The 72,089-nt window shown below is 33.8% G+C and overlaps 1 protein-coding gene across 1 annotated transcript; it reads right to left on the bottom strand.

Moving 5' to 3' along the window:
• Positions 1-38,006: 38,006 nt before the first annotated feature.
• On the bottom strand, positions 38,007-49,896 carry LOC110649985 (uncharacterized). The gene is made up of 7 exons (XM_058133262.1): positions 49,449-49,896; positions 41,192-41,260; positions 40,530-40,608; positions 40,285-40,380; positions 39,634-39,681; positions 39,089-39,519; positions 38,007-38,702 (listed from the first exon to the last, which is right to left on the bottom strand). Exons 2-7 carry the CDS (start codon positions 41,192-41,194, stop codon positions 38,094-38,096), a joined length of 1,266 nt encoding a protein of 421 aa, XP_057989245.1. The 5' UTR covers positions 41,195-41,260; positions 49,449-49,896; the 3' UTR covers positions 38,007-38,093.
• Between the last annotated feature and the right edge of the window lie 22,193 nt (positions 49,897-72,089).

The raw sequence follows: 72,089 nt of genomic DNA, 5'->3' as shown, positions 1-72,089 counted from the left end.
GATCGGAAGTGAGTTCTTATCCGATTCTCAACCAAAAATTTTAATAAATATTCAAAAGAGATCGGATGAGAGTTCTTATCCGATTCTCAATCAAAAATTTTAATAAATATTTAAAAGAGATCGGAGGAGAGTTCTTATCCGATTCTCACTAAAAATTCTAATAAATATCTAAAAGAGATCGGAGAAGGGTTCTTATCCGATCTCCAATCGAAATTTTAATCTAAAAGAGATTGGAGGAGAGTTCTTATCCGATTCTCACTAAAAATTCTCACAAATATCTAAAAGAGATCGGAGGAGAGTTCTTATCCGATTCTCACTAAAAATTCTCACAAATATCTAAAAGAGATCAGAGGAGAGTTCTTATCCGATCTCCAATTGAAATTTTAATCTAAAAGAGATCGGATGAGAGTTCTTATCCGATTCCCAAATCGAATTCTAACAAATATACAAAGTAATCCCACAAACGAAAACCGCAACACAACACCAATTCACTAAGGTTGTCTCATTTACTTATGTATCTGGGTAATCCGAATTAGTGAAAAATCAAATATTTCCTTTTTATCAAAAGGATTAACATCTCCGTTCGAACCTCCTAACTATTAATTTTAGTTTATAAAGAGCTTGAGGTTAAATCTGCTTACCCTCATTGAGGGACGAGGTGGGGTGCCTAACACATTTCCCACCCGTTTACGGACCCCGAACCTAGAATCTCTATTTTTGAAGTGGTTTCATTTTAATTTATTTTCACAAATGGTTTTCTTTAATTTCCCTCAAAATTAAAGTGGCGACTCCTCACTCTTTCCCACTTCGGTGAGTGTTCGTCCAGGCGACCGCAAAACACCTTGCGACAGCTTGGCGACTCCACTGGTGACCGTTTGATTTTCCTTAAACCCCTTGCCCAGAGGTCCAAAAGCAGATTTACTAGAATTATATTTAAATGGGTTCAATTTATGAAATTCGAAAACCTTGGTCTATTAATGTTTGTTATTTCCTCTAACCGCTTTGTTTATTTTTGTTTTACTTCCTGCAGCATTCTCCGTCTAAAAAGGAAAAATAAAAATCCCCCTGTATTGGGAAGAGGTAAAGGTGTCCCTTCACACACTGAACACTCACATAATGTCCTCACACACTTCAGCCCTATACTCGGGCTTTCTTACCCTTTTAGAAAAGTAGGAGGGGGTCATGTAGCGGTACCCGTGGGTTTTACCCCATTAGTATCCGTGAAGGCTTCTGCTCAGATTGAAACTCGTTCTATCTACTGTGATACCCGTGGAACTTTCCCGACCGTATCATGGGGGATAGAATGGGGCTCTACTATTTACAGTAGGGGCAATTTGGGAACCTGTGGCTTTTAGAAAATTAGACCTTGAGCTAAACTATCACGATAGCTGGAAGCCGTAGCAAGCTACCTTATAAGATAGAACTATCCAATTAGGTAGCACCTAGCCGGTACTAGTACTCTCGTTATTTTAAGACAAAAGGGGCATACTTACTCTTACCCTATTCTGCTTGTGTTTATTTTGTTCTTATTTTTTAGGGTAATCTTGAATTATACTGTTAAGAAAACCTACACACTTTCCTACTTTGATAAATATGTAGGTGTCACTCTGCCAACAGTATAATTCAAGACTACCTGAATTTGTCCTGCTAACAAGTCTTTCCTGCAGGCATCACCAAAATAAGGTCTGTAAAAGGATAAGCATCATTTTTAACATGGCATCCTCGAGTCAGTCGGCAGAAGAAGTGCTTAAATCAAAACAGAATGCTAAACCATGGCCCGAACCGCCTCATAGTTCAGTGCCCCTACAAAGTGATACTAGCTCATTACCTCCATTGGACCTGAGCAAAATTGAGGTCAGAATGAACAGTCTCCAGGGTCTGGCGAATGGTTGGAAGTCATTTCCCGATCAGGTCAAAGCACAATTTGAGAAGAAATATGGGAGGATTGCAACCTTGATACGAGTCAAAGTCCAAGTCCCGGCATTAAAGGCCATGCTGTCGGTTTGGAATCCTAAGTATGGGGTGTTCTCTTTCAACGATATCGATACTGCTCCCACTATGGAAGAATATCAGGCATTGCTAGAAATTCGTTATGCGGCGCAGAATCGGATTTACTTACACCTCGAGCATAGGCAGACCTGGAAACGGTTCGCACATATGCTGGGGATTCCACCAGAAGAAGTAAAGGCGAGGGAAACTGTCAAAGGGAACACGCATGGATGGTATTGGACTTATCTCAAGAAGTGGTTGGATCAATGCATCCAAGATGAACAGTGGGATCAAGCTTCATTGATGCTCGCTTTAGCAATCTACGGCCTGATCTTGTTCCCTGGGCCTTCCGGAATCATAACCTGCGGCGTTGTGGAAATGTTCTGGGCATTAGAGAAACAGAAGGTTAATCCAGTACCGGAAATTCTTGCCGAGACTTTCTTAACCCTTACTTACTGCAGACAACAAGGCAAAGGATCCATCAAGTGTTATTCTCAATTGTTGCACCTCTGGATCATCAGTCATATGTGTCCTGTGGAAACGAAGGGGTTAACATGGTATCTTGACCAGCCTCTCATCGAGAAGATGACCAGATTATTAATTAGCCCAAAGGATGAGCCGTAGTGGCAAGAACGGATTTTGAGCTTTAACAGCCATGACAACTGTTGGAGGAAATTGTGGACGTCAGGTCAATCCATTTTGGTCGGCATGGGGGGTAATCAATCAGTATCCCTAATCGGAGTGACTGGATACACAAGTTACACTCCGGCATTAGTAATGAGATAGTTCGGCTCAACACAGTTCAGAATCAACATTGAAGAATACCACCGAGGTCATTTCTACCATGGGCTCAAGGAGGAGGAAGGGTTGAAAATAGCTCGCAGATCCTGGGAAAACATCACTATGATGGAAAGGTCGCCTAAAGGTCCGAGTGCCATGGGCGATTATCTTAAATGGAGGGCTCACAGGGATCAAGAACACTTAACTGCAGATCCAACAAAATTCGAAGACAGCAACCCTCGCCGAAACGTCCTTTCAGAAGAAGCTGGTGATCGTTTGGCCGACTCCCTACAAAAGGCAAACACCGAAAACTCACAACTGCAAGAACAAATAAAACAGTTGGAGGACCAATAGTAGATCCTCAAAAGAAAAGTAAGAAGGCTCAGGGAAGAGGCAAGGACCGAAAAGATGGGGTTCGAAGAGCAAGAGACATGGCGGGAAAAGGAAAAAAGCTCTCTCCAAGCTGTAATAAAAGAAGTAGAAGTACAGAATAGCAAGCTTCAGGATAAAATGAAATACCAGGAGATACTCGTAGAAGAGTATAAACAAGAAAGCAAAAGGAAGAAGCTTGAACTGAAGGAACAAGCACTGCTTATCAATGATATTCTGAAGGAATGTGCTAAAGAAAGAAAGGAAAAAGAAAGACAAGCCGCTCTCTATCAGGAGCTGAAAGAGAATATTGACCAGCTGGAGAGAATGATAGCACAAGGGAAACAAGAACTCCTACCTGAATTCGAGTATGCCCTGAAAATGTTCGACCCCGCCAGACAAGAAGAAAGGTTTTACGAATATCTCAGAAAATGTCATTACATTATAAAGAGCCTCCCTGAGCCTAGGCCAATGTAAAGAATGCTATGTATGAACTATTTGATTAATGGATTAACTTTGGGCCATTGTTTAGCAAAATTGTGAATGAATAGTATAACTCCCGTAGAAACCCCCTCGCTAGGGTTATGCGAAAAATTGGATGTGCCATATGGACAGGTATCATAGATTCGCATTCAATCCAGTCATTCACAGTCGAACTATCGTACGATGCCATGATAAAATTGATGCAATCATCCTTCTGCAGATTTCATTTTGAAATGCCACTGTATCCTTTGTCCAGACCAAGACCTTTAGTTTTTTTTACGAAATTCAAAATTCATTAAAAACTTTTTTCAACTTCCTGCAAAAAATCAACATTGCTTCAAACAAAGCAATCCTGACTAGACATGCAGTTCAACCCAAACGAGTGTACTTAACAAAATCACGAACAAAGAAGATAATGGAAGACCAGGAACAAGTCCATAACCTACAAGGATAGGTTTTCGAATTGAAAGACCAAGTCTCGGAGCTCATGAGACTAATGAGGGAAATGTCCCATAATAAGCCTGCTTCGGAGCCTAACTTACCACTACCTCCCCCACCTCCTACAACGGTTGATTCTCACCATGCTTCAACCTCTTTCACTTTCCAGCCATCAATCCCCGATCCAACAATCACTGTCAATCCGGCCCCACTGAATAATGAACCACCTTTCTCCTATTATCCAGCTATCTCGAATGCCGAACCATACCCTTCAGTCCTGATCCCTCCAATTCACCGCGCCCCTCATTTCCCAACTGGGGGAGTATCTCTTGCAGTGGGAGGAGAAAATAAGACGAGAGAAAATGAGAAGCTATCCGCTCTAGAAGAGAGACTGAGAGCTATAGAGGGACTGAACATATATGGTTTAGTCGATGTGGCGTCACTTAGATTGGTTCCTGATGTGGTGGTGCCGCCCAAGTTCAAAATCCCGGACTTCAACAAATACACCGGGAACTTAGACCCCCGCATTCACCTGGCCACCTACATTGCTAAAATGTCCGCCCTGACAGAAGATGACAGACTTCTAGTCCACTTCTTCCACGAGAGCCTCTCCAGGGTAGCCCTGAGATGGTGCATTCAGTTGGACAGGGGCAAACTGCGCTCCTGGAAAGATTTGGCAGATGCTTTCCTGAAGCAGTATAAATTTAACTGCGATGTGGCCCCTACAAGGAGAGACCTCCAAAACCTAGTACAGAGAGACAGGGAAAGCTTCAAGGAATATGCCCAAAGATAGAGGGAGAAGGCTGCAGAAGTATATCCTCCAGTGACTGACAATGAACTATGCTCCTTGTTCATTGAGACGTTAAAGGCTCCTTATTTCAATCTGATGATTGGAAATACATCCAACAGCTTCTCGGATATTATCCAAGCTGGTGAGAGGATAGAAGCTAATTTAAGGATGGGACGACTGCAGGAGTTGATTGAGAATCCTGCGAAGAAAACTGCCGGTTTCGGCAAAAAGAAGGAGGGTGATGTGCATTCCATCACCCGTCAGAACACCCAATCTTCATTACCTCCAAATAACTACCGGTCATATCCTCCCCCTCATGGCCAAACCATTGCAAACATTCCACCCCCTTTCCCAAATTATCCTCACCCACGCCCACAGTACCCACCACCTACAAATTACCAACCCAGACCACCTCCTCCACCTACTCAACCCAGACCACCTCAAAATAACCCAAGACCACCAAGAAATCCTGATCCACCTCTTCTCCTGCCACTTAGCGAAATATACCGATACCTTGTCGGTATAAATCAAATAGTGCCGATTCCCCTTGACCCAATTCAGCCGCCATACCCCAGGTGGTATGATGCCACTGCCCGGTGTGAGTATCATGGAGGGGCACAAGGGCATTCAACCGATAACTGCGGGGCACTCAGGGGAAGGGTGCACGCCCTAATCAGGAATGGGTGGTTGAAGATTGAAGGGAATGGTTCTCTCCCCAATGTTACCTTAAACCCATTACCCAATCATGGTGCGGGCAATAGTGCAAATATGATAGAGTTGGAAGTAGAAGGGTCAACCTTAGAAGTGGATCAACTAATTCCTCACTTTGGGGAATTTTTGACAATAGCAGTAAGAGAAGGTTACCTCCACCCCCAAATAACAGAACCTGAAGATAGGATGGGATGCCCCCATCATGGTAAGGCAGCTAACCACGAGCTGCAAAATTGTGAAGAGTTTAAGCAAGAGGTTCAGAACTTACTGTCCCTCAAAGTTCTGAGATGCCGGGCAAAGTCAAAAATGGAGGGCGGAGTAAATACAGCCCAACTCGGCCAAAACGCCTCTACCCCTAATCACAGATTCACTTTTTCACCCCCAGTATCATCACCACCAGTAACAATCATGCGAACCCTGCCTCAGCTCCCTGTCACAAACACCCATGCCATACCTTGGAATTATAACTTTCAAGTTTTCACCCAAGAAGCGTCAAGTAGTACATCGGCTCCTAATCTTGCTTCACCTTTGGCACCTCCAAAACCGTGCTTCACTCCTCATGAGCATTTCAAAATGACTTATGCCGGACCTACCAGCAGTACTACTCCCCAAACTAATCCTTAGCCCGTCGCTGTGACAAAATCTTCCCCACTTGAGCCAGAAGTTGAGTTTATAACCAGAAGAGGGAGGTGTTACGGGAATGAGGAAAAGGAAAAGAAGAGAGGGAAAATAAAAATGGGAGAGCCGCAAGAAAATACGGAAGAGGAGGCTGAGAAAGCAGAGAGAGAAGAACCTGCCAGACTCAAAGAAGAGGAGGAGCTGTTGCTTCAAATAATGAAGCAAAGTGAGTATGATATGGTGGAACAGTTAAGAAAGACACCTGCTCGAATTTCACAGTTTTCACTAATTCTGAGCTCTAAGGTGCATCGTCAAGCCCTGCAGAGAATTCTGGATCAAGCCTTTGTGAACCCCGACATCACACCGAGGCAGTTCGAGAAGATAGTAGGACAAATTCAGGCATCTAGTTTCGTCACTTTCTCGGAAGAAGAGATAGACCCTGCAGGCTTAACGCACACTAAGGCCCTACATGTGACGGCTAAGTGCAAAGGTTGCATAGTAGCCAAGGTCCTTATTGATAATGGATCCGCGCTCAATGTACTGCCTAATGCCACCTTGGCTAGGCTGTCGGTTGACAGTTCAAATATACGTCAGAGTGCCATGGTGGTAAGAGCCTTTGACAGTACAAGAAGAGAAGTGCTGGGAGACATTGACTTGCCCCTCCAAATTGGCGCATGCACCTTCAACGTCACATTCCAAGTGATGAACATTGAACCTGCGTACACTATGTTGCTGGGGAGGCCTTGGATGCATTCAGCGAATGCCGTTCCTTCAACTTTGCACCAGAAGATAAAGTACATTATGGACGGCAAAATCATCACTGTGAGAGGGGAAGAAGCCATATTGGTCACCAAGCCGCAATCACTTCCTTATGTGGAAGCTGCTGAGGAGTCGTTGGAAAGCTCCTTCCAGGCCCTCGAATTACAAGAAACCATCTCAAGAAATGAAGGGGCTATGGCTATGGTAGCCAAGGTGATGTCGAGGAATGGGTATGAAGAGGGCAAAGGGTTAGGCGCCGCATTGCAAGGGATTGTCGAACCTATACCAGCTATCCAGAAGGTAGGCCATTGCGGTTTGGGTTATGAGGAAGACGCCCTCATGGATGGGCGATTCTAGATGAGGAATAGACTTCGGGATCAAAGATTTGATCAGAAACTCGAGAAAATGAAGGTAGTCCCGAGAATCACGGAGGTCTTCACTAAACCGGTCATTGAAAATCTGGCAGAGGTTGAAGAATTACCCGATGAACCATCCATCAATGTCATCCATCTTGATTCCTTGTATGAGGCTCTAGTCTCGCCAATAGCTGAAGGGCAAGAGCTGAACAACTGGACAGCAGAGGACATCCCTGTACTTAATTTCGAGTAAAGTACTTTTGGTTATCTACACTTGATCATTTTGTCCATGGTGGCAAGTGTAATATTGTAAATAGACCCTTTTCTTATGTCATAAATGTTAATGAATTAATAGCGTATTTTATATCCAATTCTCTTTTTCTTTCCTTTTGAAATCCATTCTTATAATATATTCCATTTTCGTTTATTCAGGACCATTCATCAATTAACACCTAATAATTCAATAGACTCAGAAATTCCTCTGGTTAATTTTGAAATCCCCATAACTGCCATTACTTCAAGTGATTCTGAGGTGGAACTCACAGAAGAAAGAGATGAAAGAGAGGAACCTTCCCTAGTGCCTTGTGGGGATGAAACGCACACCATAAATTTAGGCACGGAAGAAGTGAAAAGGGAACTTAAGGTGGTGGAGAGTGAAGAATTAGAAGATATGATCAGTTTGCTCAGGGAATTCCTAGATGTATTTTCTTGGAGCTATGATGATATGATTGGTTTGGACCCTCATATAGTGACGCACAAAATTCCCCTAATTCCGGTGATAATCCTGGTAAAGCAGAAATTAAGAAGAATGAGTTCTGACACTCTGCTCAAAGTTAGGGATGAGGCCAAGAAGCAGTATGACGCTGGGTTTCTGGAAGTAGTCAAATATCCCCAATGGATAGCTAACGTTGTCCCGGTAATGAAGAAGGACGGGAGAGTCAGGGTGTGCATTGATTACAGGGATCTTAATAAAGCGAGCTTGAAAGATGATTTCCCTCTCCCTCACATTGATGTGTTAGTAGACAATGCTGCGGGATTGGGCAGGTGTTCGTATATCGATGGGGCATCGGGGTACAATCAAATCCCAATGGATGAGGAAGACAAAGAGAAAACTGCTTTTATCACTCAATGGGGGGTATTTTGTTATCAGGTCATGCCTTTCGGGTTAAAGAATGCTGGCGCCACCTACCAACGTGCTATGGTCACATTATTCCACGATATGATGCATGAAGAAGTGGAGGTGTACGTGGATGATATGATCATCAAGTCCAGGGGAGAAGAGAGCCATGTGCAGGTGATGAGGAAAGTATTCGAGAGACTCAGGAAATATCAGTTGAAACTGAACCCTGCCAAATGCATATTCGGAGCTAGATCTGGGAAATTGTTGGGATTCATAGTGAGAAGGGAATAGAAGTTGATCCAGACAAAGTCCTAGCCATTCAAGAGATGCCATCCCCAAAAACAGAAAGGGAGGTGCGCAGTTTCCTGGGGAAGTTAAACTACATATCAAGGTTTATTTCCAATCTCACCACTAAAGCTGAGCCTATTTTTAGACTACTTCGAAAGAACAACACTACTCAATGGGATTCAGTTTGTCAAGAGGCTTTCGAGAAAATCAAGCAGTACCTGTCCAACCCACCAGTATTGGTTCCGCCGGTGGTGGGAAGGCCTCTGATTCTGTATATGGCAGTCCAACAAAGCTCAATGGGATGTGTTTTGGGGCAACATGATGATACCGGCCAAAGGGAGAGGGCTATTTATTACCTGAGCAAAAAATTCAATGATTGTGAGTCAAGGTACTCTTTCCTAGAGAAAACTTGCTGCGCGTTAGCCTGGACAGCAAATCGCCTCAAACACTACATGTTGAATCATAAGACCTGGCTCATCTCCAGGATGGATCCTATTAAGTATGTATTCAAAAGCCCATTTGTGCCAGGAAGGATAGCCAAATGGCAGGTCATTCTCTCCCAATATGACATTGTTTATATGACCCGGAAAGCAGTCAAAGGTAGCGTGATTGTCGATCTCCTAGCAGAAAACCCTATCCAGGATTATGAAGCTCTGGATTTTGAGTTCCCTGATGAGCATATTAACGAATTAGACTGCAGAGAAGAAAAGCCAGCTGATGTATGGGAAATGTATTTTGACGGAGCTGTCAATTTGTCCGGTAGTGGAATCGGAGCTGTATTGGTATCCCCTGATGGAAAACACTTCCCGATAGCTATCAAGTTGAGATTTGACTGAACCAACAACGTCGCAGAATACGAAGCTTGTGTGATGGCTTTACAAGCTGCTATCGAAATGAAAGTAAGAAAGTTGGAGGTATATGGAGACTCAGCCCTGATCATTTACCAAGTCAAGGGAGAATGGCAAACTAAGGATCCAAAGCTAATCCCATATCAGAAGTACTTACTGGAGCTGATTAAGAAGTTCGAAGAAATCTCTTTCACTCACCTTAGTCGAGACAAGAATCAATTTGTAGCTGCCTTAGCCACCCTGGCTGTTATGGCTCAAATGGAAGAAGGGCAGACGACTCAGGTATTAAAGATTAAAGCAAGGCGTGAGCCGGCATACTGCTTCATGATCGAAGAAGAACCTGATGGTAAACCTTGGTACCATGACATCCTGCTTTACATCAGAACCAGAGAATTCCCCTCAGGGGTGAGCAAAAACGAAAAGAGGATGATTCGGAGATTAGCATTGGGATGCTTCCCCAGCGGAGAAACTCTATGCAAAAGGAGCTCCAACGACAAATTGTTGAGATGTGTAGATGCAAAAGAAGCAAAGAGAATCCTTTTCGAGACTCATGAAGGAAACTGTGCAACCCATGCCAATGGGCATATGATGGCTAAACAAATCATAAGACGGGGATATTTTTGGACTACCATGGAAAAGGATTGCGTCGAGTATTTCCGAAAGTGCCATAAGTGTCAAATCTACGCGGATCCGATAAACGTTCCGCCTCACCAATTGTTCAACCTCGTTTCACCATGGCCTTTCGCAATGTGGGGCATCGATGTGATTGGTCCCATCAACCCTAGGGCATCCAACGGGCATAGATTTATCCTGGTGGCTATCGATTATTTCTCTAAATGGGTCGAAGCGACATCATATGCCCACATTACACAGAACACATTTCTCAAATTCCTCAGAAATAATATCATCTGCCGGCATGGCCTCCCCAATGAAATCGTCACTGACAACGCCAAGAATTTGAATGGTCCGAAGATTCAGAGATTATGTGATCAATATAAAATCTGACATCTCAATTCCTCACCATACCGTCCCCAGATGAATGGAGCAGTGGAAGCTGCAAACAAAAATCTCAAAAGAATAATCCGGAAAATGACAGTCACTTATAAGGATTGGCATGATATGCTTCCCTACGCCCTTCACGCATACTGGACTTCTGTAAGGACATCAACTAGGGCAACCCCATACTCACTGGTTTACGAGATGGAAGCTGTACTACCTATTGAGGTAGAAATTCCTTCTCTAAGAATTCTGAAAGAATCAGGGATTGATGAGTCGGAATGGATCCAGTCAAGGTTGGACTAATTAAATTTGCTAGATGAGAAAAGGCTAGCGGCGGCTTGTCACGGGCAATTATACCAGAGAAGAATGGCCAGGGCATTTAACAAAGGGGTTCGCCCACGTGAATTTCAACCAGGGGACCTAGTCCTGAAGAAAGTGCTTTCGAATCAAAACGATCCCCGGGGTAAATGGTCACCAACCTACGAGGGACCCTATGTGGTTAAAAAGGCATTTTCTGATGGGGCCTTAATCTTGACCCACATGGACGGTGAAGAATTTCCAAGACCTGTGAATGCTGACACCTTCAAAAGATACTATGCCTAAAAAAAAAAAAAAAAGAAGAGAGTAGGGGTGAAAACCCGAAAGGGCGCTCCTAGCAAAATGTGCGAAAGAAGGCAAAAACCCAAAAGGGTGTCCTGAAAGAGCGAGCAAAAAAAAAAAATTAAAATAAAAAAGATCTAGGGGTGAAAACCCGAAAGGGCATCCCAAGAACCAAAAGGGAGAAATAAGGAACGGGGCATGAAACCGAGGATGGAAAGAAACCGTCATGGCATGAGGCTTCAGAGTACTTGAAATAATGGCAGTTAAGAGACTTCAAAGCTAACTACAAGGAATATGTGAGATCTATCCTTGTACCCTTTTTCTTTGAAACTGTATCTTTGTTTCTTAAAACCATAATAAAGTCATACTTTCTTCGCGTTTGTCTCTTTGCTTTTATCTTTCCCGTATACTCACTCTTTAATATTGTCATTCTTCAATCTCTTTATCTAATGCGTTATTAATCAGTTAAAATTTTGCCATAAGATTAGAATTTGAAAATTGATAACCTCACGTACTTTGCTATGAGATTTGGAGGAAATGACCTAAAAAAAAAAAAAAAAAAACTAGAGGTGAAAACCTGGAAGGGCGCTTCTAGTCAAATGGGCAAAAGGAAAAGTGAAAACCCGCAAGGGTGCTTTTCGCAAAATAAGAAGAAAGTCGAGAACAGAAAAGGGGCATCCGAAGAAATGAGGTCATAGTTCAAGTCTTGTAACTCGTCCTCCATTAATCATTGGCCTTTGGGATCCTGTTAAGTACACTTCGTCGTGGAGGAACTCCTTGTGTCGAGATTAGACTTGCTTTGTAAGTTGATTTTAATTTTCCTGCATTTAAATTTCCTGTTAATCAACCTCTGGTTCCTTGATCTAAGTTGATTTTAATTTTCAGTATTTAAATTTCTTGTTAATCAACCTCTGGTTCCTTGATCTAAGTTGATTTTAATTTTTCAAGCATTTTAATTTCCTGTTAATCAACCTCTGGTTCCTTGATCTAAGTTGATTTTAATTTCCTGTTAATCAACCTCTGGTTCCTTGATCTAAGTTGATTTTAATTCTCAGCATTTAAATTTCTTGTCAATCAACCTCTGGTTTCTTGATCTAAGTTGATTTTAATTTTCCTGCATTTAAATTTCCTGTTAATCAACCTCTGGTTCCTTGATCTAAGTTGATTTTAATTTTCCTGCATTTAAATTTCCTGTTAATCAACCTCTGGTTCCTTGATCTAAGTTGATATTAATTTTCCTGCATTTAAATTTCCTGTTAATCAACCTCTGGTTCCTTGATCTAAGTTGATTTTAATTTTCCTTCATTTAAATTTCCTGTTAATCAACCTCTGGTTCCTTGATCTAAGTTGATTTTAATTCTCAGCATTTAAATTTCTTGTCAATTAACCTCTGGTTCCTTGATCTAAGTTGATTTTAATTTTCCTGCATTTAAATTTCCTGTTAATCAACCTCTGGTTCCTTGATCTAAGTTGATTTTAATTCTCAGCATTTAAATTTCCTGTTAATCAACCTCTGGTTCCTTAATCTAAGTTGATTTTAATTTTCTAGCATTTTAATTTCCTGTTACCAACCTCAAGGTGCCAACCCAAGTGGGTTTTAGTTTCCTGACTTTAATTTCAAATTTCAAATTTTAATCATCCAAAATATGGGTCTGAATCTTTACATAATCCCTACACGGAAATTTTTTTTTTCCAATAGGAATTATGTAAAGAGAGGCAGCTGTCGACACCATATTTTGACCGATCCCCGAAATCAATAAACTCTGAAACCGATCCCCTGCACTGAGTCTCCCTTTGCCGGCCAATCACATTTCCGATCTCTCCTCAGAAGGAATCGAATCAATACTAAGTCCCCATATCATTTAATGCCTCACCGATCTCTCAAACCAATTGTCAAGTCCCCTGACCAGTCAATTGTATTTCCGATCTCTCTTATCAAACGAGATTGAACCAACATTAGGCCTTCATGCTACCAGTCTTATTGCCGATCTCTCTTTTAAAAGTTTGGGAATAATAAAGTTTAGGTTCCGATCTGGTTTAATGATGATTCCGATCTTAAGTGTTCAAGTCAAATTTCCAATTTTAATCAAGTCCCGTTTAGCGTTTGTTCTCAACCGATCTCATGCTTATAGTGTTTTCCGACCTCTTACACTTAGATTAATAATCACTTTTAGATGTTGTAATATGTTCAGACAATCAAGTGCTTATGCAATATAGATACTTTCCGATCCCATCCATTCATTGAACAAAAAAGGGAGCTTCATTTTATTTCAAATTAAAATTTATACAAGTCATTCGGCTGGAGGATCACCCCCAACCTGTTATACATTTTGTTCGCTTCCTCTCTCACCTTCAGCCTCCTCCTCACTATCTTCACCTTCGTCCTGGGGAGCCAGATCCACCATCCAAGAGAAGTCCTCCTCGGGATACCGCTTCCTGAGCTCAGCCAGAAGATCCCCATGAGCGTTCACATAAGCTCCTGCCTCCCTCGTCACTGCCTCTTCTTCTTTTGCTTTAAGCTCCTCAGTGAGGTGAGCGACTTCAGCAGCTCGGAGCACCCGAACCTCTTCAAGAACATGAGCCTGCTTGGCCAGCTTATCCTCATAAAATTTCATCCGCCCCTCAATTTCAGATATGTAGTTCTGGGCGGACGAAAGTTGAGATCGGAGGGAAGTAGCTTCCTGACCCACTTTCTCGACATCCTGCCTCAAGCGGTGAGCCTTCTCCCGGATAATATGTTGGTTCACCAGACTCTCCATGCTTAGGCTCATGGTTTGTGTCAGGATATCGTCAAGGCTATTCGGGGTTAGCCTATCCCGATCTTCCCAAAGGCAGATGGAGGACCCCAAAACCTTGGCAAAACCCGGGTTCTTTCGAACCGTGCGGTTCTTCTCCAACGAGTGGATCAGGATCTGGGCGCCGCGGGAAAGGGTCCTCACGGGTGGTTGGGAAGGACCCCCTTCCGCACTTGAAGCAACTGGAGGGGGTGGTGGCGGCTCTTCTTGACGAGGAGGAGACCGAACCGCTTCCACGTCGGGGATTGGCTGTCCCGAGGGTTGAGACGAGCCTCCTTGCATCTCCCCAGGATCATGCCTGGACGTCTGAAGCAGCCCGACTTTTAGTTGCTCTTCGTATACCATGATCATATCATTCTCTTCAAAGAAGTGATCGGCTCGGAGATCACCGTGACACCGGATAAGTTCGTATGAATCTCCCAGAATGTTATACTCCTCGCTGAACGACTGCAGGTCGGTTTCTTGAAGGATTGATGGTAGCTCGTCCACGGGAAGGTTTTCTCTCCCTGAAGAATGTGTTTGCCTCGAGGAGGCTGCTTGACTGCGGGCTGGAATGGAGGTCCTAGGGGGTTCAGATCGCCCGCTTGTTCCAACTACCTCTACCTCATCTGATGACCATGAGACCTGAACGGAAAGGGGGCTTGCCGCTCTCTAACCCTCGGCGCCGCTCATTTTCAAAGAAAAGAGGAAAATTAAACTAAAAGAAAGATCAAAACCCTTACCGGAGTGTGATTGGTGTCGAAAGAACTTGAAAAAGCAAGAGGATTTTGGAATCGCTCGCGAAAGGCTGAAAATGACATAAGGGAAAAACTGGCGGACTCATCCCCTATTTATACTAGTCTGAGCATTTAATACTCACGGTCTCCCAAGCGGCGCATCGATTAGCGGGATTCGCCAGCTTTTTCTGACATGTCTCACGAATATTCCAGAAATCCCATCATAAAGGAGAGATCGACTAGTTAGAAATCGGTGAATTAAGGCGAATGTTTGGAAGTGCGGATCGGTCAAGGGCTGTTCAGTTAGGAACCGGATCGGATAAACACATCAGAGATCGAAAAATAGTCAATGCAATAATAATAAAAATGATAGTTGTCAAAATAAAATTTTATTTCCGAAAAGGTCGGATTACATCATTTGGGCGATCTCTAAAGATCGGATTACATTAAAAGTCGAATTACATCATTTGGGCGATCTCTAGAGATCGGATTATATTGAAGGTCTGATTACATCGTAGGGGCGATCTCTAGAGATCGGCAGTACATCCCATCTAATAAAGACCTATGTCAAAGCCTAGTCTCGTGGCTGAATCAAAAGATATCGACATCGGACAGATGTACAGCTCAGATGGGGGGATTATGACTCTCATGAAGATGAGAGAGGTCGTCATCAATGTTATTGCTTGGAACCGAGCCTCTGTCGGGACACCCAATGTGGTGAGAAGCCGAATGAACTTCAAGGGGCAGTCACCAATGTTAAGGGGAATATTAGCAGTCTTCTCGCCCGAAATCAGTTCGCCGATTATATCAATCGAACGATTCGAGATCGACACGATCGAAGTCCTCGATCCAGGTCGGCAAATTAGTTCGGTTCTCTCACTATCATCAAATGAGGTTATCATAATTTCCCGATCACCGGGATCGTAAATTTTCAGTCAGGGAATAAAAAGGACAATCGGAAAAAGATCAAAAGCCACTATCATGGCCGGGACTATTGCCGGAGCAGTTAGAACAAGAAATGTGAGAAGGAAGAGGAGAAAATCAAATGCGGAGGGCTTTCCCGTTGAAGGTATATATATAGGGAAAATCTGAGCATTTATTGCGAGCAGAAAATGAAGCAGATGCCTCGGAAATCAAAGGAATAAATGCTTTGACTGAATCGGACCGGATGAAGGAGAAGATATCAATTGGAGGACTGAAATGTTAAGATTGATGTTTGATGAACATGACTTTGAACTTAGAATTCTTGATCTAGAGATAATATAGAATTCTATGTAAATTTAATAATTAATCAAGGATCTTAATGGGTTGTAATTGATTTGAACGCCAAAAAGTAAGATTTAAGTTAATTAAAATACAATCTGAGTGACTTGGCAGAGGGCATGAGATAAGCTAGGATTAATTCCTTTAAAGTGATAATTTCCCATTTTTTGAGTGAATTAGATTAAATAAGCTAAATTTCACCCACCATCCCTCAACTTTGATGGTTGTTTCATTAATATCCCTCAACTTCAATTTGTATCACAAAAATCCACCAATTTTAATTTAACACAATGTAAAGTCCCTCTGTTCATTTTTTGATGGAATCTTTAGTTATAAGCCTATGTGACATGCTTATGTGGAATAAAAACAATAAAAAATTTTCTCTCTCTCGCATGGCATTTTAACAATAAAAAAATATTTCTTTTCCCCTCTTACACCTCTCTTCTCTCCCTCTCTACTAGAAGCTCGCTATCGCTCATATGTCTCTTTCCCTCCCTATTCAACTCCCAAATAGCAAACCCTTCCCAAGTAGATATGCTCTTACCCTTCATTCATTATCAAACCTAGAAACAAGAGAACCATAGAATCATACCTACACACCATGCCTAAACCCATATAACCAACTACTCCACTGCAACTTGCTTTATTGTTAACTTTGGTTGGTTTTTTTTTTTTCTTTTTGTGTGGTAACTTTGGAGAATTAGTGTTTTATCATTAGGAATTGATCTGCAGTATTTTTGGAGAATCGATGTTTGATCATTAGGAATTGATGTGCAGTAATTTTGGAGAATTAGTGTTTGATTGTGAGGAATTGATGTTTGATAATTTTTTATTCGCAAAGAGAGAGAATACAGGGTTGGAGAGAGAAGTAGAGGACAAAGAGGGAAAGAAAGATTCTTTTTTGATTGTCCTAAAGCCATAGCTCTTGTGTATATGCTATGGTATATTTCTTCTTTTGATTTTTTTGGGAAAAATTTTAAGCATTTCTTCTTAATCGGAAAAACCATTTGCTCTTTAAATTAAAAAAGCTCACCTTTTACTAATAAACATTCAATCAAGAGATACCAAAGATTACTGAGAATCATTTGCTCCCTCTATTGGTTTGGCCAAAAACTTACACAAGAAGAGGATTTAGGTTTCTTTGGTTTTAACCTTATGAAAGAGTAGAGAAACAATTTCTCTAGCTTTAATTTAAGAGCAACAACTTCTAATTTCTCTGAAATTAAACACAAGAAGGAAGAAGAAAGTGTTTGGCTTGAGAGAAAAATGGAGGAAGAAGAAAATGAATTTCTAAAGTTATCTTCCAAAAGGAAGACTTGGCCTTTCTATACTTTAGGGATTCCCATATCCCTAAAGTATAAAGTAATCCCTCACATTTAGGGATTTCACCAAAAGCAAATGGCTTATTCCACTTTAGGGATTCCAATATTCCTAAAGTTGTCTTCTAATCTCTAACATTTAGAGATTTTAATTCCTTAAACTCAATTAGTGGAAAACCACTAATTATTACTAACTTTACAAGTGTTAACATCTAACTCACTAATTAGATGTGTTTTCAACTTTTGATTGTGCCATTTGTCAAGTTTGTATAATTTAGGGATTTGACTAAGTCATAGCACTTTATGGATTTCCATATCCCTGACGTGTTATGGAATATCCTAATAAGCCATTAAACCAATTTTCTCTCATGACTTCTTAAGCCATAATAGCCAAATAAATTCTTTTACCTCCTTAATTAATCAAACTCTTTTAATTAATTAATCAATTAAGCTTATATTTGATTAAGTTTATATTTAAACACTTTAAATATTAGCTTAAAATTTTTTTATTATTGAATTTAGTTTCAAGTCATACTAGAGAATTTGCAATTTAATTACAAACTAAATTCATTAATTTAATAATAAATTAATTAAAGTATTTAATTAATTAATTGAATTAATTATACCTTGATCATTTTGTTCTTTTGTGTGTGACTTCTTAGGTTCATTACCAATTGAAAATGAGAGTAATATTAACTCTTTAATATCATTGGAAGTCTTTCCATATCAAAGGTAAAATTCCCTTTTCACTCTTAGTTCCCATAAATCATAGTTAACACCTTGCATAGTATACCATGACTACTCAATTGGTAACAGATAAGTTAATCCCATTAATTTTGAACCTTGACCATAAATACCATACACTAAAATCTCTCCGTTACATAATCCCAACTCCAACTAGGGTTATGGTTTATGTCAAGCCCTAATTGCTTGGAATTATGTGTCCTCATCTTAATTCTAATACTTAATGAATAAGAGCTTTCAATTAGAAACTCTTTTCCAACCTAGTCTATCTGTCATGGCTAGGAGCTTTATTTATCAAGAACAATTTAACTATATGAACAGAGCCCTCTTACAAATGGACAAGAGTTCCTTCATCTTGAATTCTATATCATTTCTTCACCTTAGGCCGAAGTCTTTCTCCACTGCAATGAGCTAGTGCCTCTCATCAATGGGCAGAGCTAAATCATCAACAATTGATAAAGCCCTTCTCTATAATGGGTGACAACACCTCTCCATGGGCGAAGCCACTCTCTATAGGCGAAAGCACTATTTATAGGCAAAAGTAAATAACCTTTTCACCATTCTCCTATTTATAGTATTAATTTTCTTAACCTAATCTAATTAGGAGTCCTACTCAATTTATGAATAATTCTAAAGTAAGAGTTCTACTCTATATAAGAAAAGGTCTCTCTCTAAATCTGACTAGGATTTTGAGTCACAGATTTAACAATAATCAACATATGTGTGGATGTGTATATATATTATTGGGTGATTGTGAGTGGAAGAAGAGAAAGAGGAGAGGGGGAGGGACAAAGAAAGAGACAGAGAGAGATAGAGAGAGAGAGAGAGAGAGAGAGAGAGAGAGAGGTGCATAGAAATATATTTTTCAGGGAGAGGCGAGTGGAGGGATATTTTCAATCTTAAATAAATAAAAAATTTATCTTTTTTCACAAATAAGTTCCATAAATATCACTAAAAAATATAAGAGGAGGGAGAGAGAAAAAACTATTTTTTTATTATACAAAGTAATGTAAATATTTATTTTTTACTATTGTATTAAATAATAAAATATTAATTTTTGACTAAGTCAAATTATAATTAGTCAAGTGGTTATGAATGAAAGAATTTGTTATAATTGACAAAAGTAAAAAACTTTAGCTTTTTTATTATTTAAGTTTCGCCACATTAGTAATAACATTCACAATTATAATATTTTTATTACGTCAGTAATAATATAATAAAAATTTGAAGTCCATACCATGTCAGCAACAATATATATGAAACAATATTTTTGATACATTAGCCATTATTTTGGCACCTATAATTGCCGGATGCAGACCCTAGTCATAATTAACACTAAAGTTTCAAATTAGGCTAAAATTAAAAAAAAAAAAAAAAAAGAATTGGCTGAAATTGACAAAACGTAAAGTAATGGCTTTTTTTATTTTTTAATTTTTTACCATTTGGCCATTAATCAATTGGGATGAGTTTTTGTTTGATAAATGCTTTTAAAGATAAGAATTGGATTACCTTGATTGACTGCTTCTTGTAGCCGTAATTCCTCTTTCACCAGTGGCAATCCAGCTTCTTATAACTTAAACTCGAACCTCTTTGCCAAAGTATCCCAACAAACCCTTGCTGAACTGATTTCCTTAATCCGCGAAAGTATATTAGACTTGCATGATATTTGAATAGCATATAAAATAGCAACATTTCAGCCTCTTCTGGATTAGGAGCTTCAGTAGTTACTTCAACAATGTCCCAGAGATCATTAGCCAATAAATAATTCTTCATGCAAACACTCTAATTTGCATAGTTAAAGCTTGTTAGAAGTTCAGAAACAATATTTATTGCCATCCTCAATCTATCAATTATTTGAAATAATAACCGAAGGCTTAACAATGTTCTGTATCCAATGATCTCAAGTTGAAAGACATCTCACGTTTGAACCTGAAGGAACAGAAGCATGAAAAACACAAGTTTATATCATTGAATTCAAAAGTTTTCACTAGGGTCACATGCATCATACAAGATTTATTTTTATCTATTTGATTTCAATGATAAACAATATATTAAAACTCTTTTAATATGTTTTTGGATCTGTATTTGTCATTTAAGATTTTAGAATTAATCAGATTAATTTTAGAACCCTAGATTAGATCAAGAACAAATACACTAACCTCTTGATGCACTGCAGCGTATTTGTATCTTTGGGATGCGTCTTTAGGACACCAGATGTTGTCCCTCTAGCTTGTCCACACCAAGTTCACCTATGGAAGCCCTTGAACAGTTTCTAAAGCTTTTTCTATGAATTAGAAAATCAAGTTTTACCTTTTGAGAGATTAAAGATGTAAACAGAACACTAGAAAAGATTTCTAGTATTTTTAATTCAAGAGATTGTTTGCTAATCTCTTGGAATAGATGAGATATGAAGAAGAAGAGAAGGGAGAAGCCTTTCAAGGTGGCAGCACAAAGAAGAGGCAGCAGCTTGTTAATTTTATTCTTTCATCCTTACACTTATATAGCTAGGTCATCACTTAAAACCCTTGCCACATATTACCCTCTGATTGGTTCTAGGTTTAATTGACCTAATCACATTATGCCAAGTGTCAAACCTATATTTAATCTTGACTTTAATCATCTTACATGATTAAAAGACATTTGGCAAGCTTATGTGTAGTGCCATGTGTCACCATCTCATGGTGCCACATGTCACCCGGTGAAATGATCAAAATGCCTCGGTGTCTTAATTTTGAGTTCTCAACTCAAAATAATTATTTCTCTTCTTCTAATCAATTTATATCAATATAAATTAATTAATTAATCTTTATTAATTAATTTCTCATTACTTAAATTGATATTTAAACACTTTAAATATAAATTTAACTTACACTATACATCCAATAACCTAGATTTAGTTTCAAGCCATGATAGGAACTTTGCAATCTAATTGCAAATCAAACCTATTTAATTAATCAATTAAACTCTTTAATTAATTAATTAAATCATATTTAACTTGGTGATTACTTGTGTATGTGTGTGACTTACTAGGCTCATCACTAATTAGCAATGAGACATGATATCAACTCTTAATATCATCAGAACTCTTTCTTACCATAAATGATTTCTCTAAATCATTTTATGTACCTCATAGACCATGGTTAACACCTAGCATAGCATGCCATGGCCACCCAATCAGTAATAAGGTTTACCTTAAATGAACCTATAATCGTATGTTACCATGCACTAGAATCTCTCTGTTACAAAATCCTAATTCGAGCTAGAGTCATGGTTTATGTCAAACCCCATTTGCTATAAATATTATGTTCTCTTTTAATTCTAGGTCTTGATTAAAAGATTTTTCTCATCAGAAACTCTTTTCTGAATAAATCTATCAGTCCTGACTAGGAACTTGAAACATCAAGAACAATTAAATGAATATAGGATTTTATCTCTATTTACTTAGAGGAACAGATTCTATCTTGATCAACACTTACCTCCATATATAACTAGTAGGAGCCAACACATGCCCATATACCCATACACAGTATAAGTATGAAGGTAGTATCAAACTCAAACTACCTATATACAAGATAATTGTGCTATCTCAGGTCTAAAGATTATATGCACTCATATGATTTATGACAATGCATTGACAAGAGTAAACTCCATGTGCTTGTCATAAGTGTCACTGGTTCGGCCTACTTATCATGTATAAGTGCCTATCATGTTTGTTATATGGCATAAGACTCACCATTTCATCTTATTTATATCTCATATAAATAACTTGGGAACAAACATGAATACAATCTTTCTGGATAAGTCATGTCCTTATTACGAAGTATCCTCGATTGTGAACCTATTTATGATACTTTGTGCTAGAGATACTGTCACTTATATTCTTAACAACTTAAGAATAGAATTTCTAACAAAATATCAATGGACTTTTTCTATTACACATAAATATATTATGTAAACAGAAAAGTGAAAATGCCTTTTTATTAATAAAGATGTACAAGATACATACTAAATGATATGCTCTAGGGCATACTACTAACAATCTCCCACTAGCACTAGAGCCATTCATTGCAATACCTTAGACCCATCTTCTCAAGATGTCAGTCTAACTGAGCTTGTGACATAGGCTTAGTGAATGGATCAACTGGATTTTCAGCTGATGCTATTTTTTGCATGGCTACATCACCTTGCCCAACTATTTCTCTAATAATGTGATAGTGCCTTTCTATGTGTTTGGATTTCTAGTGAGACCGGGGTTCCTTAGCCTGTATGACTGCTCCATTGTTGTCACAGTGAAGTGGAACTGCTGATTCAATGGAAGGAACTTACTGTAAGTTCTGTCACGAACTTCTTTATCCAAACAGCTTCCTTTGCAGCATCTAATGCAGCAATTTACTCAGCCTCGGTAGTGGAATCTGTAGTCGTACTCTGTTTGAAACTCTTCCAACTGACTGCACTTTTATTACAAATGAACACATACCTAGAGGTAGACTTTCTATCATCGATATCTGATTGAAAATCAGAATCATGATAACCATCCAATTGCAAGTCTCCACCTCCATATATCAAGAATAAATCCTTAGTTCTTTTCAAGTACTTAAAAATATTCTTAACAGCTATCCATTGTTCCAAACTTGGATTGGATTAATACTTGCTAGTCAAACTAACAGCATATGCTGTATCCGGCCTAGTACACAACATTGCATACATTAAACTTCCAATAGCCGAACCGTATGGAATCCTGGCCATTTTATCTCTTTCTTTAGGTGTTTTGGGAGACATCTCTTTAGAAAGGTGGATACCATATCTCACTGGTAACAATCCTCTCTTGGAATCAAGCATGTTAAACCTCTTTAACACCTTTTCCAAGTATAGACTTTGGGATAAACCAATTATTCTTTTAGCTCTATCTCTATAGATGCGAATCCCAAGAATATAGTTGCCTCCCCTAAGTCTTTCATAGAGAATGTATTTGACAACCATACCTTTACAGTTGTCAACATACCTGTGTCATTACCCATCAATAATATGTCATCCATATATAAGACAAGGAAAGTAATAACACTGTCACTAACCTTCTTATATACACATAGCTCATCCTCATTTTTGATATGACCAAATGACTTAATGGCTTCATCAAAACGAATTTCCAACTTCTCGAAGTTTGTTTTAACCTATAAATGGATCGCTTTAGCTTGCACACTTTGTAACCATCTTGGGATTCAAAATCCCTAGGTTGTTCCATGAAAATGTTTTCTTCAATGTATCCATTGAGGAAAGCTATTTTGACATCCATCTGCCAAATCTCATAATCATAGTATGCAGCTATTGCTAATAGAATCCTAATTGATTTAAGCATGACAACAGGCGAGAAATTCTCCTCATAGTAGATTCCTTGCCCTTGGCGAAACCCTTTCGCTACTAGCCTTGCCTTATAGGTCTCTACCTTTCCATCAGAACCAATTTTCTTCTTAAAAACCCATTTGTTCCCTCTGGGTACAATACCTTCAGGTGGGTTAACAAGATCCCAAACTTGATTCTTATACATGGAATCAATCTCGGATTTCATAGCATCAATCCATTTTGAAGAGTCTATATCTGATATAGCTTCTTCATAGGTAAGTGGATCATCTCCATGATCAACTTCTTCATGAGTAGACAACTCTTGTTCTTCTTCATGAAGGAAACCATATCTCACTGGTGGGTGAGATACCCTGGTTGTTCTATGAGGAACAGCTGTAGATGTTTCATTAATAGGTGTAGGTTGACTAGATGGATCTATATCCATCTGATCTATTGGTTGGTCAGAATTCTTCAATTCTAACTCTATTTGCCCTTCTTTGCCTCTTTCTTGAACAAACTGTTGTTCAAGAAATGTGGCATCTCTACTTATCACAACCTTTTGTGATATAGGCAAATAAAAATAATATCCAAAACTATCTTTTGGATATCTAACAAATCGACCCTTTTCTAATCTGGTTTCCAATTTATCAGTGTTCAGCTTTTTTATATAAGCTGAACAACCCCAAATCTTAACATGCTTAAGACTTTGTTTTCTTCTATGCCATATCTCAAAAGGTGTGGAAGAAACTGATTTTGATGGAATCCTATTCAGAATATACAAAGTTGATTCTAATGCAAATCCCCAAAAGGAGATTGGCATATTAGTATAGCTCATCATACTACGTACCATATCCAATAGGGTATGATTTCTCCTTTCTGATACACCATTCAGCTGTGGTGTTCCTGGAGGAGTCAGCTGGGAAACAATGCTATGCTCTCTCAAGTATTCATCAAATTCAGTACTCAAATATTCTCCTCCACGATCTGATCGAAGAGCTTTAATACTCTTTCCTCTTTGATTTTCTACTTCATATTTAAATTCTTTGAACTTTTCAAAAGATTCATGTTTATATTTCATCAAATACAAATACCCAAACCTTGATTTATCATCAGTAAAGGTAATAAAGTAATGAAAACCGCCTCTAGCCATTTCCTTAAATGGACCACACACATCACTATGTATTAGCTCCAAAATATTTTCAGCTCTTAGCCCTTGTCCAACAAAGGGTGATCTAATCATTTTGCCCTAAAGGCAAGATTCACAAGTTGGAGTAGGCTCAGAGCCGAATGAGTATAAAATTCCCATTTTCTCCAATTTTGCAATATTATCTTCTGCAACATGACCAAATCTTAAGTGCCAAATATATTTTGAACTTGAGTTAATTTTCATCATGGCATTGCATTCTTTTAGATTGCTTGCATTAAATTTGTATTTAACATTATTATCTAGATAATAAAGTCGATCATGCATATAACCCGAACCAACATATTTATTTCCAAAATAAATGTTGCAAACATCATTTATGAATTGAAATTCATAACCATGTCTAGTCAAACTAGATATAGAAATGATGTTCTTAAAAGGCATCAGGTACATGCAAAACCTTACAAAAACATGTCCACACATGTATAAAGATTTAGATCCTATGGCTAAGGCTTCAACAGTTGAGCCATTGCCAATCAGGAGTCTAATATCTCGTTACTGCAAGCTGGTACTACGTGCTATACTCTGAGCAGTTCCTATTACTGTGCCCATCCTACTGGCAATGGAAACATTTTCCTTTACCCCCATCAGCTTTAGTCTTCCCTTTCTGTTTAGCTATTTTTTTGGAAGGACCAGGAATCTAAGGTTTCTTTTTCTTATTGCCCTTCTTCTTGTTGGACTTTCTAGCAGAAGAAGATGCAATCAAAGCTACCTCTTTTCCTTTATTGCCCTATATATTCTTTTAGGCAATAACCAACATGTTGAGTAAACCAGCCAATGTGCATTCTAGCTTAGTCATATGGAAATTTGTCACAAAATTCCTAAAAAACTCAGGAAGACTGAAGGATCAAATCCATCTGTAGTTGGAAATCTATGTTAAAGTCAAGATGTTCCAGCTGCTCAATCAGCCGAATCAACTTGTGGACATGATCCCCAACATTCTGTCCCTTAGACATCCTTATGCGGAATAGCTGTCTAGATATCTCATACCTAGCATTCCTGCTGTGCTCACCATACAACTCTTGTAGGTTAAGGAGGATCTCACTCGCACTCTGCATGTTATTACTCATGGAAGCAAGCATGTAACACTTAGCTCTCATATCATGCTCCTTCCACTTGTCCAAAGTTTCATGTTCCTCTTGAGTAGCCTCTGGAGGTAAGGGACCAGGAACATTTGAGTCTAGAACATATTCTATATGTTCAAGGTTCAGGACAAGTTTCAAATTTCTTAGCCAATCAGACAGATTAGGTCCTGTTAACCTATTGCGATCAAGTATGCTTGCAAGGATATTGGATGGTGGTGGTTGTTTTGTGCTCATTATTATCAGAAAATTAATTGCAAAAAATAACCAGATTAATTAATAAATCTATCATGTAATTAACCAAATGATTATGGTCTTTTAATCAAATTGGTCCTCCCACTAACTTAGTGAATCCTACACTTCCAAAGTAGAAAACGGAAATCCTAGTCGGATGGATTTCTAGTGGGTGATTGAGCTCTTATAATTCTATTGATCATCCTCAGGTACATCCATCATTGGAATTACAATAAACTATAAGTGAGCACCTCCTTGCCCATCACATCTTATGTGAGGATCAATCCTTTACCTAGCCCCTAATGCTCACAATCTCAGGTACATCCATTATTGATTTATCTTGCATTAGCTAAGTTGATCCCATTAAGCCAGTAATTATGCAAATAATTTTAATGTCGCCAGGTACATCCAATATTGGCCACCAAACCATTTATATATTCACAACATCTCATGCTTAACAATTATTCTTAAGAATATCTCTTAAATTAATTGCATCTTATGCAAGTATTTAAAATTTCTTAAAATAATTGCCTCAATGGAGGGCCCATGTTATAATTACTTTAATTATAGCATATCCAACTTAATCATTTGTTTGGAAGATTTTGTAGTCGTCCTAATTACTATTATGGTCTTACTTTGCACATTATCCAATTAGCATGCATATATCATATAATTGCATACATTCCCATACATATCATGCATTCATGGATAATAATAAATATGGTATGATCATGGACTTTCTAAGGGATTTAATTCTGAGCCACCAAGAATTGAATCAGGGCATTCCTAGGTGCATTTCATTCATTCATATTACAAGAGTTGCTGAAAGAGTACATAATCAACACTTGATATTGAATTTCTCCCACTGGTCCCACCAATGCTCTTGACCTCCTTGATCTTCTTGCAATCCAATATTACATAGTAATCCTTGGCATACCAAGGCGAATTTACAAGAACTAAATAAATGAAATTATAACCCAAAAATTATTACAACCTTAATAATAAATGCCCAAAATAAATTAAAATAAATTAATTAATTTACAATCTTAAAAAAACATAAAAGAAATAAATCCAATCACATTGGTCTTTTATAGTCCATGATCATCCATCATGCATATCACTATTTAACAATTAAATAAAATATACATACTTAAATTAAATTGAATATCTCATATTCAACTTAAAAATCCAGATTTGAATATGATTCAAACAAATTTAAAAATTCAGATTTGAATCACATTCAAACAAATTTAAAAATTCAGATTTGAATCACATTCAAACAAGCTTAAAAATTCAGATTTAAATCACGTTCAAACAATTTTTAAAAAATCATATTTGAATCACATTCAAATAATTTTTAAAAATCAGATTTAAATCACATTCAAATAATTTTTAAAAATTCAGATTTGAATATTATTCAAACAACTTTAAAAATTCAGATTTGAATATGATTCAAACAACTTTAAAAATTCAAATTTGAATCACATTCAAACAACTTTTAAAATTCATATTTGAATCATATTCAAATAATTTTTAAAATTCTAATTTAAATCAAAATTTAATTGTGTGATTAAAACTCTAATTAAACAATTTAATTAGACATAGGATGAGCTTTTAGATCATACAACAATTGCAAATTAAAAAGCCAAACCTTGTGCCACCCATGAAGCCCAAAGATGGCGCCCCAATGATGGTGTTCATCACCCAAACCGCCACCTTTCTTGCAACCAGCAATGGATCTATCATCTCATGATTATTCCACACAATCAAATCATATAATCAACAATCTAAATGGCAAATATAGTGGCTTTGATACCAATTGAATGAGCGGAAGCATGAAAAACACAAGTTTATATCATTGAATTTAAAAATTTTCACCTAGGGTTACATGCATCATGCAAGATTTATTTTTATCTATTTGATTTTAATGATAAACAACATATTAAAACTCTTTTAATAAGTTTTTAGATCTGTATTTTCCATTTAAGATTTTAGAATTAATCAGATTAATTTTAGAACTCTAGATTAGATCAAGAACAAATACACTAACCTCTTGATGCACTGTAGCGTATTTGTACCTTTGGGATGCGTCTTTAGGAAACTAGATGTTATCCCTCTAGCTTGTCCACACTAAGTTCACCTATAGCAGCCCTTGAACAGCTTCTAAAGTTTTTTCTATGAATTAGAAAATCAAGTTTTTCCTTTTGAGAGATTAAAGATGTAAACAGAACACTAGAAACGATTTCTAGCATTTTTAATTCAAGAGATTGTTAGCTAATCTCTTGAAATAGATGAGAAATGAAGAAGAAGAGAAGGGAGAAGCCTTTCAAGGTGGCAGCACAAAGAAGAGGCAGCAGCTTTTTAATTTTGTTCTTTCATCCTTACACATATATAGCTAGGTCATCACTTAAAACCCTTGCCACATGTCACCCTCTGATTGGTTTTAGGTTTAATTGACCCAATCACATTGTGCCAAGTGTCAAACCTATATTTAATCTTGACTTTAATAATCTTACATGATTAAAAGACATTTGGCAAGCTTATGTGTAGTGCCATGTGTCACCATCTCATAGTGCCACATGTCACCCTGTGAAATGACCAAAATGCCCTGGTGTCTTAATTTTGAGTTCTCAACTCAAAACAATTATTTCTCTTCTTCTAATCAATTTATATCAAATATAAATTAATTAATTAATCTTTATTAATTAATTTCTCATTAATTAAATTCATATTTAAACACTTTAAATATAAATTTAACTTATACTATACATCTAATAACTTAGATTTGGTTTCAAGCCATGCTAGGGACTTTGCAATCTAATTGCAAACCAAACCTATTTAATTAATCAATTAAACTCTTTAATTAATTAATTAAATCATATTTAATTTGGTGATTATTTGTGTATGTGTGTGACTTACTAGACTCATCACTAATTGGCAATGAGACATGATATCAACTCTTAATATCATCAGAACTCTTTCTTACCATAAATGATTTCTCTAAATCATTTTATGCACCTCATAGACCATGGTTAACACCTAGCATAGCATGCCATGGCTACCCAATCAGTAATAAGGTTTACCTTAAACGAACCTATAATCGCATGTTACCATGCACTATAATCTCTCTGTTACAAAATCCTAATTCGAGCTGGAGTCATGGTTTATGTCAAACCCCATTTGCTATGAATATTATGTTCTCTTTTAATTCTAGTTCTTGATTAAAAGATTTTTCTCATCAGAAACTCTTTTCTAAATAAATCTATCTATCCTGGCCAGGAACTTGAAACATCAAGAACAATTAAATGAACATAGGATTTTATCTCTATTTACTTAGAGGAACAGATTCTATCTTGATCAACACTTACCTCCATATATAACTAGTAGGAGCCAACACATGCCCATATACCCATACACAGTACAAGTATGAAAGCAATATCAAACTCAAACTACCTATATACAAGATAACTGTGCTATCTCAGGTCTAAAGATTATATGCACTCATATGATTTATGACAATGCATTGACAAGAGTAAACTCCATGTGCTTGCCATAAGTGTCACTGGTTCGGCCTACTTATCATGTATAAGTGCCTATCATGTTTGTTATATGGCATGAGATTCACCATTTCATCTTATTTATATCTCATATAAATAACTTGGGAACAAACATGAATACAATCTTTCTGGATAAGTCATGTCCTTATTATGAAGTATCCTCGATTGTAAACTTATTTATGATACTTTGTGCTAGAGATACTGTCACTCATATTCTTAACAACTTAAGAATAGAATTTCTAACAAAATATCAATGGACCTTTTCTATTACACATAAATATATTATGTAAACGGAAAAGTGAAAATACCTTTTTATTAATAAAAGACGTACAAGATACATATTAAATAATATGCTCTAGGGCATACTACTAACAGAACCTCCAAAGTATATTGCTTCTGCGTAGAAAAACCAAATAAAATATAAAATTTACAAAGCAAAAGATCAATGAATAGTCCTCTTTTGAGCTCTTATCAAGTGCCCCAAACTAAATGTGTCCAACTATTTTCTACGCAAGGGACAAACTATTATTTAGGTTGTTGAGGTTATTAGTTTGGGTAGCATTGTAAAGATGAAGGGGTCTACTAGATGAAAGTCAATGGCCCTCCTAATGGGCAAAAAAGAGAAAGTTGCTTGTCCAATGTGACCAAATTTAGAATTGAATGACATCAAAATTAAAGTAGGTTCATAATTCAATTATTAAAATAATTTTCATGTCAACTACTAAATTTATAAAAATAGAAAATAAAAAACACTAAGCAAATAAAGACCAGGATAAGCTCTACCAATAACAGATATAGTCAGAATAAAAGTACCAACCAAAAGTGCCCCATTTACGAAGTGTAATGGAAAAAATGAAAAAATGACAAAAAAAAAAAAAAAAAAATAAAAGAAAAATCTATTAAAATCAAAGATGAAGTTACCCACTTTGAACCATCCTCGAAGGCTACCACCTACGTATATACAATAAAAAAAAAAAAAAAAATCTCTTTATATATTCTCAATTTGATTGTTTTCTTATACAACTAATTTCGATGATAAAATTCGTATGATAATGTTTCCTTAAAATTTCACAACTTTTTACTGAAATTTTGGCAACCTCTACCTTGAAAATCTAATAATACCTCCCTGCTCAAAATAAGAACTCCACACAATTTCTACACAAGTAAATTATTTAAAAGACATTGCCCTTCCAGAGCTTCCACATAATTTAAGACTCATATTCCAATTACATTTGAATTTAATAATTAAGCATAACTCATTTCAGAATCTAGTAGCATAATTGAAATATTAAATCCACTTATTTCAAGAAGAAAATATAATGCATTTCATATTAAGACATACAATTAAAAAGACATACATTAACCAATACATTAATTAGTCATCATTTCATGTTAAAAAATGATGGTTACCATAATTTCCTAAATGGTAACTTATTACCAGTTATGTAATATAACTGTATAATTTTCTAATTAACATCAAAGTAATAACTTATTCCAATCAAATTCCTTTCGAACATCACAACCAAGCTTAGTTAGCAATAACAAAATAAACATTTACTATTTTATTGCATATGACAATATCATAAACATTTTAAAATATAACATGTCATGTAAACATAATTCTTTGTAAATCACAAAAATCAACAATTTATTCTAATTAATTAATTAATGTCACAATCGGACCTTTAATAATTATTAAATCGACTCTCCATTAATTAGTGCAAACCATCATCCCTAAAATATTTTTATTCGCAGGAAATTTAACAAACTCTTATTCATGCCTCAATTTGTGCTCATATTCTATTCCAATAAAATTTTAACACTATCTAGATTAAATCTCCTAAAAGAAATTCTTCTATTTAGTTCTAATATTCTAATATTCTTCCATCTCAATTCCCAATTGCATCAACTTCATCTATACATACATATACATTGGTGGATGTATAGTGCTTTTAAATTTTCTTTGTGCATATTCATATTTATTTATACTGACTCCTCATAAATTTAATTGAACTCTATTTTTGATAAAATTCAAGATTACTTGAAGCAAAAAAACCGCAATATCCGTTTATAAGTTTATTTATTTTTAAAATTTTGCTCTAACTTTTTAATAATGAACTTTGTCAACACAAAATAATGTAATTTTATTTGTGGTAAATTGATAAAGTATTTTAAATTATCTACATAGAGATATGTATTTTGATAGAATTAATAATATTTTTTTATAATTTCCAAGATATTATATTTAGCTAAGTTTAATTATTATTATATTTTTTTAAAAAATATTTTAATATTTATTTTTGTATTTCACTTTGGAAAAAAAAAGGTTTCTAGATTCATAACACACACATGCATAAATATATAAAACTTCCCATAATATCCATAAACTTTCCTTCTTTTTTCTTTTTTTACCTATTTACTAAAATTCACTAGAAGATCTTATTTATTTAAAATACATATAATTCTTATAAATAATTTGATAAATCTATAAAAATTCTAATTTCCACACTGACATAACTTACACAATATGCATGCACCTATGTAGTATTTAGACTCAAAATAAACTCATTTCCTTTAAAAGCTCATTTTTATGTAAATTATTTTCTTCACAAATAATAATAATAATAATAATAATAATAATAATAATAATAATAATAATAATAATAATAATAAATTCATCAATTAAAAGCAATCTCTTTTCAGATATTTCTATACCTCAAACATCAAATAATATATTTCTAAATTCATAAAACTTCGATAAAACTAAAAATATTAAATATGCTAATTAAATTCAAAAATTCATAGAAATTAGTGCATACCTTATTTGAGAATTATCCAAAAATTAAAGATACTTATAATCATCTATATAATCTAGAAAAATGATAAAAATATAATTTTAACTTAAAATCTATTTTCTCTATATGAACAAAACCATTTATTTCTCTCTCTAAAACTTAACTCTCATTTCCTACCTAAATCTAGTTAATCCTCCATGAAAATGAAGTTCAAAACTCTCGTGTATCCCTTTTTCCTCCTCTCTTGCGTATTATTCTCTTTCTTTCTTTCTTCTCTTTTTCTTCCTTTTTCCTTTCCTCTTTCCTCCAGTTTTCTATCATCTGGAGACCAAAAGCAATTATCACATGTTCTAAAAATGGGTGAAAAGGAAACTGCCACATGTCAAAGAAATTTACAAGTTGGCCTTCACTTTTGAAAATTGTGTTTGAAACCCAAAACTTTTAAAGTATTACTTTAATGTCCTGCAGTAAATTATGCTTTCAAACCAAGGAGTTTTGACTATTCTTTTTCAAATCAAAACATTCCTTTGAAAAAAAATATATTAATCACAATATGCAAGCATCCTTTTATATTCTTGAAAACTAAATAAAGTAAAATCATTTATATTTTTGTATGAAATAACAATTATTTTTTTTTAATTTACAAAACAATAACACCTTAAAGTAAGATAATAAATCATAGAAAGAAAAATCACATTTACAAAATACAAATAATTATTTAATTCAATTCCTTCAAAATTTATTTCAAAATTTCCATAAACAACACATAATTAAATTTATGAATTAAAAGTACCATGAGAATATTTTTTCGATTTTAATGTCAAATCAATTTCAAATATCATTTGAATTACGTATGTAAAATTATAACTTTCGTCAAAATAATGCATTTCAAGAAATTACAAAAATAATAAACAAGTTCAGACATTTTCGAAGTATAGGCACACAGAGTTAAATCATAAAGGCCAAATAGGATGTTACAATAAGTCACATTATATTATTAGAGAAAAGTTGATCTTCTCTTCTGCGTTTTTACAGTATTTTCAAATTTATAAGCGGCGTTTAGTTGTATCTCTCTGGTGCTAAATAAACTTGTGAACGTATAAACTTTGAATATATAAAGAAATTTTGATAGGAAGAAATTATAATGTTATATTTGAGGCTTTCAATTTTGGATTTTTTTTTTCATGGACCTGAATTATGACCCGACCCGAAAATTTCGTGTGGCGACCTGATTGGGAAAAAAAGTGAGATCTGTGATGGTAGCGGAGGGCACGGGCCGATAGGCTTAGGCCCGAAGCCCACCATTGGTCTCCTTGGGGGTGCAGGGGCAACGCCCCCGCGGTATGGACCAGTATAAATATTATAATATTTTACCTGATAAATGCATAATTTATTAATTTTACTCTCATAATATTTAATGTTTCTAGCTTATTTTTATGCCTAATTCAGTTGATTAAAGTATAATTATCATTTAGGCATATTTTTAGATAGTTATTGGAATAATTGTGTTAAATAGAGAAATTTTTAGCATTTGCATTAATTTGACATTTGTTGTGTTTTTTAGGTGTTTCTGAAGTTGTGAGTCTCCAAATAGAGTGTTGTTTAATTCATTGAAAAGCTAAGTCAGAGCACTACAAATGACAAAGAAGAACTAAAGCCCAAATCAGTCTTCAAGGTTGACAAAATAAACTATGGATCTATTGCAAAAGCCCATACTTGATTTGTCACTTTCAGTCTTAGGATTTATTTTATATCTGGAGCTCCAAAGGTCTAAATGAAGCAAACCCAGGCCAAATTGAACCTTAAGAGCCACCTTTACAATTGTTGTGAAGGGCTGGAAGCGAGATAAGGCCATTTTAATTATAAAAAATGGCAATAAAATCAAAATTATGGGTTGGACCGTTTGTCAGAACCAGTTTTAATTTTTTGCCCATAACTTAGGCTGTAGACATCGGATTTGGGTAAATGAGTACCCATTGGAAAGCTAAGAAATAGGGCTACAACTTTCCTGAAGAAGGTAGAGACAGATTCGAAAGGGAAGAGGCTGAAAACTGCCATGATTGCAAAGCAGAAAATCTATCTTTTGAATTTCAAAACTTTTCAAAGTTTGGCTCTCATTTTTGGATTAGGTTTTCAAGTATAAAGACCATCTTTGGGCAGCAGCCGAATACATCCATTCAGACCTTGGAAACAGCTTGGAGACCTTCACAACGCCTTCATTCTCCATTCACATCCCTAGTTTTAGATTTCTTCATTATTTCTTTATTTTTCTGTAAGCCATGAGCGGCTAAGTTTCTAAATTCAGTTCAAGGGATTCTAGTTCTATTGCATGATTTGTGAGATCAGGTTCTTAATTTAAATTATGCCTTTTTGAATATCTATTGTTTCCTGATTTAATTGTTTTTGATCTATTGAATGATTTGCTAAAAAGGCCTATTAGTTAATTGTTTGATTTGATCAATTGCTAATTCATCTTCATAATCCGTAATTGTTGTGTAAAATTGAATGTGAGTAGCAATTAGATTTTATTGATTATGATCCAAGTTTTCAATAATAACCTAAGGAATCAATAGGATGAATTAAATGGTTTATGCTTTATAAATCGTTGTTCAGCTTAACTAGTTCATGTTTTTAAAGCAGCTATTAATTTGATAAGGATTGCTTAATACCAATTCAGTTAATAATTAGAGTCAACAAGAGTGCTGGGCTCGAATTGATGAGTATAGGGAATTTAGGGATTTTACCTCGCTGTTTGGTAAATCTACGTCAAGTATTCAATAAGAGATAATTGTATTTCTTTTGTCTATGATCGAGTCATGCATTGGAATGCGAATTACCTTAGACTGAAGTTTGTTTAATTTAAGAGTTCATATTTAAATTTAGTTCTTTAATTTTTGAACGTGATTTCTTTCTTTTGATTTAGTGTTACAACCCCCCCGCCCCCCAACCTTTTCTTTTCCTGTTACACAAGTGCATGAAATATAGTAAAACAGTCTCTCGAGTTCGACCTGGATTACCACTTACTGCAGAAAATATTTCATTAATGGTAATTATAGTTAATTTAATTTTTGGTGGAATCGACAACCATCAAGAAATTTTGGCACCGTTGCCGGGGACTGAAGTTCATTGGATTTTGTGTTTTTAGTGTTAGGATATTTTTTTATTAACTTTGTTTGTAAAGTGTTGCTATTTTCAGGTTTTCAGCAAAAATTATGGTGTTACTATTCATCGACAGATTTTTGGTTAAATTAGGAGGGTGCTCTATACTTTTTTTGAAGGAAACGACATTCTGATCAAGACCAATGAATCTATAAGATTCTATGGCTCCACCCTCTTGATGCCAAATTCCATTGTTTTCTAAGGTTTTGAGGCATTTTTCTATTTTCACTTTGATTTTTTTTTTTTGTTTATGACAAGAACTAACCGAATTGAACTAAAAATTGAAAATTTTTAAAAAGTATAATTGAATCAAATCAATTGAAACAAAAAAAAATTTGAACTAATTGAACTGAATTGACTAAGTTCAGTTCGATTTTTCTATTTTAAGCAAAAACTACTCAGCCCTAGAAAAGGCAATGAGAAATTTAGCAACATTTGTGAGTTGCTCTAGGCTTCTTGTTCTCTCATCATATTCTAATTTTATTAAACGTGACACTTTGCTTCAGCCCTCGAGTAAAAACTTTCTCTACACGGGTCTAAAACCTTTGAAACTCAATCATTTTTCTATTTTTCTCTATCGTTTTTTATTTCAATTTTTTCCTCTTTCCTCGTCGGGATGATTTAAATACTCTTTAAAAAATTTATTTTACTCATAAAATATTTAAAACATTCAAACATAAAATAGTTGGTGATTAGACTTAATTTAAAACAAAAATTTAAATCAATAAAAATATTGCAAGTAAAAAATTCTCATAAATTAAAAATTCATTTTTTCAATTTAAAATATACAAAAGATTAAAATTTTCAGAATGTTATGTTAATATATAGGAAAATATAAAATTTTTAATTGGAGAATATTAACGAATTCATAAAATTATAACTAACAAATTTGCTATGAGAGAAGCTTCTATGTATATTATTTATATATAATATAGCTTAGGACTATAAATGTAATAGAAAGTTTATAAATTACTAATAGAAATATAAAGAAATCATTTTCGAACGTTAAGAATTCTCAAATCACTACAGTGAATTTAGGCTGTAAAAACACTTTTTTAACATTATTTTATATATAATTTTAAAGCAATAAATAACATTAAGGTAAAATATTTAGAAATAAGGTAAAATATAAAGAAATAAAAAATATATATAATATCATGCATAGTACTTCCGTAAATAAGTGTAAAAGTATTATTAAGAACTTTAAGTTTTTAATCGCACATAAAACATATTGTTAAAGTCTAGATTTATTATATTAAATATAGGAAAAATTTATCAAAAAATTAAAAATAAAAAAATCAAGACTAAAAGTAATTCTACTAAAATTCAAACTTTATTCACATGAGAATTTGAAAAAGTTAAAAGAATTCACAATAAAATATTTAACGTCAAATTCATAAATTTACTAATGCGTCAATTGGAAGAATCGATCACATAATAATAATAATAATAATAATAATAATAATAATAATAATAATGTTATTATTATTATTATTATTATTATTATTATTATTATTATTGTGCTACTTATATATTGTAAATATTTCTAAATTAACAAAAATATCAAAACAATTATAGAACACAAGTAAAAAATATTTAAAGATTTGAAAATAAAAGAAATGTGTCGATTAGACTTAAAACATGCATAAAAAAAAAATTCAAAAGGCCATAATATCTAAAAACTCAAAATGCAACAAAAATAAAAAAAATTGAGATGTCACAATATTACATTATGTTATACTTATTTTTTATTATTTTAAAAAATAACTGCTAATCAATCTTAGAGTATGCAAAACGTTAATAATAATCAGTATGACTAATTAAATTATGATACAGATTTGAAATAAAAATGATTTAAAATTTGTAAAATTAATATTTATATATCCTTCATTTTTTTTAACTTAGGTTTGAAATTTAAATGGAAATATTAATATAACATTTTAAAATAATATTTATTTTAAAATTTTAAAAATAATGATTAATTAAAGTAGGGCTTAATAACATGATCATGGAAGTATAACATTTGCCGATTGAAATATATTTAAGTAAATTGTAATTTAGCAATTTTAGCTTATTATGATGCGTTTTAAGTATTTAAACCACAATATATTGACATAAACTCTTCGGTATATATTAAATATTCTCTTGATAGTTAATAACATGAATTATCTTCTTATCAATTAAAGTTATGGTAATATCCACAAAGTATATTTCTTATGGATTAAATATGTTAGTATACTAGTTTGTATATATATACATATGTACACAAACTAGTATCTACACAAACTAGTATACTAACATATTTAATCCATAAGAAATATACTTTGTGGATATTACCATAACTTTAATATATATATATATATATATATATATTTGATCTTAGTACATGAATATATTAGGATCTATTTTATGCAATTTTATAGTTCTAAGCTTAAATGAATAAAATATTCACATAGAACTTGATGGATGATATTGTACAAGTAGAATGCTTGATGCATATGCATATATAAATTTATTGTATTTTCGTCTTTTTGGTAATATAGAAGTTTACTATGCTTTAGTGGATAGCAAAAAACACAGCACAAGAGATAATATTATACTCTTCTCGTGGAAGCAAATGATGAATAGTTGTCAAATAAAAGCAAAGTAATAAGACAAAATCTATTTGTATTCGAACGACAATACTTTCTTAACACACAAAAAGTTGAAGAGGATATCACTTCCTTGTGAAGTATGATTAGTAACAATACTTAATTTTCCTATCGAAGATGCCTGGTCCATATGTGGATACAAATATCTCAACAAGGAGCGGAAATTGCAGCAGTATGAAAAGGGTGACAGGAATACTAGCCAATAAAGTAATTGGAATTACAAGTTTCAGCTCTCCCTCAAGCATTATTATAAGAGTAGCACAAAATGTTACCATCATGGCTGCAATTGAAATAAAAAGTGTGGAAAGACCAATAATTAACTTTGTGGGCAACGACTTAAGGAAGTCATCCTCTGCATAGCGTGATGTAAGGACTCCTAAGAACATCAATACTGATGTAGAGGAAGCAAAGAGCGAAATTGCATCGGATATTATAAACACCATAAATGACTTTTTATGTAAAAATAGTGGAAAGCCTGTATCTTGAACGTTACCACCAGGAACGGTAAATGCTGCAGTAAACATAATGGTAATGATAAGAGCACCTACAACTGTACAAGATGTTGCTGTCTCCTTCATCCATTGCTCCCCATCACTCACCAACTGCTTGTGGGTATCAGAAAATATTTGGCTAGGCTTTTCATTGGAGCTGTTGGTATATTCCTGAGACAACGGATTCACAATACTTTCCACTTCCTGCATGAAAATCATTGAGGTATGAAGGGAAGAAGGGATTTTGCAATCAACCTAGGATTAAATTCTATAAGAGATGAAGGGAAGAAAAGAATTACTATAGACTAGCTACAAGAAAAAAAAAGAAAGGAAGAGAAGAACGAGGAGGAGAAGGATGTAAATAATATGTTCATGTAAGAATTTTGTAGCAGTGCCAAAAAGAAAAATTGTTAGCTAGTTTAGTTGGACAAATTTCTTTTGACATTTGTGCAACTGAAATTGGAAACAGAAAAGGAAAAGAAGAAGAAGATAATGGTGATAAGTAGATTAGAAGTGTAATTCATATAGACTCAAGCTTTTTTTTTTATATATATATATATCCTAAAAAGATTAATATAAGTAAAGTTCACCTTGTACCACTGTAGCTCTCTTTGCATTTGCAGAACTGCACCTGAAATGTGTGCAAGTCGATCAGGAGTAGCTAATTTTGCTGCAATGTGTAAGATGTTATTTTGGCACTGATCAGTTCCAGAAATCAGCATATATTTCCTTGTGCCAAGCACATATATAAGGCTGAAAATTTTTTCTTGTCGATGTTCAACGGCAGAATCAAGGATGCCTCTACCATTCTTGTTTAGGACAGTTAAAATATCGGGATTGGCTTTAAGGATCCCCATAACAACTTCAATGACACCATATTTGATAGCTCTAAAGAATGCATCATATACTCCACTTTGCTCAAGTTTGGTGTCATCTATAGTTGATATATCTTCGGACATCCAATGTAAAATTTCAAGAGCATAGGCATGGGTCAACTTTGTATCATAAAGCTGCTTTAGTCCTTCATTAATAAAAAGTAAGATGAAGCTACAAGCAAGATGCCTATAAAAACTAATTAAAAATTACAGGACAAAAAAAAAAAAGAATTAAGTGTATGAAATTGAATGTAGAGTACCAAAAAATTGAAGTAAATTTGAACAAAGTCTTCGCAATGGACCTAGCCCTGCAAAATAAAATTAATTTAATTAAATTAATTTATCTAACTTGAAACGATACTGAACTGTAAATTATAAAAATCATCTCTGAAGGTCCGTGGATGATCAAATTCAAACACTTGAATCAACTCCTCATTATTTTCATTTTTATACACATTAAAAAAGAGGAAAAGGAGGATCCAACAAAGTATTTAGTAGAACTTGGCTTGGGATTATATATAATATAATACTAGGTTTTTGCCCGCGCATTGTGCAAGTATAATCACTATTGGTTATATTATTTAATTGAACAAAGATATGATTAATGTATTTCATTAAATATCTGACAAGTCTAGCATCATTTAAATGTCACTAGCTGCATGCCATCAATTGATGTTATAAAATTGTTAGGGGAATAAGGGCAAAATGGACAAATAGAAAAAATGTAATAGAGCACCACTTGTTACATTTTGGTAAAGTTCATTTTGAGACCAACTTTACATTTGTATATGTGTGTGTCCATTGAATGCCTAACATTATGCTATAGGTTTATAGTGTGTGTGAAATGAGAACAATATTTTTATATTTATATTTATTATATTTATATAGTGTGTGGGAAATGAGAAGCATACCTCGTACTAAAAGGCTCCTAGGATGCTTGTGGCCATTCTGTGAAATGTTTATTCGAACATCACTGTACTGGGCAGTAGGTAGTTTCACTTGAATACCTTTGATGTATAAGAAAATTGTATTAAAAACCATACGCAGTTTCTCTTCAATTTAATGTTAATTTTCATTTTTGTTTGGGTGAATAATGTTTCTATAATAATTTCATATGGAACAAAAAGAAAGAAGGGAGGGAGGAAGAGATACTAACGAGAATAGATCCATCGTTTCCAAAAGACAAATCGGAGACCACTGGGGAACAAATCCCGGAGACCAGAGACTTCAATCAGAGGTGTGGTTTCCAGATGGTTTTGTGTATTAGCTAAGTGCGGGCATCTCCGGAGAAGATCTAGGGAAATGTCTTTTATTTGTAGTATTGCCAAAAGAAACACATAAAAAAAAAATCTGTCAAAATAAATAAATAAATAAATAAACAATAAGTGTTGTCAACACTCTTACCAAACATTTCATTAAAAATAGACTCATGAAGAAGCAAAGATCCATATTTTCCATTTTCTGGAAGCAGAAATTCAAATGGAGTGATGGAGTATAGATATCTGGCTGTATCCTTATGACCGTTGTTACATGCCGCTATGACTGGGAGATGATCTCCTCCTGGGATGGTAACCAACTTATTGTTCTTTTTTACCATGCATTCTGCAATTCTTGTGGCTCCAACAGCAGCAGCCATCAGAAGAGCTGTCTCATGATTGATATCAAGTACTTGTAAGTCTTCTTCTGACAACAACTCCACCAACTCCTCCACCATGTTCAATTCTCCATTTAAAGTTGCAAGATGAAGTGCTGTCCTACCAAAACGGGTAAGCTTTTTGTTTACTGCATTTGGATGAATGTGAAGGAAGTCTCTCACAGCATTTAAATCACCTTTCTCTATAGCTTTGCATAGAGGACGAAATTGAACATAAACATGACCCTCTGTCCCTGCCCATATTAATAAGTTTCTTAGTAAAACATTCAAGAGAAAACAACTGGAGTTGAGTGATTTGGTCATAAAACATTCAAGAGAAAACAACTGGTGGCGTACTGGAGTACCTATACACATAATTAATCAATTAGCTGGTTGAGTATTTGATGAGCACTCCTAGGATGCCAAGAAACACAACATCTAAATATTGGAACCAAGATCTTTAATCATCCAAACAAGGCAGAATTTCAGATTGAAAACCCAAGTGTCAATACACAAATAGTAACAAGCTAAAGCATATTGATCATCAAAATAAGACTAGCAAGGGTTCATCTTGCTAGAATCCAAGTTCTTTCAAGAAACATGGAAGAAACATAGAAGAAACTCAAGCTCCAAAGAATGGAGTTCTCTCCCTAATACTCACACTTAAACTAGAAAAATGAAGTCTGCCCATACAATCTGAATATCTTGGGTTATATATAGCATCTCTAAAACCCTAAAAGTGTGCCAAAACCCTAAAAGTGTGCCAACATGGCTAAAAAGACAAAAATCAAAGGCTCCTCAATCGGATGGGGCGTTTCCATAGGGGACCATTTGGGACCACTTGCTTTATGGCAGCCCTTTATGTAGTGGGGACTATAAGTTAGCGACAACACTTTAGGTGGTAGCGACCTTTTTTAATGTAGTGGGGACCAACAAAGGTATCGACACATGGCAAATCCAAATAAGCATAAGAAGCTCCTCCAATCCACTTGGCCAATGGTCTTGTGCCAAGTCATGCCGATGTGGCGAAGTCACTGATGTGGCGCCACTTGTCAAGTCTCCCATGCCAACTTGTGTGAGAATGATCCATTTAGATTCCAACAATATGCAAGAAAGTCCAACATGGCAATTTTGATCCCCTTGTGCTCACAATGCTCCAACACCAATGCTTGCGACTCTCTCTAGCTCGGCTCGTGATGGGTCCTCTAAATAATGGCATAGGCACCGGTGCTTCTTCATCATCCCCTCCTCCTTTGAAAGAATTCGTCCTCGAATTTGGTCTGCATCAATGCAAGGGAAAGATCAAGAATGTTAAAAGAATTGCTAACACCATACTCACGAGTAAATCAATCTTGTATGCATTGTTGTTGATCCTTTCTAGCACTTTGAATGGACCATCACACCTTGGTGTAATTTCGACTTTCTTAGGTTTGGAAACCGCTCTTTCCTTAAATGCACCCAAACAAAGTCACTGGTTCAAACACAAGAGGCTTTCGGCCTTTATTAGCATGAGTAGCATATTGTGCATTTTTCTTTTCAATTTGTAACCTAGCTTGCTCATGCAATTTCCTAACCAAATCTGCTTTCTTTTACCATCAAGACTATTAATATGATCAACAGTAAAGGCAACAAGTCTAATGGTGTCAATGGATTAAAACCATACACAATCGAAATGGTGAAAATCCGATAGAAGAATGCACTACTCTGTTATAAGCAAACTCAACAAAAGGAATGCAATCTTCCCAAGATTTCAAATTTTGTTTAACCATCACACGCATAATAAAGTAGTTAAGCTTCTATTCACTACTGCATTTGTCCATCGATCTGGGGATGACAAGTAGTTGAGAACAACGATTTAGTACCTAACTTACCCCACAACACCCTCCAAAAGTGACTTAGGAACTTAACATCTCTATCACTTACTATAGTCCTAGGTATACCATGTAACTGACTATCTCCTTAAAGAACAAATTGGCTATGTATGTGGCATCATCTGTTTTGTGACACGGTATGAAGTGTGCCATCTTAGAAAATCTATCAACAACCACAAATATAGAATCATGACCTCTCCTAGACCTAGGCAAACCCAAAATAAAATCCATAGAAATATCAGTCCAAGGTTCCTTAAGAACAAGCAAGGGTGTGTAAAGACCATTTGGCATTACTCTAGACTTTGCTTTCTTACATTCAACACACCTAGAACACATTCGATCAACATCTTTCCTCATATGTGGCCAAAAGAAGTGTTCTTGCAATATGTTTAAAGTCTTAGCAACACCAAAATGTCCCATCAAACCACCACTATGTGACTCCAAAACAAGCAAGTCTCGCATAGAGCATTTAGGCACACACAATTTATTCTCCTTAAACAAGTATCCATCATGCCTATAAAATTTCTGAAATGCACTTTTCTCACAAGCAGCATATACATTACAAAAATCTGCATCATCAACATACAATTCTTTCATGAACTCAAAACCAAGCAATTTAGCATCAAGTGTAGACAAAAGTGCATGTCTCCTAGAAAGTGCATCAGCTACAACATTCTCTTTTCCTTGCTTGTATTTAATCACATATGGAAATGACTCCAAAAATTCAATCCACTTAGCATGCCTTCTACTCAACTTATTTTGACTCTTAATATGCTTCAATGATTCATGATCTGAATGTATGACAAACTCTTTAGGCCACAAATAATGTTGCCAAGTTTCCAAGGCCCTAACTAATGCATACATCTCCTTATCATAAGTAGAGTAATTCAAGGCACTCCATGCAATTTCTCACTAAAATATGCTATTGGTCGTTTCTCTTGCATGAGAACGCACCAATTCCTACACCACTTGCGTCACATTCAATCTCAAAAGTCTTATCAAAATCGGCAAACTCAACAAGGGTGCAGAACACAATCTATCTTTAAGTTCGGAAAATGAATGTTAATGTTTCTTTTTCCACTCAAATGCAACATTCTTTTTCACCAATTCATTCAAAGGAGCAACAATTGTACTAAAATTAGGCACAAATCGCCTATAGAAACTAGCTAATCCATGGAAACTCCTAACCTCAGACACATTCTTAGGAATTGGCAAATCTCTAATGGCTTTGATTTTCTCTTCATCAACCTATACACCTTTACTACTTACAACAAAACCAAGAAAAACAACCTTATCCAAGCAAAATGAACACTTTTTCGCATTCGCATACAATTTCTCATTTCTCAACACATCAAAAACAAGTCTCAAGTGATGCAAATGCTCGTCTATGTTACTACTGTAAATCAAAATGTCATCAAAATACACAACAACAAATTTTCCAATGAAATTCCTCAACACATGATTCATCAAACGTATAAAAGTACTAGGAGCATTTGTGAGCCCAAATGGCATCACCATCCATTCATACAACTCATATTTAGTTTTGAAAGCAGTTTTCCACTCATCACCAATTTTCATTCTTATTTGGTGGTAACCACTTTTCAAATCTATCTTAGAAAACACACTTGCACCATGCAACTCATCAAGCATATCATCAAGGTGAGGGATTGGGTGTTTATACTTTATAGTGATTTTATTGATGGCCTTGCAATCCACACACATGCGATAACTCCCATTCTTCTTAGGCACTAGCAACACAGGTACAGCGCATGGGCTCATGCTCTCCCTAACATAGCCCTTCTCCATAAGCTCCTCCACTTGCCTTTGTAACTCCTTTGTTTTTTTAGGATTTGTTCTGTATGCTGGTCTATTTGGTATTTGTGCTCCAGGTACTAAGTCAATCCGGTGCTCAATCCCTCTGATAGGTGGCAATCCTGGTGGCAACTCATTCGGGAAGACATCTTCATATTCCTGTATAAGAGACAAAGCATCACTAGGCAAATGTGAATCAAGGTCAAGAACACATAAATTAACCTCCTTGTACATAAGTCCACAAAGAGGTCTTCCTGACTGTCACGCCTCTCTAACTTCTCTTTCCTTCACATACAAACTCATTCTTTTCTCTCCACTCTTCTTTTGCCCCGAGCTTTCCTTTTTCTCATTTGTTCTCATTTTCTTTTCTTTTGTTTCTCTTTTCTCTTTCTTTTCACTCTCATCTAGCTCGGCCTCTCTAAGTTTTCTCTCCAAGTTTCTTTCTTTTCTTCAATGGATCTAAGAATCCTCATTTGATCTTCATGCACTTGACACAGGGTCATAGGAAGCAATGAGTATGTTCGACCTTCCTTAGTGACCGTGTACTGTTCTTCCTACCATCATGCACAACAATTCTATCATCTTGCCATGGACGGCCCAACAAAAGATGCGTAGCAACCATAGGTACAACATCACAAAGTACCTCATCATTATACTTGCCAATGGTGAATGGCACAACCACTGTTTGTAACCCTCAACTTCCCACAATCATTCAACCATTGCAAGCCATATGGTTTTGGATGTGTAGTAGTAGGCAAACCCAACTTGTCCACCAAGAGTGAACTAGCCACATTACAACAGCTCCCACCATCTACAATCACACTACACAACTTGTCATTCACCAAGCACCTAGTATGGAAGATGTTCTCCCTTTGCATTTCATCACCACACTCCATACTCACTTGTGCACTTAGTGTGCGCATGGTGACAAGGATATTGCCATCCATAGGTGGCTGATCTCCTCATCGTAGCAATCATCCTCATGCTCATCAACATTATCGATTCTTCCTCCCTTTCCTCTTCACTTTCTAACTCTCCATTTTCCCTAACAACCATCACTCTTTTATTTGGACATTGTGAGGCATAATGTCCATTTCCCAAACACTTAAAACACTTCAATTCTCTAGTCTTAGTAGGAACTCCCTTATTCTTCTCCTCTACTTTCTCCTTTCCTTTCCATTCTTCTTTCTTGAATTTGGGAACTTCTTTCTCCACCCTTGAAGGAGCAGACCAATTCGACTTCCAATTACTCCTAGGAGCCGAATGGTTGGCTGGTGCATATCTAGCCACATTCTTCCTTTTTAGTTGCTTCTCCACTTTAAGTGCCATTTGTAGCATATCCTCCACCTCCACACAAGGTTGCAGCTCCACAATATTAGCAATTTCAGGATTTAACCCATTCAAAAAGCGAACCATTGTAGCTTCCCGATCCTCCTCGACATCAGCTCTAATCAACGCTATCTCCATGGCCTTGTAGTATTCTTCGACACTTTTAGTACCTTGAGTGAGTTTTTGTAACCTTTGAAGCAGCTCTCTGTGGTAGTAAGGTGGCACAAACCTGTTTCGCAAGATTCCCTTCATTTCGTCCCATGTCTCCACGGTTCGTTGTCCATGTCTCCACGGTTCGTTGTCCATTTCTCCTCCTCCTACTCAACAACTGATCCCACCATACAATTGCATACTCTTTGAATTCTACAGCTGCTAACTTCACTTTCTTTTCTTCAGAATAATGGTGGCACTCAAAAATCAACTCCACCTGTCTCTCCCAGTCCAAATAAACTTCTGGATTATCCTTCCCATGAAAAGGTGGAATTTGCATCTTTATACTAGCTAAATTCCCATCAACTCTCTCCTCATTTCCATCTCTATCCCAATGATCACCGAGCCTAAAATTTCTGCCACCCCTTCTTCCCCTAGGCCCTCTACCCCTAGGTGGTCTATGCCCTCTTCCACCATAATGGTAGTTCCCATAGTCATAAGCTTCATCATACTCATCATCATTCCATTCAGCTTCTTCATACCCTTCATTCCTATGTTACTTGAAATCTACCTTCATTTCTATTCGATTTCCCACATTTGCTCCCCATCATTCCTCCTATTTCTATCTTCTCTGTCCCTTCTCATCTCTTCCATAAACCTGGTCATCTCATTTCTCATTCCCTCAATACATCCAATTCATCTCTAAAGTCATTCATTTGCAAATTCATCCTTTCAAAGCTTTGTGCTACTGATTCTTTAATAATTCGATCTTATAGATACTCACTTTTTCCATCATTACCTCCACTCGTACCCCTTGTCTCTTGGAATTGAGACATGATTTGGATGCAAGTAATCAAAGTTAGTAGAAATGGCTCACCCTCTCAAGTGTTTCGCACAAATTTGTGCTCTTACCCTCTATTGGCACTCACACACTCTTGCCTTTTACAACTCAACAGTTTGCTTCCCTTGTTCCTTTGGGAACTAAAATTCTAAACAAGCTCAAATACTTGCTAATTTTATAAAAAATAATCAACAAACGAATCTGGAAGAAACAAAATTGCAATAACCAGAGAGTGTGACACTAGAGCCAAAGAAATGGAAGACACCAAAAGTAGAAGCAAATGTGAACTAAATAGTATGATTTTTGAAAACTGAATGAGAGACAACCCAATAGAATGATATCAAGCTCAAACTTCTAATTTCATAGCCAACTTTGCACAAATACCAGCACTTCACACAATTAAACAAAAATATGCAACAATTTTGGTTCACCACACAAACGAATATATTTTGATCTAAAATTTCGTAGACATAGGCATCCCAATCTTGACTAACTCTGGTAAAATTTCAGGAGTTTCTGGATGAGTTTACTAGGTGAACGAAATTTGACTAGATCTGCCGCAAAATTTTTGGTTCGGTAGGCAAACAATGTCACAAAACCACGAAAATTGACACAAAAGGTACTGAGATGGAGTATAATCAGCCTGCAAAATTTCGGAGCTTTACGGGTTGGTTTGGTGTGTTAACTCAATTTGATCGGGTTTCCGCAAATTTTGGTTCGGTAGGCAAACAATGTCACAAAACCACGAAAATTGACACAAAAGCTCTTGAGATGGAGTATAATCACCTGCAAAATTTCGGAGCTTTAGGTTGGTTTGGTGTGTTAACTCAATTTGATCAGGTTTCTGCAAATTTTTGGTTCGATAGGCAAGCAGTGGAATTTTCACATCAAATATGGCATGTCTTGTGTCTAGTAATACCCAAAGTTGTTGGTAGATTATCGGGCTCAAATTCAATGTTTAACTCCACAATTCACAATTTCATCACTTATGTCGACTTGTCAATCCAATCTCTTCTTTTTTTTATTTTTTTATTATTATTTTTTTATATCTTGATGCAAAGGATAAAAATTGCAGAATCAAATACGATACCACTCAAGTATTTTGGCAATCCAAATCAAGCTCTACCCACTAGCACACAGGCACATCCCAAGCATTAATTACCCAATTTAACATACTCGGACTTGATATCATATAACTCAAGAGGCAAATAGCTAGTGTCAAAGATAGGTTTCACTTGATTAACTCTAATCCTACTGAGACAAACTCAAAGAAAACAAGATGAACAAGAGATTTAATCTAAGATTAAGCAAAATCCTACACTAAAATTAAGACTACCAAGTTTCATTGACAAGAGTTCAAACAAAAAAAAAAAAAAAGAAAAATCGGTACCCAAAAATGCAAATTTGATTTGGCTACAAAGAACAAGGTACTAGATGAAGAAACTAATAGATATCTAAAGGTCCTACAATGGTGACAATTATAGTTAACCACGAGAAAAAGAAAAAGTAGTTTTAATGGATAAATACCTTGTTAGATGCCAAGGCTCGATACCAAAATGATGAGCACTCCTAGGATGCCAAGAAACACAACATCTAAATATTGGAACCAAGATCTTTAATCATCCAAACAAGGCAGAATTTGATTGAAAACCCAAGTGTCAATACACAAATAGTAACAAGCTAAAGCATATTGATCATCAAAATAAGACTAGCAAGGGGTTCATCTCGCTAGAATCCAAGTTCTTTCAAGAAACATGGAAGAAACATAGAAGAAACTCAAGCTCCAACAATGGAGTTCTCTCCCTAATACTCACACTTAAACTAGAAAAATGAAGGTGCCCATACAATCTGAATATCTTGGGTTATATATAGCATCTCTAAAACCCTAAAAGTGTGCCAAAACCCTAAAAGTGTGCCAACATGGCTAAAAGACAAAAATCAAAGGCTCCTCAATCGGATGGGGCGTTTCCATAGGGGACCATTTGGGACCACTTGCTTTATGGCGACCCTTTATGTAGTGGGGACCATAAGTTAGCGACAACACTTTAGGTGGTAGCGACCTTTTTAATGTAGTGGGGACCAACAAAGGTATCGGACACATGGCAAATCCAAATAAGCATAAGAAGCTCCTCCAATCCACTTGGCCAATGGTCTTGTGCCAAGTCATGCTGATGTGGCGAAGTCACGCTGATGTGGCGCCACTTGTCAAGTCTCCCATGCTAACTTGTGTGAGAATGATCCATTTAGATTCCAACAATATGCAAGAAAGTCCAACATGGCAATTTTGATCCCCCTTGTGCTCACAATGCTCCAACACCAATGCTTGCAGCTCTCTAGCTCTGGCTCTGGTGATGGGTCCTCTAAATAATGGCATAGGCACTGGTGCTTCTTCATCAGTATTTGTTCGATAAATTCTTTTAAAGATAGGAATTGGATTACCTTGATTGACTGCTGCTTCCTGCTGCAATTCCTCTTCCACTGGTGGCGATTCAGCTTCTTGTGGCTCTATTTGATCTCCTGGTGACTGTACCTCATGCATTTCGGCCAAAGTATCCCAACAAATCCTTGCTGAACCGATTTCCTTAATCTGGGAAAGTATATCAGACTTGCATGATATTTGAATAGCATGTAAAGCTGCAGCATTCTTCTTTATCCAAGCCTTAAATTCAGCTTCAGCCTCTTCTGGACTAGGGGCTTCATTAGTTGCTTCAACAATGTCCCAGAGATCATTAGCCAATAAATAACTCCTCATGCAAACACTCCAATTTGCATAGTTCAAGCCATCTAGTAATTCAGAAACAATATTTGTTGCCATCATCAATCTCTCAATTATTTGAAATGATGACAAGTGATCTTACTATGTGCATTGCTCCAATAGAACGATTAATCATTTATACAAAATAGAAAGAAAAGGAAAAGAAAATAAGCAAAATGGTTTCAGCATGGGATCCCAAATATTTGATCTTTTCATTTTTGCTCTTTTTTGTGTGGCAATGTTACCACGTTAAGGAAAGAAGCAAATAATAACTAAACCAGATTGTAAATGCGGCCAACAACTTCCTTATGGATAGGCAAAACTCTGTACACTCCAATCATATTGTTCACTTTATAAAGGAAAAGAAAATAAATAATTGGCTACTGCACAATGTGTGGGTAAAAAGCTTGAGACATAACTCGGATAAAATTTGGATCATAACTTTCTGCACTAGGACACGGGCACTTGAGTATTGACTTAGTAATCCAATGATATATCAAAATAATAATCGATATATAAAAATATATATCACTCAAAATACATAAAATTATTCATTAATTAAATATAAAATAATCAAAATAAATATTGCTAAACTAAAATTCATTCATATATGTTTTTTCTTTTAAGCAGCTATTATGAACACACTGGAAAATAAATGAGATTTTGCTTTCATTTGGCGCTGCAATTCAGTTAAGAAAACGCAGTTTTGAGTAAAAAAAAAAAATGTATTTTATATTTTTAGTTAAATTTCTATACCATGGTTCAATGTTTTGAAGAATCAGTAAAAATCATGCTCTTGCTATTTTTTTTTTAATGGAGATTCAATGAACCAAGTAACAATGGGCTATAAAATAGGATATAATTTTTTTATTCAATAGTGTCCCAATGGGTTAAGTAACAAATAACAACCTACACAAGAACTCGAGTAGGTAGATAGAGAGATTTGAACTCGAAACCTTCTTACTATCCACACTTTACAGGTGAAGTAACAAATTACACGTTACTGTATTCATTATACAGGCTCGTGATTTAATTTTTTTAGATATATTTTTCTATTAATTTTTATAAATATTATTATAAGTATTATATTTAATTATTTAAATTAAGTTTTAATGTCATTTTAATTAATTATATAAATAAAATATTTATTAATTTAAAAATTATTTTTTTTTTACTCATTCACATTTTACGAATGTTATGTGTTATTTTATTAACATGTAATATTAACTTTGTTATTAACTTAAATGCAATATAATAAAAAATATATAATAATAAGTTTTAAAAAATATAAATGGATGAAGATGTTTAAAAATTAAAATAAATAAATAATAAATGTAAATTAGCTCACTAAATTAAATTTGTTCAAACTCTATTATTTTACTGTTTTTAAAAAGATTTTCTTGATTTGATGATAATTTTAAATTGTATTTTTGTAATTTAGTACATTATCATCATAAAATTTTCATTTTTATTATCTTGAGATGCTGAAATTTTATATTGTCATATAGTTTAATACAAATAATTTTAATACCTATTTAATATATTTAATAATATTTTTTGAAATTATATAAATTATATTATATTTGTTACAAATTCATTATAGATTAAAAAATAAACATAAATTTAATTATGCATTTCTAATTATTTCATAATAATTATATAATTAATAATTTCAAGTAGTAAAATTATTTTTTTTATCCTTTTTCTTTTTGCATCTTCCTTTTGTTTTTATTGTTTTAAAAATTTAAAACATAACAACTTAAAGTTAATATTGAGAGGAATATTATTTCTCATATAAATATATGCAAAAATATAATTAGGTTTTTTTATAACCTTCTAGTCAAAATCAACAACCTAACTAAGATTAACTAATAAGTTAAAAATTAAAAAATATGTTCATATACTATTAATAAATTATAATTAATTATATTTTTAAACTAAGTAGACCCAACAAAATTAAATCTCATATCATCACATGTAAATTGCTTTTTTCTATGTAAAAATAATGTTAATCATTCTAAATATTATTGGATGCATTAGCATTAAACATGAAAGAAATAGGAAAATAATCCATTCTATAGTCTATATAAATATTATTGAATTCACAAGGATATCATTTAATATTTGAAATAATAACAAAATTCTAGTAACACATATGTATCCTCATTAGAAAGATACCTGTGATGTAACGCCCTCACTTTAGGTAGTTCGTGCATCCTACTGTTCCGACGACTAATTTTCTGTTCGGACAGTTTGAATGTCTGGAACTACACTCAAACTAGAGTGAGGAAACATAAATTGACTGAATATAGACTAAGAAAAATTAAAGAAAAGTAAAAGAAACGAAGTGCAACTCAATTAAACGAGCCATGGTCACAGCGATGGGTGACCGCACAGGGAAGTATCGGTAAAGACAGTTACCGATCCCAGACCCATGAGAAAATTCATGAAATAATTTTTGGGACTCCAGAGAAGAGTCATTGAGGTTTCTATGGCATTAGAATGGCAAGAAAATGTTTAGAAAAATTTTTCAATTGGTATAGACAATTTTAGTCTGTTAAGCCAAACGGAGGGTATTTTAGTCATTTCGTTTTCAGAGATGATTTTTGGCCAACTTGTCCAGTTAAATAAATAATTATTATGATCTAAAATATGAATAAATATTGCTACAAATTAAATTGAAATTGAGTAGAAAAGAAAAGAAAAGAAAATGAAATTTAATTAGCATTATGACATCATGCACATGTAAGCATGATGCAATAAAATTTTGTTACCAATCATTATTCAACAAGCATTCATAAAAAGGCTAAAATGAGATAAAAAAAAAAAATCCAAAATTCACTTATCTTCTTCCATTTTCTAGAGTTGGTCGAACTACTCTTCATCCTTTTCCTCCATTTTCTTTCAATTCTCAAGCTTTAAATCCTTGATAAATCTCCATAAATTAGCTAGTTTCCAAAATAAAAACTTCATATTTGCTTATGATAAGAAGATTGAAAGTGAAAGATTGAAGAAAAATTGAAGTTGACAAGAAGGAGAAAGAGCCAAGTCAAGGTTAGTGCACTAATTTATTTCTATTTCTTTTCTAGGCATGACAAGCTTGCTAAATTAAATTAGATGGATATGAAATTAAAAGAAATTCATAGGGATAGAAAATTATTAAATTTCAGCAGCCATTACATGAGTTGTGGTTTGATGGTTTTGAGGAAATTATTTGTGTTTATTAGTGATATTGATGAGTAATTGTGATGAACAAATTGATTGGCATGTGTTTACATGAATTGAGGAATTGTGAGTTAGGGTTTTTGACCTAACTTTGAGGAAATTGATGTGTGTCTTGAAATGGATGATGTTGAGATGATTTAATGACCATTAGAAGTGCTATATATGTCAAATGAAGTTTGTGGAGTTGGGAGAATTGAATTTGGGAGTGTTGATTCTTATGCAGGAAAATTGGACCTTTGAGTCCAGTGTATTGTTTGAGTTATAACTGGAGTTGTGTTGCTCCAATTGGTGTAAGGCCAATTGGAGATGAAACCTAGGACAAAATACCCCATTTTTCATGAAGAAACTATGCCCAAATTCTGTCTATAAATTGACCAATTTACTGTCCCAATCTGGATGTCCAGACCTTGAACCCAGAAAATTGACCAAATGAACAGTAAATGTTCAAATGGCCATAACTTCCTCTAGACAGGTCCAAATGACCTGATTTTTGTGCCATTGGAAAGGTTAGACATAGTACTAAAACTTTTATTGAGAACACCAAGCCTAGAAATGTCTCTAACCAAATGAAATTGTTGACTCAAGTTAGGACACCAAACTGACCTGCACCATTCTGCCCAGAATTTTCTGGACTCAAGCTCACCCGACCAGTTTTGGCAAAATGGCCATAACTTGGTCTATAAAAATCCAAATGCAATGAAACTAATGGCAAAAGTTTTATAAGATATAGATATACAATACCAAAACCTAGAAACCTAGGGAACTAAGTCAATTGACTAGGTTAAGTTAACATATAAATTCTGGAAATTTTCAAAAGAACCATTTGACCTTAGAACACTCATTTAGCTATATCTCCTACTAGAAAACCCCAATTAGGTTGAGTCATATAGATCTGGAACCCTAAGAAACATGGCTCCAACTTTGTTTTAGACTTGTTCCTCAAATTATGAACATAAGAACCTAAAATGGGAGTCAAATTTTCTGATCTGAACATGAGTCCTGGTAGAACAGGGTACATGAGTCCAGGCCAGTAATTTGGCCATAATTAATTTTACAAAACTTGAAAAATTATAATAAAAATTTCTGAGTGACTATAGGACATAGAGAAATAAATTCTATGAAGGGAGTATGGCCAAACAGTGGCCACATCCTTGTCAATCTGCTATGTAAAGACAGTGCCAAATCTTGACCTAAAGAAAAGTCCATAAAACAATTAGGTATATGAGATGAAATGAATTAGAATAAATTGTTAAGCATAAAAATAACATGAATTAATGAAATTATAAATACTTAATAATACTATTTTGCCCAAAGTACACCTAGACTCATTTATATAGCTTGGATCGATTAGTATACCAATTAGGGACTACATATTGCAGTTCTGCCCATAGGGATAATTATTAACAGACAACATATGTCTAAGATGATTGTTCTACTGGCTTTATGCCTGCCCGATGGCCATAGTGCCAATTTTTATTATTACTGACTTATGCTTGCCCACTGGCCTTGTGCCTGATATGACCGTTGTATACTTGATAGACATACGGCTGTCTAACTTGCATACTCCCGTGTATCCAGTCTTTATAGTGTGTCATAGGTTACTTGAGCACAAAAATGAGTAGAAATCTTTAATTGAAATAAATACATGAGAAGATTGTTAAGGTGAACTTCATTGAATTAAACATAAGATACATGATAAAAAGATTCCGATTAATTTATTTTGCCCAAAGTTCTATAAACATGTAAAAGACCTAGAAATTCATAAAATTTTATATTTCCTTATAAGAATACTCGTAGAATAATTATTTTAGTTATTTGTTTATTTTTATTTTAATATATGCACCACTAAGCATTATGCTTAGCACGTTGGTTCTTACCACGCGTAGGTACAAGAGAGCCATAGCAGCAGCAGCAGTAGAGCCTAGACAGGACTTGAGCAGATCTGCTACAGTGTAGATTGTCACCTCACCAGTTCATTTTGGTAGGGCACATGTATAGTTAGATTTTGTATTATGGTTATTGTATGTAATAAATCAGATTGAGATATGTAACTAAATTTTGGATTGTATATAAAATTGTATATTATTGTGAGTAATGTTATATGAATAAAATGCAAGTTTATTTTATTTGAAAATTTTATGAGTAATGGTATGATATGGTACATGAACAATTGGCATGAGAAATAATGTGATGAAATGGGATAAAAAAATTTCTACATGTAATACAATATAATTGAATTATTATTATACATGATAAGACAGAATAGGGTGCTCCGGCACTGAATGTAGCACACTTTGCTTGGCTACACTGTAGACTGGGTAGGGGTGTTACATGTGACATACCAAAACTCAAAAAATTTAAAGACTTACACATGGGATAAAAAAGAAGCACATAAATATATAGTAAAAAAAAATCAAATTATATGTCAAAGTGAATTAGGTTTGGATCATATTGCACAAAAATAATGTTTAAATGTAAAAGTTTATCCATTACTATTTTTTTTAAATAACTATAAATTTATAATAAATAAAATATTTATTATTGAATATGATGAAAATTTCATATCTATTGATAAAAATAAAAGTTTTTATTTAATTAAAAAGTTAATTATGAATAATAATTTTATAACTTTGTTAATTGAATAATTAATTTCTTAATAGTAATTTTATAATTTAATATTATAAGTTTGTAAATATTTACAATAATTAAAAAAATAAATTAGTGGAAGTGAAATTCGATATTTAAGGTTCTTTATTAATTTTATAGAATAAAATAAATAATTTTTAATGAATTAATAATGCTTATAATATTAAAAATATATAATTATAACATATTTTTAGTACAAGTAGAATTACTATTAAAATAATTTAAAATTTTAATTTATATTAATCATAGTAACATTAGCAATTGAAATAATTTATAAATTTAGTGGCTGACAAATAGTCATTAAAAGATATTAGCAATGAATTTGTATAAAATAAATTCTTATTGTTGAAAGTATGAGCAACATTTATGTCATCGCTAAAATTATTAACTTTCGGATATGATTGTCAATTAGCATATTGACATTGATAAAAATAAATATTTTATTTTTTTGAATAAATTTAATTTTATTAAAAGTATTTTAAAAATTATTTATTTTAATTATATATGAAAGAAACATGCTTTTAAAATTATCTGAAAAGATAATTTTTTTTTTCAGTAAGTGCATTGATAGAGTGGGACTATAACCCCATTTTATTAGGCGAGATATACCATTGGCTAGTAGCTTAAGTCGCACTAGGTTCGCATATGTAATAGAAAAAAAAATGTTGTTTGAATGCATATGAATAGAAACAAATAATAATAATAATAATAATAATAATAATAATAATAATAATAATAATATTATTATTATTATTATTATTATTATTATTATGTCGGTGAGAATAATATAAAGAGAAAATGGGAAAAATAATGAAAAATGTGAGAAAAAGTTAAAAAAACATATAAAAAATATCAACATTTTTTTAATGTTAATATACATGCAATAAAAAAAATATTATTAATTTATAAAAAAATATTGATGATGAAAATATTTTTAAAATTATAAAAATTACCATTAGCTTGCATATGTTTCCTTTCCTTTGGAATAAATCATTTGTAAGAAAATAATTCAATTGAATTCTCCCGTAATCGTGCTTGATTTCTTTTGTTTTAAATAAAAATTTTTTAAGTTAAAAGAATTGATTTTTTTTTTTTATTTCAAATATGAAAATTAAAAAAAAAAATTAATTAATTTGTATTTTTATAAAATTTTAGTTTTCAAAATAAGGGTTTAAAAGAATCGAAAAGTTTACCCAATTAATAAGCATGGGATAATTGGATGGGTTAGTCCTATAGGTTGCTTAATTTCATTATTCAATTTAACTTTGTAGATGGGAGATATGAAATGCATTTATTACATTATTAGGTAGAAAACTACTTATTACAGGAAACCTAATTAGCAAAACCTGGGAAACTAATCAACAAGTGGGGAACATTTTCAATTCTTTATATTAGTTAATTATTTTTATAAAATTTTTATTTTGAATTACAATAAAAATTTTAATTAAGAAGAAGTTAATTACAAGTAGGACTAATTAAAAATTTTAAATTTCTTTCAACTCTAAAATTTAAATTTAAATAATAAAAAATATAATTGTATACAGTATAAATGAGTAAGGGTTTTTTTGGCAAAGATAGTATTCCCCCTCCCCTCCCATATTCGTCTATAGTATAGATTATATTATTGAGTTATTATAATTATTAATTTTTTTTTATTTTGTTATTGGCTAATACTATATTTGCTTTTTTATTATTGGAGAATATATATATATATATTAACAATAATTTTAACTAAACACATATTACACTATTTTTTGCTTTACATTAGCTTTAAATTAAATATAACATAATTAATAATGTAAGGCACCATTTTTTAATTTAAAAAAAAATTCAAACATTATATTTTAATTACCATCTAATTAAAATAAATAACATATCCAAGAACACATATATAAATAACACAAAGAATTAACAATTATAAGAAAAAGTTGCTTTCATTTATTATATATATTTCTTATTGAATATCTACAATATAATATCTAGCATAGATATAGATATTCAATACTACAAGCATTAAATTGAAATTAATAAGGAAAGGCCTATTAAAAATATGATAATTGTCGTACACTTTAATAGGCATTGAATCTCTTAATGATTTCATTTGCTCAAGGTCAGGCTTATAGTTCACTTTAGGTAGTAATTTTCCCATTAGGCTTGTCTTCTTACTGTCATGAATCGACAATCCTAAAGAAGAACTAACAGTCTTCACAACGACCCAGTTAACGTACTCCTTTATAAATTCCAGCATAAGGAATTTGCAGCGACCATATTGTCTTCATTCAATTTGCATCATAGTGCATTAAGAATTCCCTTCTAATTTGGAGTAATTAGGGTTTCCTTGAAAGCCATGTATTTCTCATATTCGGGTGAAAGACCACCTTCCCATATAATACTCTGAATTAACCCATTAATTTTGATAATATGATTCACCAAATGAATCATTTTATCATTGTAAGTAATAGGGTCCATTTGATGACTAGCTAAGTCATTGATCATTCCATTGACTTTGTCCCTCTGTTAGACTGTCAAAATCCTCCTAGGAGTTTGCACACATCACACCATGATTTGTAACAAATACAAATATCAAAATAAGTTCTAAAACAATATATCATTTTTCATAAAAAAAAAAAAAAATACACTTGCATGCATAAACACACTAGATAGAGCATGTGTTAGCCATGCGCCGATAACATGGCCTCCATTGGCTGTTAAAAAATTTTCAATTTTTGGACATTTTGAGTATTATGGCATGGTTATTATTATTATTATTATTTTTGTTTACAAACAGAGGCTCTTGCTAGGTGTTTAGACTTGCATATACCCTTGAGTCGAAACTTGAATAAACTAAAAAAAGGGACCATCTTCAGCCTCTACCTAGAACCAATATTCTACCTGATTTTAGTGAATTTTTATCAAATTTTAGAGGCCATAACTTTCTTAGTTTAAGTCCAAATTACAAAAATAAGGTATCTTTGGAAAGTTTGCAATATGTACTTTTTTTATGAATTAAAAGACAGACCCTAACATAAACACACATGATGATATAATGTCTCAAAGTAGGATCCTTGATCATGTTTGCAAAAAATTTAGACCTGAAAAATAAAATTCTAGATCTAATATATAGCATACTTGGACACATTTTGACACATCAAATATCACGAATAGGCTATGGAAAACAAGTTTACATGCTCTAATAACAATGTTGGAGTATTAAAACCAAGATCTATATGCATAAACATGCATAAAAACATAATCTTACTTGTATCACATAACCGGATATATAATCACATCATTATAGATGAACCATATATATATATATATATATATATATATAAAATCTAAATGTACTTTTTACTGCAGTGAATCTCTAAGAACTGAAGAGAGAAGGAATGAACAACACCACTTTTACACCCACATTTTCTTTTTAAGTAGAAGCAAAACTCTGTCTGTTCTTTTGCAACTCTTACCTGTTATGTGTTGTAATCAATGGCCTTATAATCACTCAGATTTTTCAAGTTAGCATTTTTTAGTTATGGAAAAAGTCTCTTTATACCATAATCAACAGCCTTATCATAATTATTGTAACCTATACAATAGTTATAATTGATTAATTGATCAATGGCCATATTAATAATCATTTGAATTTCCAGCATAAAATAAGTGTTAAGTCAATAGGTTAATGGGTTTATATTTTAAGACTATCATTAGACTTGAAAATATAGACTTGGACCTATCATGAGAAGACTTTATTCTTCAAAATATAAGTAGAAATGTAAAATAATAAAAATAAAAAGTTAAAGAAATTAATTTCTATGAATATTTTTAGTTTATTATTAAATTATATGCATAGGATAAACGATGTTTGTTGAAACTAAAACCATAAACAGATTCTCTGAATTAATTAACAGTATTTTTGGATGGAGTGAAGGGAAATTTTTGAAAATAAGATAATTAAAAAAATTATAACTTTATACAATGAATAAAATTAGGCATGATATAAATTTTGAATGGATCTATTAACTTGATTCAATAATTAAAATCAAATTAAAATATTAAATAATTTATTTTAATTCAAATAAAATAATTCAAACTCAAATAATTTAAAATTTTGGAAGTTGAGTTGAGAATTAATTTGATAAGTATATGACTAAATCTAATCATCTAAAAACTTTTATTCAAAAATCAAATGGATAAAATTAGCCTTTTTTTTTTAAAAAAAAAAAATTCACTCAAATAAATCGTAATATGTGATATATAATAAAGACCAATAAAGCTATTCTTATTGGCTTTTGGAGAATTGCATTAACAGTAATTAATCATATATAAATTATGCTGTAAATTAACAAAATCGTTAATTAAGAGATGAGAATTAAGAAGAAAATCTATATATAAAAGGTTAATTAATCAGTATGTAAATTAAAGAGATTTAACTTAATTTTTATCTAAATTTATTCTCTTAGAATATGTTAATTAGAATGTAACGCAATCAATTTTTATTATTGAAAATTCAATAAAAAAATTTAATTATATTACATTAAATTACGCTATATCAAATATAGCATTATATATCTTGACAACATTTCCGAATAAATCATTTGTACATTAGAAAGTTGTAAATTAATTTTCTTGAATAAAAATATATTTAGAGAAACTGAAAAAAAAAAAAAAAGTGAAGAAGAAAGAATATCTATAAAAACATTACAAAGTTGAAATTTGAAAGAGGTTAACATAATATTGCCAACTGGGAGTCCAGTTTTTAGCCAAGTGGAATCTTAAATGGGGAACATAGATTTTGCATCTCCATTATAGTGGTTCACTCCTCTTCTATGTTTTTTTTTTTTCTATTTTTTTTTGTTTTTTATTTATGCCTCTCTTTTACTCTTTGTTTTCCTTCAATTACCACCTTTCTCTTATCTTTCCTTACTAGTCATGTAATTAAGTATAAATCCTCCAATCCCTTCAACTGTCATATGTTACAAACTATGTTTAATTATCCCATTTTAATGGATCTTTCTCACCATCACTCCATTTCTAAGTTATCGTTTCAAGACTAACATTTTTTAAAAACATTTTATAGGATTGAACACTTACCATCATGCCAAAAGCTTAAACTATTAGTAAAGGTATAACTCTAATTTCTTATAGCATAGCAACCTAAGCACCATGAGTTGAAGTGATTTGAGCATAATGATGGCCTACCTGGCTAACAAACTTTTTTCGTAATGTATTGATAGAGTTTTCCCATTATTAGATTTAAGTTACCGTAGCTTCTTATTTCCCCCTTCCAGCTCATTCATCTCTATTATGTTGCAACAAAATACCTCTTTATTACCATGGACATATCAAGTTTTTATGTTACAAATCCAAGACTCATTGAGACCTTCATGGCGCTGTAAACTACAAAAGAGAATTATTGATGTCAACTAAGTCTAAAATATACAATTATGAAGGAATGGTATTCTATATAAAGGTTGAGTGTTCTAAACTATTAGCAATGGTAGAGATCTTCCGGCTATCCTTTTGCAATCCCTTTAAATTTTCTAAAAGGAAGTAAAAGGAATAAAAGGAAAAAAAACATTTTTTTTTTCTCTTGACGTAAGTATTCTAAAAAAATGTTGAGATTTGGCTTTTATTTATGGCATTATATGCCTATTTTGTCAAGCATTATTTACATGGTGCCTAGATTTTGACTAAATATTAAGGGCAATTTTGTGCTTATTCCTTTTAGATAAAGATATACATTTTAGTTTTTGATGTTGTTGCTGAAAATCCTCATATTCTTTTTGTAGATCTCTTACTTACAATATTTTTTATTATACATTTTTTCATATGTAGGTTTATTTCTAGTAGGAAGCTCGCGTTCCATTTCAAATATGGGAGATTCAGAAGAGCAATGGCCTGCTAATGGAAAAATAACAAAACCTCAATATTATTGTTTTAATGAGAGGCTGTTAGCTTTGCTTGCCATAAGGTAAACTCAATTCCTCTTAATGTTAGATACAATTTTTTTTTCCCTTGATTTATTGAAGATTTTATGTCCAATATAATTTCTTGATTCTGTTTTTGTAGAATTGTTCATTTGTTGAGAAATGTTATTACAAATATTAGATATTATGTTAGACCTAGCACCGTAGTCTAACAAGATATTTTGAATGTTAAATATTTTGAAAAAATGATGATGTAATAATTTTGCAATAGATAATTTAGTTTTTTTTTTCTTTCAATTTTTGCTTTAGTAATGTTTCTTTTTATGTATAGATATTTCTTAACTAAGAAAAGTTGAATAGTCCTTTTGTAGTTTTCTTCCAATTCATCTCTTTCTTTATGGAGCTTATTCCTTATTAAATATTCTCTCAAAAATTTGGAAGCTATAGAAATGAAGTTTATTCACCTCTATGATTAGCCTTCCTTAAAAGTAAATTTTGTTAGTATTGTGATTGAACCTGGGTTTCTAGATATGACATCTTTATAGAGGGTTAAAGTATTCATTTTTGTGTATGTGTGTGTTTTCCTTTTTATCAAACCAGCTATTGCTAAGGAGGCTTTTGTTTCATTATCTTCATATTATAATTTGTGACTTAACACTAGCATGAGTAATATAGCATGATATTTAGTAGCTTCATTTTCAAATTGGTACAAAGCTCCATTTAGTGCAGAGCTTTCTTATACTTTTCCTTTCCTTTCTTACACATTATGCATATGGTGTAGATAGTATTGTCAGAATTTATGATATGAGCTACTATTAATTGTGGGTTATTTTGGTTTGTGAAAGAAGACTAAATAAATAAAGTTTAAGAATAAGTGTATAGAGCCTAATTTTTTTTTTTTTTTTTTTTTGTGATCACTTGTGTAATGGGCTTGAGCACCTCTGTTGGGTTAGTATGATAAGGTGGTTAAAAGTGTAGGCCTAATCCTATAAGGACTTGTGATGGGAAGGTCCATAGGATTTTCCATAAAAATAGACTAGGTTCCATCTCCATCCTTAAGATAACAAATCGCTTAGCTAGCCCCATTGAAAAGTTGCCAACGTGAATAAGGAAAATGAGAGAAGATCAAGTTTTTATCATACAAGATATAATTTTATTTTGAGAGGGTTTGTAATTGCAAAAATACAATGAGTCAAATCGCTAACTTTACTTCAAATATGAAATCAAGTATGTAAAATTGTTTTTGCTTGATTTTACACACACACACACATATATATATATTGGTGTTTTAAATTTATGTACTAGATTTCAATTATTAATTTTACATACGGTATCAGAGCAAGGGTTGTACATGAATTTAGAACATATAATTTTTTTTTTCTTTCGTATTTGATATATATTTAAATCTGGGTGTAAATTTGTGAATTGTAAATTATATACAATGATTGATTTTGAATCTAGTTATTTATTGTTATTAATTTCAATTTTTTTTAAATTATATTGTTAAATTGCATATGATAATTCAAACCTCGAATTTGAACCGGACATGTGCACATGTATACCAGTTCACATAGCCACATGAACTGCATATTTCAAATTTAATGCTTTTGGTTGATTTGTTTGATATGAAAGAGAATAATAAAAAAAAATTACGTTGCAAATGTAGGTGATTTATAAAATTAATTATTTGTTAATTTAAACAAATAAAATTAATTCAAGACATATTTGTGTTGGCATGTATTTACAATAGAGATACATTTTGATTAGTATCTCATTTGTGTTCTTAAAATACATACATTTGTGTTTAGTATGTATTTTAATTGCAAGAATTTGTGAAAATCCTTAATTAAGATTTTTTTTATCAGTCAATATGAATGTTACCGCCAAAGTGGGACACTTGTTGAGATTTACGGGGTTATTTTTGATTATTTGTGAAAGGATAATTTTTCCTTTAAAATTATTATATATAATGGCTTGCCCAAAGGAGGTTATTTTATATATATTAATTTGAAATTTGTGTGTGATATGGAGCATTTGTATTTAGAGATACTAGCCTAGAGGGTCTATCTGTCCAAAGGGGATAAATTTTTTCAAAGTTAGAATAATCTCATTTGTGAACGTCATATATGAAAAATTTTATTGCATGTGCATAATCTACCTAAAGGGGAATGTGTAGTGATACCCAAAATTTTCAAATAATTTATTAATACCCTGCTTACTAATACATGCTTTTGTGTTGTCTTGAATCAGTTTGCATTAGTATGAACAACAATAATGCCACAGTTGAAATGTTAACTACCACAAATTTTAAGCAATGGAAAAAAGAGAGTTATTTTGCCTTAGCAATGGGAGAAATAGATTTAGCCTTGCGAGACGATGAATCTGCTAAGCCTACTGCTGAAAGTAGTGATAAAGAAAAGGAACAATATGCTAAGTGGGAGAGATCTAATCGTCTGAGTCTCATTGCTATAAGAAGAACTATTTCTGACTATCTCAAGAGTAGACTACCAAGTAATGTTAATGCAAAAGCTTATCTTGCTACTGTAGAACAAAGGTACTTTGTATCTAATAAGGCTGAGGCTAGGACCATAATGAACCAATTAACCAATATGAAATATAATAATGTTGGGAGTGTGAGAGATTATATCCTTAACATGGTTCATATCCAAACCAAACTTAGGGGTCTTAAACTTGAGATTTTTGATGATATTATAATCCAGGTTGCTCTTAATACCTTGCCTCCTAATTTTAGTTAAATCAAGACTACCTATAACACCCAAAATCAGACTCGAAGCATTAATAACCTTATATTTAAATGTAATTATGAAGAAAAGAACTTAAGAGTGAGACTACCTTATTTGTTTCCCAATCCACACCTCACCCTAGAAAGGATAAATCTATGATTAAAACTAATCATCATGCTCCTAAGAAATATCAAAAATTCAAAAGGCATGGGTATGGTTATGATGAAAAGGTGGGTGGTAATGATGTTGCCCAAAAGAGTGGTTTGAAATGTCTCTCTTTTGCAAAAGGAGTGGTCATAAGAGGGCAAGTGTCATGAGTTTATAGTTTGGCTAAAGAACAAAAACAAGGGAGAAGGTAAATCCTTAGCTTTTGTTTACTTTGAATCTAATTTGGATGATGTGCCACCAAATTCTTGGTGGCTCGATAGTGGTGCAACTATTCATATTGCTATTACCTTAGAGGGGTTCATAAGCAAACAGAAGCCAAGCGAACATGAAGCCAAGCTTAGAGTTGGAAATGACATGGAAGTAGATGTTAAGCTAATAGGCGTAGTTAGTTTGATTTTGGAGTCTAGTTTTAGGCTCATTTTAAAGGATACTTTATATGTTCCAACTTTTAGGAGAAATTTAATTTTTATTTCTATTTCTATTTTGGATAAGATTGGATATTTTAATAATTTCAGTGATGGGAAACTGATATGCTTTTTTATTCTAAATTGGTTTCTCATTGTGTTTTATTTGATAAATTATATAAATTATGTTTGGCTTCAAATTATGAAAATGGATTTCATTATAAGGCAAATGTAGTATTTAAGAGACCTTTAACCAAAGAGAAATCTTACTCATTTTGGCATAAGCGTTTAGGTCAAATATCTAAGGAAAGAATAGAGAGATTAATAAAATAAAATATTATTTCTTGTCTAGATATTAGAGACTTAAAAACTTGTGTGGATTGCATTAGGGGTAAATTGACCAAACTTAAAAAGAAAGGTGCTAATAGGAGTTTGGATCTTTTAGAGATCATTGACACTGATATTAGTGGACCTTATTCACCTATTATTTATGGCAATAAATAGTTTATCACATTTATTGATGATTTTTCCTAATATGGTTATTTGTTTCTAATTAAAGAAAAATTAGATGCACTTGAGAAATTTAAAGTTTTTAAAATTGAGGTTAAAAAGTAATTAGGAAAAGTCATCAAAATTATGAGGTCTGACTGTGGGGGAGAATATTATGGCAAACATGATGAAACTGGGCAACATATGGGACCATTTGCTAAATATTTGCAAGAGTATGGAATACTTGCTCAATATACCATGCCTAGTAGTCCTGAGCAAAATGGGGTGTCTAAGAGGCGTAATCATACTCTCAAAGATATGATGAGGAGCATGATGAGTAGGTCTAATTTACCTGAATTCCTTTGGGATGAAGCCATTAAAACTGCCTTGTATATCCTAAATTATGTTCCTAGCAAATTGGTTCCCGAAACACTATTTGAGTTATGGATGAGTAGGAAACCGAGTGTGAATCACTTTCGTGTATGGGGTTGTCCTATTGAGGATAGAATTTATAATCCCAATGAGAAAAAGATAACTACCTGTTGTTTCTTTGTAGGGTACCCATATCATTCTAAAGGATACAAGTTCTATTGTCCTACATGTGGCACAAGAATTGTGGAATCCATAACCGCTAAATTTTTTTAGTTTGATGTCGCAGATGTTAATTATTCTCCACAACCTATTGAGGATGTGCAAAATAAAATAGTTTTTTTTTTTTGCCTATTTTGCATGAAAAGATAGTAAAGGCGCCTGTTGAGAGGGAAGGTGAAATATAAGAGGGTGTTGTTGATAATCCAATTTCAGTTGATTATCCTCCATAGCCTGAGAAAATTGAAGAGCCACTTTTTAAAATGTCATATAAGGAAAGAAGGTTTACTATTTCTAATGATTATGTTATGTATCTTAGTGAGAGTGATTATGATATAGGTCATGTTGTTGATCCCGTAACATTTAAAGAGGCTGTCAATGGCACTCATTCACATTTATGGGTTAATGCTATGAAAGATGAAATGGCATCCATGGCTCATAATAGAGTATGGGAATTAGTAGAGCTTCCACTTGGTTATAAGCCAATAGGGTGTAAATGGGTGTTTAAAACTAAAAAGGACTCTTAGGGGAAAATTGAGAGGTTTAAGGCAAGATTAGTTACAAAGGGTTTTACTCAATGTGAAGGTGTTGATTATAATGAGACTTTCTCAACAGCTTCCACTAAAGATTCATTTAGGATTATTATGGCTTTAATGGCTCATTTTGACTTAGAGCTTTATCAAATGGATGTGAAAATCCATTTTTAAATGGAGATCTTGATGCAAATGTGTTTATGGTGCAACCTAAAGGTTTCCAAGAGAGTGGTAAGGAACATTTGGTGTGTAGATTGAAGAAATTTATTTATGGGCTTAAGCAAGCTTCACACCAATGTTATCTCAAATTTGATGAAGTAGTAACTTCACTTGGTTTTTGTAGAGAATAAGATTGATCATTGCATTTATTTAAAAGTTAGTGGGAGTAAATTTATATTTCTTGTTCTCTATGTTGATGATATTTTGTTTGCTAGTTGTGATATGGGACTACTTTATGAGACAAAACAATTGCTCTCTAAGACCTTTAACATGAAAGATAATAGAGAGGCATCTTTTGTCTTAGGTATTGAGATTCATTGTGATTGATCTCTAGATTTAACATGCAAAATTGTAAATGTGGTGATGTTACTATTGCGAAAGGGGATAAATTTAGCATGGAATAGTGACTTGAAAATAACCTTGAGAAAGATTCCATGATTGGTATACCTTATGCCAGTGCTGTTGGCAGCCTGATGTATGCTCAAGTGTGTATAAAACCTGATATTGCATATGTTATTGGTGTTCTTAGTTGATATTTGTCTAACCCTAGACCAATGCATTGGGTTGCCATTAAGAAAGTTTCAAGGAACTTATAAAAGACAAAAGATTATATATTGGTTTATAGACAAGTTGATCACCTTGAGATAGTTAGATATTCAGACTTAGATTTTGCAGGTTGTCATGATGATTTGAAATTTGCATCAGGGGTATGTGTTTATGCTTGCTAGTGGAGCTATTTCATGGAAAAGTGTTAAACAAACACTAATAGCTTATTCTACTATGCAAGCTAGATTTGTTGCTTATTATGGAGCTGCGACACAGGTAGTGTGGCTTAAAAATTTTGTTTCTGGGCTACTTTGGTGGACTCCATTTCTAAACCACTTCTAATTTATTGGGATAATAGTGCTATTGTGTTCTTTTCAAAGAATAATAAGAGTAATAGTGGTTCTAAACATTTGGAAATCAAATATCTCAATACTAGAGATTTAGTAAAGAAAGGGGATATAATGATAAAGCATATTGATACTGAGTTAATACTTGCTGATCCACTAACCAAGGGTCTTAGACCTATAGTCTTTAAGGGACATGTTAGTAATATGGGTGTTGTGGAGTCTTTTAATATTTTTGGTTAGTGGGAGCTTGGTTTTGTAATAAACTCTTTTGAGCAATTATATACATTATTTTATCCATATAATCAATATTTGTTTGAGATGGATATATGTGATTATTTGATGATTGTTATATTTGTGGCTTTGAATTTTGGATATATTTTTTCAGGGACTCAAATTGTGACACGACCCAAAAGTTTCATGCTGCGACTCGATTGGGATAAAAAGTGAGATCTGTGGTGGTAGCAGAGGGCACGGGCCTGCCAGCCCAGACCTGAAGCCCACCACTGATCTCCTTGGGAGTGCAGGGGCAATGCCCTCGCGGTATGGACCAGTATAAATATTGTAATATTCCACCCTTTGCGAGAGAGTTGTGAGATATTTGGGAAATACACTGGGGTTAGGGTTTGAGAGTTCTGATTGATTGTATCTTGCTCTTTTCATCATAGTGGAATTTTTTCTCTTGTCTTGCCCGTGGACGTAGACCTTACGGTTGAGCCACATTAAATCTTGTGTTATTCTTCTTCTATTTGTAATACTGTGTGATTGTTCGATTTGTGTGTGTACCTTAGATTTGCATGCTTGTTATAACTAATATGCACATTTCCATTGGTGTTTCTGGACATAAATGGCTTATTGTGGATTTATCTTACTTATTCCTAAGCATTTGTGTTAAAAGAAAAATCATTGAGGACCGATAATGAAACAGCAAATTGATCACATTTGAGTGTTATTTTCTTGCTACACTACCATACTGTAATCTATGCCGATTAAATCATTTATATTTGTAACCATGGATTGGTCTTATGTCAATAAAGGGCATAATTACTGCCATGATTCGATATTGGTGGTTTACTGTGGACAAGATTTGTAGAGGTGTTATTTTTTAAACTACGTGTTTTCAAAATTAGTGGCCACATTTGTGTTTTATTATTCAGTCTAAGAGTCATTTTAATTTTTTTTCTTAAAAAAACACAATTAATATTGCCCTAGTGGTAGAACGTAAGAATTTATGATATGGACTACTATTAATTGTGGGTTATTTTAGTTTGTGAAAATGGACTAAATAAATACAGTTTAAGAATATGTGTATAGAGCCGTTTTTTTTTTGTGATCACTTGTGTAATGGGCTTGAGCACCTCTGTTGGGCCAGTATGATTAGGTAGTTAAAAGTGTAGGGCTAATCCTATAAGGACTTATGATGGAAAGGTCCATAGGATTCTCTATAAAAATAGGCTAGGTCCCCTCTCTATCCTTAATATAACAAATCGCTTGGCTAGTCCCATTGAAAAGCCACCAACGTGAATAAGGAAAAGGAGAGGAAGATCTAGTTTTTATCATACAAGATCTAATTTTATTTTGAGAGGGTTTGTGATTGCAGAAATACAATGAGTCAAATCGTTAACTCTACTTCAAAGCTGAATTAGCTATATAAAATTGTTTTTGCTTGATTATATATATATATATGATGGTGTTTTAAATTCATGTACTAGATTCCAATTAGGTATATAAAATTGTTTTTGCTTGATTATATATATATATATGATGGTGTTTCAAACTCATGTACTAGATTCCAATTATTAATTTTACAGGAATTAGCATTGCAATAGTAGAATGTTACTTATCTTATTGAGTTTTGGACATGCAACTTTTTGTCAATTCAAATTTCTTTTATGTAGGGGTTGCAATAAATTATTTGAATTTACGCTTTCATACTAACATATTCATTATCTTGTGTAAGTCTCGCAGTTTGCAACACTCATGAACTTTAAGCAACCATACAGTTTTTATAAATTTTAAGATATTTACGATGATAGATCCATAAGGAAGAGAATCAAGATAAAGATGTTTTTATGCATAGGAATAATATATAGAGATGGTAAATGTATTTTCTGAGTTCTACTTTTCTTTTTGTGATAGGGACAATGTTGGCTATGTAGACAAAAAGATAAATTGCATGGGCAAGTGACTAGTTAATTATGTAAATTCTATTAATGTTGAACTTAGCATATGGAGGGATTGGTGTTTTCTACACATGAGTCAAGTATAATCCAAACATGAAAACCCAAATGCATATTCTAAAAAAAAATCATAAGCTTTTCCCCACAATTTGAAGGGTTAATGTGATCTGTTAGGCTAAGAATTTTTCCTGTAATTAGGACAAAACATTTTGAAATCCTTTCTTGGGTTGAATCAATGCAATTTTTGCATAGGGTACCTTAGCTTAGCTTGAAAATCAACCATCAATGAGCTCAATTCCCTCTTCAATTCCTCTACCGATCTTAATTTCCACTCTCTTCTCCTTAGTATCTCTCCCTCGAAAGCTGAATTCCTTCTTCATCACTTAATTATCACCATACACTATGTCTATACTAAGATCATTATGCACATTAATTAATTAATTGTATAAAATATATTATATTATATTAAATAAAATGAGATTAAGAATTATAGTTAAATAAAATTGCTAAACACACTCTATATATGTACCAAATAGATAACACCTTGATGATAAGTGATTCAGCGTATATTTATACTATTTTTGGGATTGTGCTTGATACATTGTCGCAAGGAGTTTTGCGGTCGCCTGAACGAATCCTCACTGAAGTGGGAAAGAGTGAGGAGTCACCACTTTAATTTTGAGGGAAATTAAAGAAAACCGTTTGCGAAAATAAATTAAAACGAAACCACTTCAAAGACAGAGATTCTAGGTTCGGGGTCCGTAAACGGGTGGGGAAGGTGTTAGGCACCTCACCTCGTCCCTCAATGAGGGTAAGCAGATTTAACTTCAAGCTCTTTATAAACTAGAATTGATAGTTAGGAGGTTCGAACGGAGATGTTAATCCTCTTGGTAAAAAGGAATATTTGATTTTTCACCAATTCGGGTTACCCAGATACATAAATAAATGAGTTGACCCTTAGTGAATTACTGTTGCGTACCAGTTTTGTTTAAAGGGTTGTTTTGCATATTTATTAAAATTCGATTTGAGAATCGGATAAGAACTCTCCTCCGATCTCTTTTAAATTAAAAATTCGATTGGAGATCGGATAAGGACTCTCCTCCGATCTCTTTTAGGTTAAAATTAGAGTTTTTGGATTGAGAATCGGATAAGAACTCTCCTCCGATCTCTTTTAAAAATCTATTAAGATTATGGACTGAGGATCGGATAAGAACTCTCCTCCGATCTCTTTTAAAATTATGGATTGAAGATCGAATAAGAACTCTCCTCCAATCTCTTTTAAATTTCTGCTAAAATTCTGGTTGAGAATCGGATAAACTCTCCTCCGATCTCTTTTAAATTAAAATTTCGATTGGAGATCGAACAAGGACTCTCCTCCGATCTCCTTTAGATTAAAATTAGAGTTTTTGGATTGAGAATCGGATAAGAACTCTCCTCCGATCTCTTTATAAATATTTGTTAAAATTTGATTTGAGAATCGGATAAGAACTCTCCTCCGATCTCTTTTTATTTTAATAGGAGTCAAACAAGGACTTTTCCGACCTCTCAAAATTTGATTATAGCTACACATCACAAGAGCCTAAAACTAAGGGTTCTGGCGTTCAAAGATGCCGGGGATTAGAATAAGGCTTCTTTTAACTCATTGGTACCCTATGACTAGACAGGGGATACTAGAAAGAATTTTCCGATCTCCTATGTGGTCGCCTTGCCAGTATTTTTGATACCCGATTTATTCCATTTATTTATCTTAGATTTGGTTTTATTCCGCCTTATGACGTTTTACCCAATTATCTTCTGTGTTAGTCTAGTACTTTACTATTTTCCTGACTTGTTATTCAGACCTTCTATTATTTTAAAGAAACGCTTAAGACACAATTATCTACATTTTATCTAACTACTTCTACACTACTCGGGACTCGAACTCCTGCATTTAGAAGTAACAAAGATTGACAAAAGGATGGACTGATTAACAAAGAAGTAAACTTGAGAATGACCTTCTTCACATTTTTTTAATGCAGTATAAACTTGGTGAAAATCACAAACATAAAAATAAAGGAAATACGTAAAATAAAACGAGCACTTGATAAAGCAGCGATATAAACACTCACCTGTAGGGATCCAAATCTACTAAACTAACTATGGAATCACAAAACGTAATAGGACTGTAGGTTGATAGCCGGAGGACTAAGGTTCGCCTTGAAATGAAGGATACTTTGCCAAAATGCAGTCAGATCAAAATAACCGAGTTTGAATGAAGTTGAGCTTGGACAACGGGAGTGGAGATAAAGAAAACAAAGTCTGAAAGTGAGAGT

This window comes from Hevea brasiliensis, chromosome 14, assembly GCF_030052815.1.
Source record: "Hevea brasiliensis isolate MT/VB/25A 57/8 chromosome 14, ASM3005281v1, whole genome shotgun sequence".
Lineage (NCBI taxonomy): Eukaryota > Viridiplantae > Streptophyta > Magnoliopsida > Malpighiales > Euphorbiaceae > Hevea > Hevea brasiliensis.
Note: the sequence above shows the minus strand (reverse complement) of the source record. Positions and strands in the feature narration are given on the sequence as shown.

Coding starts and splice junctions, on each gene's coding strand:
- LOC110649985 (XM_058133262.1), bottom strand. Junction 40,381..40,529: donor GAAACGATGGATCTATTCTC/GTTAGTATCTCT, acceptor TATACATCAAAG/GTATTCAAGTGAAACTACCT. Junction 38,703..39,088: donor GAGAGCTACAGTGGTACAAG/GTGAACTTTACT, acceptor ATTTTCATGCAG/GAAGTGGAAAGTATTGTGAA.